The sequence below is a fragment of the Macaca thibetana genome, chromosome 6, assembly GCF_024542745.1.
Source record: "Macaca thibetana thibetana isolate TM-01 chromosome 6, ASM2454274v1, whole genome shotgun sequence".
NCBI classification, from domain to species: domain Eukaryota; kingdom Metazoa; phylum Chordata; class Mammalia; order Primates; family Cercopithecidae; genus Macaca; species Macaca thibetana.
This window is the reverse complement of record NC_065583.1, coordinates 118093455-118165543: the sequence shown is the minus strand read 5'-3', so window position 1 is coordinate 118165543 and position 72089 is coordinate 118093455. Positions and strand designations below refer to the sequence as shown.

At 40.5% G+C, this 72089-nt stretch overlaps 1 long non-coding RNA gene across 1 annotated transcript; it reads right to left on the bottom strand.

Moving 5' to 3' along the window:
* Positions 1–45215: 45215 nt before the first annotated feature.
* LOC126956672 (uncharacterized) lies at positions 45216–53126 on the bottom strand. The gene is made up of 3 exons (XR_007726447.1): positions 52913–53126; positions 51197–51298; positions 45216–49095 (listed from the first exon to the last, which is right to left on the bottom strand). It is a non-coding gene; the product is annotated as an uncharacterized LOC126956672 (long non-coding RNA).
* Between the last annotated feature and the right edge of the window lie 18963 nt (positions 53127–72089).

The following is a 72089-nucleotide window of genomic DNA, read 5'->3' as shown; positions in this document are numbered from 1 at the left end:
ATATCTTAACTTAAAAATGTCTAGTGAGATCACTGCAGATAAAAACACAAACATATTTTTCTTTTCCTTTTTTTTGAAATGGAATCTCGCTCTGTCACCTAGGCTGAAGTGCAGTGGCATGATCTCTGCTCACTGCAACCTCTGCCTCCTGGGTTCACGCCATTCTCCCGCTTCACCCTCCTGTGTAGCTGGGACTACAGGCACCCACCACCATACCCGGCTAATTTTTTATATTTTTAGTACAGATGGGGTTTCACCATGTTAGCCAAGATGGTCTCGATCTCCTGACCTCGTGATCTGCCCACTTCAGCCTCGCAAAGTGCTGGGATTACAGGCGTGAGCCACCGCGCCCGGCCTACAAACATCTTTTTCAAAGGAAAATCCTCATGAAAGAATGTAAAGAAAGCAGAAATAAAGAAGTTAATTTATTCTAAATCCACAACGAGAAGAATAGTTGGCATTTTCAAGTGTCAAGAGATGCGGCACCAAAAGTGTAATAAGACAGAGCCCAATAATGAACTTGATATTGAACCTGATTTTGAGGGACTAGTGAAAATCAGCTCTTTATTGTGATAAAAGCAAGGAAACTTGAGGCACAGGCATCATCCCCAAGTGTAGTTTAGGACACCTTTTTTTTCCCCATTGAATTTTCCTGCTTTTCAGATGTGCAAGAACTGAGCCCACTATAATCAAATAACCCCACCAAAGCTTTCCTAACAGGAATTCATGTAATGAGTCTTTTTAGCCTGAATAATGCATTTTGCCTTAAAGTCTATTTTGTCTGCAATCTCCACAGGCAGAGAGTCCGCATCTATAGCTCATTACCATCATTCTGATGATAATGTTACGTCTCATCAATTACTTGGGAGCAAGGTCAAATTTAGCAGCCAAATCTCCCCTTTAGCGAGGCCATCAAGAGCATATCTATCACCACCCCCTCTCAAGATCTATTCCCCTGCAAAAAGCCTCAGTGCTCATGTTCTCTGTCTCTCTCTCTCTTCGTCTCTCCCTCTCTCTCCTCTGTCTCTCTCTACCCCCTTATCCTGTCACAGTATTACCAGTTACAAAATCCTGCCTGATGTAATCCCTGATAAATCTATTCATTTTTATTTTTATTTTAGAAAGCATACGCAAGAATGTGTGAGAAAATCACAGAGACCCCAAGAAGGGTAAGGGAAGAACCCACATGTAAGAGAGAAGAGATTGTCTGACTTGGTAAATAGATATTGAAAACCAGAAATGTGTGGGTCTCTTAGAATTTGAGTCCATGGGAGGGACTTTTAAATTCGAGATTGTGATTGTATAAGTCATGCCACTGAGATTTATTTTAAAGAAAAACGTTTTAGCCAACCAAAAACAAACAAACAAACAAAAGACAAAACATTTTAAAAATTCTATTTCCAGAATTTGGCTTTGTTTTAGAGCTGTCAGCCAATCCGAAGTTCCCAAAACTTATTCTAGTTTTATAAGAAACTTACCTGGAAAGTCTACCATGGTGCATGAATCTTTGATAATTGTTCAGGTTTTATATTTCTTTATGAAAGTTCAGCTCAATTCCACAATTCATTTACTAAATTTACTTCCTAGAATCAGTAAGCAAAAACTCAACTTCATAAACACAGCTGTACTTGGCAAACAAACTTAATGAGATGAAAAAGGATCTATTTAATCACTTCCCAGAATGTATTTATAAATTAACCTTGCTTCTGAATAGTTAGGATTACATCAATCCAACAACGACTCTCTCTCTCTCTCTTTTTTTTTTTGAGATGGGGAGTCTCACTCTGTTGCCAGGCTGGAGTACAGTGGTGTGATCTTGGCTCACTGCAACTTCTGACTCCCTGGTTCAAGCGATTCTCTTGCCTCAGCCTCCTGAGTAGCTGGGATTACAGGCACATGCCACCACGCCCAGCTAATTTTTGTATTTTTAGTACAGATGGGATTTCACCATGTTGGCCAGGATGGTCTCGATCTCCTGACTTTGTGATCCAGCCACCTCGGCCTCCCAAAGTGCTGGGGTTACGGGTGTGAGCCACCATGCCTGGCCAACCACTCTCTTAAATCTAATCTTTGTATGTGCATGTGAGGTAGTAAGCCTTGTGAAAATGCAAAACTCATACAAGATGCAGCACTTTAGATAGGTTGCCACCACCTCTGAATTTCTTTATATATTTTTAGTCTATGTTGTTAAGTACATATATATTCAAAAATATACATCTTCCTGGTAAATGCTTTTCTAAAACCCTTTTTATCCATCAAAATGTGTTTTACTTTAAAAACTAATTTGTTTGATAAATATAAACACAATAGCTTTCTTTTGATGAGAATTGTTGTAATGAAATTTTCTCATCCCTTAACTTTTAATCTTCTGTGCCATTATGTTTTAGATATGTCTCTGTTATACAACTGGATTTTAACAGCCAGTCTAAGCATCTCTGTGATCTGATTATTGGCTTTAGTCCATTTATATTTATTGTGATTGTATACATTTGGTTTTATTTCTACCATATTATTTTCTGCTTTTAACCTACCATATTTCACTTTGCTTATTTCCCATCCCACATGAAGTATTCATGTTATATTTGTTTCATATTCTGTGTACTGGATCTTCACAGTCTATCCACCATGTTTCTTAACTAATCATTTTTATTTTCTATCACTGTATCTTACTATCACTCACAGTGACCCACTTGTGGAATTTGTGCTTCCCATTCTCACAATTTTAGGCTCTGTGGTAAAAGTTCTGATTCCCAGGGAATGAATGCTGCCACTGGGGGATATGATGAGAATCCCATTTTACTTTGAACTATGTGGCTGCCAACAGGTCTCTTAGGGCTCCTTATCTCAAGAAGCCAGCAGACAAGGGAAGGATAAACCATCCTTGCAGGAATTATTTGCACTAATCATCTGGAGAAGATTCAGCTGGTATAGCTGCTGTTACATAATGAAGAAAAGGAAGAATATGTTTCACACTCAGATGAACCGCTGGGTAGTCTCTTAATACTCTGTTGCCTAATTTGGATGGTTAATGGATAAGTGCAATAGATATAGCCTCAGAAGGGCATGGTAATCAGAGACTTAAGTCCTCAGTTTCCATAGTTAAGCTACTAAGATCATGAGAGGTGCTTGCTAGGAGTGAAGAGAATCAGAATGTCTAGGGAGGACATCATGAAAACTAGTTGTGCTCTTAAACCTAACTACAGTTGATCCTCAAGGATTTGAGAGTTAGGAGCACTGACCCCTGAGCAGTCAAAAATTCACGTATGACTTTCGGCTTTCCAAAACCTTAACTCATAATAGACTACTGTAGAGAAGGCTTAACAATGTAATATAATGTAAATAGTGATTAACACATATTTTATGTTATATGCACTGTATTCTTATAATAAAGTAAGCTAGGGAAAATAAAATGTTATTAAGAAAATCATGAAGAGAAGAAAATATATTTACAATTCGTTAAGTAGAAGTGGATCATCATAAAGGCCTTCAGCCTTGTCATCTTCATGCTAACTGGGCTGAGGAGGAGAAGGAAGAGGAGTTGATCTTGGTGACAGAAGTGGAGGAAAATCCACATGAAGTGGTCCTGCACAGTTCAGACCTGTGTTGTTCAAGGGTCAACAGCAGTTGCAGCAGCAGGAATAGCTAACTTTCTCTACTAACTCCTTACATAAGATTCTCCAGGAATTGAGACCAACCAGAAACCTGTTGATGCTCTTTCCAGATGGTTCAAACTTACCACAAAATGCAGATGTAAATGGATCTGGCTAGTTCAAGAGGGCAATCTGCAGTGGATGTTGTTCCTTGCTGCTTGGAATCCCCACCTCCTAGACCCCTTTCAGGACCAAGGCACTCATTTCCCCACTCTGTGTGTGCATTGGCTGCTGACAGCCCACTTCTGCTTCCATCTGGAAATTGTCTTTGGCCAAAAGGGGCTATCTTTCCCAAATTTTTGACCTCTTTCCAAGGGCGACTTGCATTCAATGACTGGCTAATGTTGAGGTATAAAACCCCAGTCTAATTGTTTCAATTTGGGGTAATTCTTAAGGTCCATCTCAACTCCATAGATCCTTGGAAGATCAACTGAGGTCTCTGTTGCAACTGTATCACTGTATCTTCTTGTTACTAATCCCACTTCTTTCATGTCCTCAAGATGTTGTGCCTTAAAGCACTATCCAATAAACCTCCTACATGCAAATCTCCATCTCAGAATCTGTATCCAAGAGATTGTACACAAGACATCATCTTTTCCAAATAATACTTCTTTTAGTGTAGATTACTGAGTTTCTAGCCAAGATTTTTTTTTTTTTTTTTTTTGCCTATATCTTGAATTATAAGCTCACCTTCAATAGAAAGCTTCCTACAAAAATCCTTTCTAAGCTAGACTGTGGAAGTGTCACCTCACAATGATTTCCTATTCACTTCTACCAGGTACTCCAGTGATATGACTGTCCTAGGATTAATTTTTATGTAAATTTCTTATCTTGACAGTTTCTAAATCACTAGAGAAGTTTACATTCTAACTTTAACACAGCATGAGGTGAAGGCGTGATATTTTTATTTCTCTGGAAATAAATTTCTTTCTTTTTCGTAGTTCAGAACACCAAATTTCATCATCTCCCTGTTAAAGTGGGCAGATTTTTTCCCTATGCCCCTAATTACTGAGGCTATATCCCTTTGAGCATCCCAGCTTCATAAAGGGGTATTTGTTCCCAGTTAGTGTCTCATAGGACCCACATCCTCGTATCCTGGCCTGATGGTATGTTAAAGCCCAAACTACTAGCTATTACTGAATTTGATCACCACCCATGGGGAAGCTTCGGGATCAGATTCTAAGCTTATAGCTCTTAATTTCAGGCATCTTGAGATTTCCATTTATTTTTTGCAAGTTGATATGCATTAATATCATTTTTAACATATTGCCAGAATCTGAAATTACCGCAAAGTAGCTGAATGTTTCCTTGAGCTAGGTTATAGCAAGGAATGGAAATCATGAAAATACTGACCTTGGAACTGAAGTAGGAGAAATAACAGACTGAGAAAGAAATGAAAGAAATTGAAATTGTTCCTTTCATTTCCAGGACAAGCCCTGATTGGCTAGGTATTCATCTGTTAGAAACTGATCTAGAATCCTAGCGGCCTTCATTTATCTCCTTCACGGGACTGTGAGTTCTTGAGGGCAGAAAATGTATCTTGTTTGCTGCTGTATCCCTTGAATCCCTGGAATGCTTAGCACATGGTAAACGTTCAGTAGACGCTTGCTGACTGAATGAGTCAGCAATAAAGCAGAGCTGTGCCAAATGACCAGATGTTAAAAAACAAGAAGCAAGAATATAGCATAACATTACATTAACACAAGTCTAAGGAGAACAATGAAAAATAATAGAAAAGGAAAATGGCAATTGAATTATCATATTTATTTGTTCCTACATTGCTCCAACAAATATTTATTGATTATCTATTATTGAACCTGGCATGGGGAATATGATGGCCAGCAAAAAGAAGGACATGGTCCCCGCCCATGTAGAAATATCGGGGGAGGCAGACCTTAAATGAATATACTAATGAACATAAAAATAATAGAATGACCAAATCTTCTGTTATCCCAGAACAATCTCTGTTTATACCTATTGTCTCAGAATAATGTTTTTTTTTTTTTGGTTTTTTTTTTTGGTTTTTTTTTTTTTTGAGATGGAGTCTCACTCTGTCGCCCAGGCTGGAGTGCAGTGGCCGGATCTCAGCTCACTGCAAGCTCCACCTCCCGGGTTCACGTCATTCTCCTGCCTCAGCCTCCTAAGTAGCTGGGACTTCAGGCTCCCGCCACCGTGCCTGGCTAATTTTTTGTATTTTTTAATAGAGACGGGGTTTCACCATGGTCTCGATCTCCTGACCTTGTGATCCGCCCGCCTCGGCTTCCCAGGGATTACAGGCGTGAGCCACCGCGCCCGGCAGAATAATAGCATCCTCATTCACTCTAAAATGTATCTCAGTTGTATGATCATCTTGGCTATGACTGAGAGGTACATGGTGTTAGAAAACAAAAGTGTAAAAAAGGGAGAGCAGTCTTCTCAGAGAGAAGAAGAAATACTTCGTTGGGAGAGGCAAGACTGAGCTGGAAAATGGAGGATGGAACACACAGGGTATGTGATTGTGTAGGAGTGCCAGTGGGGAGACCCTGACAGCCATAGAGAACAGCAGGCACAAAGCAAGCCACATTCAAGGAATAACAGAAGGCCTGTCTTGCTAGGTTATCACAGGCAAGAGGTATCCTACAGGGGTAGAAGGCCCAGATCATTCAGGCCTTGTTGGCATCTTATGAATTTTGGAATTACCCTCTTCATCATTTAATCAAAAATGGAGGTGGGAGAGATGGGAAATTTAGCATTTTGAAAAGATTCCCTTTGACTGCTATATAGAGAACAGATTTAAGAAAGCCCAGGAAGCTAGTTAAAAGGTTACAGTACTAATGCAATTAAGAGATGATAGCTTGAAATAGAATGGTGACAGAGATAAAAGAAGTGGATTTGGAATGAGTCTAGAAGGCATAATGAACAGAGCTTGGAAACAGATTGGCTATAAGAAGAGAGAAATAGAAAAGTATGTAGAAGAGATTTCTGGCTTACACACCTGGGTGGATAGTGATGCAATTCACTGAGCAAGGAAATGCAGCTGGTATTAAGATGTAGCACATCTATCTATCCATCCATGCATTTGTCTCTTTAGGAAACCATCATTCCTTGACACCTGGTATATGGCAGGCACTGTGGGTAATCACAAATGTGTTTACTATGAAATAAGGAGTAAAAGCCTACAAATATGTATTTTATCAGTTATCATACTTTCAGCTTCAAGTAATAGAAAACTCAATTCAAAATTGCTTAAACAATGAGAACATTTATAAGTCCTAAAATGGAAAGTCCTAGCTTCGTTGATTCAGTGGCCCTAGTGACATCAAGGATATTCATTCTTTCAGTCTTTCTACTCTGCCATTGTTACTCAATTGACTTTTCCTGGATTAGTTCCAAGCACATGATAGCATTCAGCAGCAAAATGATGATTTTTTTTCTCCATATATTTCTTTTTAAAAACTAGGAATTCTTTCCTAGAAACCTCTCAATAAATTTCTCTTCATATCTTAGTGCATGGAATAGTATCACAAGCTTATTCCTATGCAAGGGACTAGCTAGAGGAATAGAATTTCCATGATTTGTCCGGTGAAGCCCAGGGCCAGGTGAAAAAAGATGACTTGCTAAACAAATATGGGGGTTTATTTACAAAAAGAAAGGATAAATTGTTGTTGGCTGCAACCTCAGTGGTGTCTGGTATATCTATGGAGAAAGGAAGTAAGTAGTATTGTATTAGGAGTAAACAGAGTAGTATAGGAGGTGGAAGAAGAAGAAGTCACATTGGAGACTGGAGGAAAAGAAATATTTCCAAGGCAGGGAAAGATTATTAGCTTTATGTCACTCTGAAGGCAGAGCCTGAAGTCTAAGATTACAGCAGCACTTAAAAGAATACTAGCATAAATCCATCTTCACCCATTGATTCTCCTGATTTCAGGCATCCTTGCCAGTTTCCTGAGTTCTTCCAAAGTCACATAAATATTGTTTCTTATTGTTTCTAAGCTTCGTTGAACTGAAAGAAGAATGGTTGAATGGTGTTTTGAATAAAATACTAGAAATATTTGTTACTTAGCTCTGGCTTAATCCAAGCTTGACCTGTTTCTGTCATTACCGCCAGAATAATTTTTCCAGCTCTTGCCAGATTTGGAGTTGTCAGGATAATAATTTACCCATCTTGTTGTCATATTCACAGTTAGTTTGCCTGACTCTAGGGGAATCTAAATGACTATCACTAGACATGGTGTGCAACTTATATTTTAAATGCATTTGATTCCAGACATTCTCCCACTGCCACACTCCAAATCCAAAGACTTACCAAACTACTCTTGCAATACCATTTTTTCCCATTCTAGAAAGTACCACCACCCCCAAAGGTCAGTTTTCCTCCAGTTTTCTTTAAATGCTCACTAAAATGACTGACAATATTCACCGAACGCAGTTACTAAATCAGTCCCCCAGGTCTCTAGGCCCAGAGCTCTTGCCTATTTCCACATTTCTTCCATCCTTACTTCCCCACCTAACCAGTCTCAAATCATTCCTGTTCTCCAAAAGAATCTTGATATCCCAGATTGGCATATTACCTTCTTATTTTGCAAAAGACCAATTTTGAAGCTTCTCAATTTAAAGACAAAAAATCTCCATACTTGCTTTCAAAGACAACCAGAAGTTATTTAGCATGTTTCTTAATTCATCCCCTTCAGCTTCCCCTCTTACAATGCATCCTTTTCAAGATGTTAACCACAAGCATTAAATTACCCTCCTGACGTATGTATCCTTTTCCTCTTCCTACAAGGAATGCTTGGAAAGGAATCCAATTGTGGGCAGATGTTAGGTTTTTCTCAAAAGCACTCTGTGTCAAATAACAAGACACAGTTATAGTTCAAATAAAAATACTAATAGTGATTTGCATGATAAGCAAGAGTGCTAATTATGGCTTTGAAAGCATATCATAATGGCTTTTTACAATTGTACTTATACTCTATTATTCTTCCTTTCTTATTCTCTAGTCAGTGTTCCTCATTGCAATGTCCCTGGAAAATGCACAGAGAAGAAATACAGCAAAATAGGTGAGATAGTGAAACACTCTGGCAACCACAAGTGGACAGATGGGATTTGGGAAGTAATGCAGGGTCACAGGGCAGTTACACCAGGATATTTGGTTCTTTCCTACTCTCCTTTCCCCACCCTCAACACCATATACATAACTGCTAGTGAATCAATTCATTTACATATCCCAGATATCTAGGACTGGTTGAGGGGGTTATCCAAGAGAGTCACAATGTATTGCCATTTGTTATCAAGTACAACCAGACCAACAGAGAACTGATGAACTCAACCACTAAACTTTGTGCTTGTCCCCATCATCTATAGAATTGATTTTACTGGATTTTGACATGTCAGTTTATCACTTTCTTTATTCTTCATTGAAGGACACACTAAGGAATGGCGTTATTAAGCTTGTTCTACTGGCTGTGAGGATGTTGTTAAGGGACATTGTTCATGACATTATGTTGTGTCATTTTTATGAAGACTCAATGGGAGGACTTCTGTTTGATTTCAGTACTGGAAGTAGTCATACTTCTGAGCAACTTTTTCTTTCTTCTTTTAAAAAATCTCTTTGTCTCTGTGAATCATGTCACTGATCATTTTTCCTTTTTTGCATTGGCTAGTAGAAAGCTCAGAACATAATATTATGATTCATCTCGAGCAAGCATCCACCCAGGACCTTAAGGTGTGTGTGTGTATGTGTGTATGTGTGTGTGTAACAGGCTCATTTATTACTCCATCCTATTTTTCCCTATACTTACCTTATACTGTCCCAAGTATATTTATTTTTTCACCCAACAGAAATTTATTTCCGGTTCACATATTTGCTGAATGCAGGTATTTTGCAGGTGACATTCTGTGAAGTAATTTGGGGCCCCACAGTCTTTTAATTTTTTTTACATTTTTAGTTTTTATGGATACATAACTGTTGCACATATTTATGGAGTACATGTAATACTTTGATACGAGCATGTGTCATGATCAAGTCAGGGTAATTGGGACATCTTCACCTAAAACATTGATCATTGTTTTAGGAATATTCCAATTCTACTTTTCTAGTTAGTTTGAAATATACAATAAATTATTGCTAACTATTGTCACCCTATTATGCTATTGAACCCTAGACCTTATTCCTTCTATCTACTTATATTTTTGTACCCATTAACCAGCCCCTTTATATTGCCCCTTCCCACTATCCTTCTCAGACTCTGGCACCATCATTGTACTCTTAATCTCCATGAAATCAGCCTTTTTAGCTCCTATATATGAGTGAGAACCTGTGATATTTGTCTCCCTGTCTTTCACCTGATGGATCTACCATCCTCTAGGGCCTCCCATCCTCTGCATGGCATCAGCACAAGGGTGAAGAGGGAAGATAAAAGATGATGCAGGGAGTTTCATGGGCTAGGCCTGCAAGTGCCATATTCTACTGCTGCTTGTGTTCCAGAAGGCAGCTGCACAGCCACAAGGGATTGTAAAGGAAGCTGAAAAATGTGATCGAGCATTGTGCCTGGGAAGAAAGGGAAATGGGTATGGTGCATGACTAACCAATGTTTGTCACAGCACAGAAAGCAAGGTATAAAGGAAACAACTCACTCTATGTTACGTAAGATAGTTTTGCTAATAGCATTAGTAGAATTGTTAATGTTAGCAGAAATAACAGTTGATTGTTCAGGTGTAGAACCCCCAGGGTGAGCCGGGAATTCTCTCTTGAATGACACTCTTCCATTTTGTCCCTTCTTCTTAGTCTTTTCTGCCACTGCCTTTGTTCAGATCTTTTCTACCTTGTGTCCAGCTTGCTGGAACCTCCACCCTCCTGGCTGAGAGAACTAGCTTGTGAACATGTATCATGCTTGCTTTCTTCTGCAAGTTGGCTCATACATTTTATTATTACCTAATGCTGTGTAAAAACTCATTCCAAAACTCAGTGGCTTAAAACAGCAATAATTTTTTATATCTCTCATAGTTTCTGTGGGTCAGGAATTTGGGGAGCAGCTTAGCTGGGTGGTTTTGGTTTGGAGTTTCTCATGGGGTTGAACTGAGATATCTGCTGGGCTTTGCAGTCACTGAAAACTTACTGGGGGCTCAAAGTGGCTAACACATGTGGATGGCAAGTTGGTACTGGCTGTTGGCAAGACGTCTCAGTAGCTCTCTAAATAGGCCCCTCTTCATGGCTGCTTGAGTGACTTCATGGAATGGTGGCTGACTTCTTACAGACTAAATGATTTAAGAGCCAAGGTTAAGCCATATGCCCTTTATAACCTGACCTCAGAAATCCCTCACTGTCACCTCTGCCGTGCTCTACTGTTCATGTGAACGACCCTGATTCAGTGTGGGAAGAGACTATGCAGGGCATAATATCAGAAGGCAAAAATCCCTGGGGGCAATTTGCGAGGCTGGCCACCATACAGACTGCGTTTCAACTACACACCTCCCTCAATCTCAATTTTTTCCATACTATCCCACTTTCTCTTCCACTATCTGTATTCAGATCAAAGCCCATTGCTTCATGAAGTATGCCCTGACCACTTAGCAACTAGCACCCCCATTGCAACTCATTGTTCTTGCCACATATATGGTCTTTATAATTTAACACCCTATTTTGAAGATGTACACATGTGTCTTCTCTTTCAGGTGGAATTTAAACCACTGTACACTATACTCCCTGTCATATAGTAGGCACTCAATAAATATTTTTTTCTATGGATGAATGAATGAGTGAATGAAGAGTACAAGCCAGAATCCCTGTGTCCCTACCTGTGGGATTTTCCCTTGCTGCTTGACCTTAGTGAAGTCACTCCACATCTCAGTCTGCTAACTCCTTCATAAAATGAAGATAATTATACCCACCCCAGCTGTCACAGACATGCTTGACATTTGAAAGAGGCAGCACTTATAAAAGTGTTTTAGAGTGTATAAAGAACAGGGCAAGGTGGTATTAGTTACCTGGTTCACAAGTGATGGCTGACATGTATGGTGTTGTCATGGGATGGAGATCAGTCAATCCCTCTGACTTCCTTCTCAAGAAACAGTTAACACCTACACCAAGCTACACAAAGAGCCTTTGTTCGTTCCAACAGCTGTTCCTTCAGCACGTCATGGTCATTGCCGGGAGAGGCCCTGGGCAGAGAGAACTGCCTGGTCCAGGTTGCTGGGCCCCTTCACAGTCACACTCTGGAGATGTCAAAGCCCAAAGGCAAGGTTTACTTCTCTAGTAGAATTCTCAGGTTACTTTTCCCTGGTACACTCTGGTTTTACAATGTTTTTGTTATAGATAATTGTCTAGGGGTAATTTTTTTTCATCTCACTCTTTTAAATACAAATTAGCATAAAGTAAATTAGTGTCTTTTTTGGTGTACAGTTCCATGAATTTTAACCCATGGGTCAATTTGTGTAGCCACCACCAGCACAATCAGGACCCAGAGCAGTTCCATCACCCCCAGCAAAGTCCCATGTTCTTTCCCATTGTAGTCACACCCCTGTCCCCACCCACACAGATGACAATCACTGATATGTCCTCCATCACAGTTTTGCGTTTTTCACAATATCACACACATGCAATCACACAACATGCACCCTTTAGAAATTGGTTTTTTTTTTCACTTGACATGTCTTTGAGATGCATCCAAGCCTGTTTCTTTTTATTATCAAGTAATATTCCTTTGTAAGGAAGTACCTCTGTTTGTTTATTCACTCACCTGTTGAAGGGCATTTGGTGTGAGATTGCTGACACATATGGTAAATGTATGTTTAACTTTCCAAAATCTGCTGTTTTCTAGAGTGGCTTTAATGTTTTCATACCCAAAAGCATTGTGTGAGATATCCCAGTTGCTCCTCATCCTCACCAACACTTGGTATTGCATTTGATTTTTGAGCCATTCTTATAGACATGTTGTGGTATGTCATGGTTTTAATTGGCATCTCCCTCAAAAGTAAAGTGTTTGTTCAAGTCCGTGCACACTTTTTAATTGTTTGTTTTCTTATTGTTGAATTTTGAGATTTATTTATGTGTTCTGAATACATGTCCTGTGTTGGATGCATGATTTGCAAATATTTTCATCCAATCTGTAACCAGTCTTTTCATTCTCTCAACAAGGTGTTTGTAGAACAGAAACTTTTAATTTTGATGAAGTTCAATTTATTAATTTTTAAAGTTATTGATTGTGCTTTTGGTAAGATGTCTAAGAATTCTTTGCCTAACCACAGTTCATAATACAGAAAAGTTTGTAATATAGGAAAATACAGGCTGCTTTCTCCTATATTTTCTTTTAATATATTTTTTAAATTTTACATTTAGAGCTATGATCCACTTTGAGTTAATTTTTGAATAAGGTGTGAGGTTGTAAGAATTTCAGCGTTCTTTTTCTTTTCTTTTCTTTTCTTTTTTTTTGTATATGGTTGCCCAATAGTTCAGACACCATTTATTGGTTTCAGAAATTTTCCTCTGGATTTTCTGGGAATTTTCACATAAGCAATCGTGTCATCTGGACTAGAGACAGTTTTATTTCTTCCTTTCTAATCTGTATGCCTCTTTTTATCTTCTTCTTGATACATTGAACTGGCTAGGACTTCCAGTACAATTTGTAATAGAGTAATGTAAGTGGACGCCCTTCTCTTGTATCCAATCTTAAGGGGAGGGCATTCAATGCTTCACCCTTGAGTATGATATTAGCTGTATGTTTTTTAATTTTGTAAAATGCTTTTTCTGCATCAATTAATATGATCATATGTCTTTTCTTCTTTAGACTTTCAGTATGGTGGATTGAATTACAGTTTTAAATTCACAAACAAAAGGGAAAACTTATACACTGCTGGTGGGAGTGTAAATTAGTTTAACCATTGTGGAAAGCAGTATGGTGATTTCTTAAAGAGCTAAAAGCAGAACTACCATTTTACCCAACAACCCCATTACTGGGTATATACCTAGGGGAATATAAATCATCCTACCATAAAGACACATGCATGCAAATAATCATTGCAGCACTGTTCACAATGGCAAAGTCATGGAATCAATCAAAATGCCCATCAATGGTAAATTGGATAAAGAAAACATGATTCAAATACACCATGGAATACTATGAAGCCATAGACAAGAATGAGATCATGTCTTTTGCAGAAATATGGATGGAGGTGAAGGCTATTATCTTCAGTAAACTAACTCAGGAACATAAAACCAAATACTGCATTTTCTCACTTATAAGTGGGAGCTAAATGATGAGAACTTATGAACACAAAGAAGGGAACAACAGACACTGGGGTCTACTTGAAGGTGAAGGGAAGGAGGAGGGAGAGGAGCAGAAAAGATAACTATTGGGTACTGGGCTTAATACCTGGGCAATGAAATAATCTGTAAAACAAACCCCCGTGATATGAGTTTAGGCCTATGTAACAAACCTTCATATGTACCCAAAACCTAAAAGTTTTTTTTTTTTAATTATCAGCTTAGATTAGCGATTTGAGATCTTGCTTCTTTTCTAATATAATCATTTAGATTAGCAATTTGAGAGCTTCTTTTCAAATATGACTATCTATTGTATTAATAGCCTTTTAAATGTTTTGTTTCATAGACAAATTTTGACATGTTGTATTTTTATTTATATTTAGTTAAAAATATTTTACAATTATTCTTGAGACTTTCCCTTTGAATTATGAATAATTTTGAAATGTGTGGTTTAATTTCTCACTGTCTGGACAATTTCCTATTCTTGTTGTGTTTGATTTTGAGTCTAATTCCATACTATTTAAGACGTCAGTTCTTTTAAATTTTTTGTTTTCTTTATGACAAAAGACATGATTTATTTTGATGAAAATTTCATGTGCACATAAAAAGATTTGTATTTGCTATTTTTGGTAGCGTAGTCTGTGTCAGATCTACTTAATGGTGCTGTTCTTTTCTTCCATATCCTGGCTGATCAAATGTCTACTAGTTCTATTGATATTGAAAAAGAAGTGTTGAAGTCTCCAACTATGATTTTGAATTTGTCTATTTCTGTTTTCAGTTTTGTGAATTTTTGCTTAATCTAATTTGAAACTCCATTATTAAATGCAAATACCTTTAGTTAGATGGTATTTCTTCTTGGTGAATTGATCAATTATAATTATGTAATGTTCCTCTTTATTTCTAGTAAGTTTTTTTTGCTTTGAAGTCTACTTTGTCTGATACTAATATCGCCTTTTCAACTTTATTTTTATTAGTGAGTAAGTAATATTTCTCTTTCTATACTTTTCCTTTTAATATATCTTTATCATTATAGTTAAAATGGATTTTTTGTAGGCAGCATATTGTTGGGTCTTTTTTTATGCATTCTGATAATCTGTGCCTTTCTTGGTGTTTGTAGATCACTTACATTTAATGTTATTTTATATGTTTTACTTAGGACTATTTTAAAAATCATTTTTAAGTAATTTCTCCTTTTTCTACCCTAATTTGTGCCATTTAAATATATGTTCATTTTATCTTCTATGTTTTTGGCTATATTTCTTTGTGTCAAAATTTTAACGGTTGCTCCAGGCATTACAACACTTAACCTTTCACAGCCTACTTAGAATCAGTATATCTTATCACTTTAAGTGGAATACAGAAACCTTACCACCATATAAGCCCCTTTACCTCCACCCCTATACATTTAGTTGCTTGTGTGTTATAGTCACATATAGTCTATATAGTCACATGAAGACTCCAAAAGAATAGTCTATGATATTTACCTAGATGTTTACCACATCTTTTGTTCTTTATTCATTTCTGTTGTTACAAGTTTTCTTATGGTATCATTTCCCCTCTCTCTGAAAAATGTCTTTTAGCAATTCTTTTAGAGTAGGTCTCCTGGCAACAAATTCCTTCAATTTTCTTTAATCTGAGTATAACTTTATTTCATATTTATTCCTAAAGCATTTTTTCCTGGATATATAATTATTTATTGAGCATTTATATTTTTCATCACTCAAAAAATTTGTGCCATTTCCTTCTGACCTCTTGGGTTTTCAATAAGAAACCTGTAGTCATTTCTCTGGCTCTTTGGAAATTTTCTTTATGTATCTTGTTTTCAGTGGTTTTATTATGAGATGACTAGGTATGCATGTTTTTAAAATTTGTCCTATTTGGATTTGCTGAGCCTCTTGAATCTGTAGATTTATACCTTTCACTAAATTTTGATGTTTTCAGCTAAATATTTCTTCAAATATATATATTTTTTACCCTATTCTCTCTCCTCTCCTTCAGAGACTATGATGACAGGAATGTTACACCTTTTAATATTATGCAACAGTTTTGTGTCTATGTTTATTTTTATCCCAATCTTTCTTTTCACTACCATTGTTCAGGGTGGGTAATATATTTTAGTTCATTGACCCTTTCCTCCTTCGATTCCGTTCTCTGGAGTCCGTTCAGTGAGTTTTGTATGTCAATAATTTTTTCAATGATAAAATTTCCATTTGATTTTTCTTTATGTTTCCTGTTTGTTTGCTGAGGCTACTGAAGTTTTCATTTATTTGAGATATGGAGTATTTTTATGATAGCTGCTTAAAATCTTTATCATCTCATCATTGACATCTATCAATTGCACTTTCCAATGTGAGTTGAGTGAGATCTTTCTATTTTTTGTATGTTGAGCAATTTTGGATTATGTCCTGACATTTTGAGTGTCTTGTTATTAGACCCTGGGTCTTAGTTAAATCCTATGGAAAATGTTGATATTTTTGTTTTAGTAAAAAGTATTCAAGGTTGGGGTCAGGCAACATAATCCAAATAGTCTCTTTTAGGTATGGTTTCAGTGTCAGTTTTAATTTCAAAGCCCTTGCAATGCCACTTAGATTTGTCCCACATGTATGCCATTCAGTGGCCAATCTGAGATCTGGGTGGTGTGTGTTTCATAATTCAGTTCTCCCAGGTTATTTAGGTATGCTCTTTATGGTCAAATCCACACATTACAACTCAAGAGTGAGCCCAGGAGTTCATAAACAACTTTGTGAGATAATTTCCCAAGCTTCTTTCCCTCTGCAATCTCCCTATTCGTTTCTATTGACCTGCAGATCCCTTTTCATCTCTCTAGTCAGAATAATGGGGCCTTACTTACCCCACTCCCATTATACTTCTTGCAACTGTGCCCAGGTCCATGGACTAGTGGCTGGAAGGCAGATATGGAAAGAAAAGCAACAGTAGTTTTCCAACACCTTCCTGGTGTCACAGACCCACTGACCAGAGAGGAAGGCAACGCTACCTCCAATTTTAGGTTCTTATAGGCCTCTGAGCTGTTACCACCATAAGATTACTCCATAAAATGGAGACAAGAGAAAAAGGGGGAATATCTTCCTATCTGAGTATTAGGAGAGCCTTTTCCTGCTTCACAAGCTAGAACCAGCTTGCTGTTCCAGGAGCTATCTGTGCATACCATTTCCTGGTTTCAGCCTGCATTGAATCCAATCTGAGGAATATCAATAGGAAAACTATGATGCTCTAAATTCTGGTGTTCTTTTCCAGTATGCTCACTCCTATTTACTTTTCAGAGTCCTCAGTTCATTCTACCCTTTTTTTTATAGTTGTGAGAGACAGAATGGAATATGCTTACTACATCTTATCCAGAACTGGAGCCATTAGATGTAAATCTTACCCTTCCTATTCCTTTAGATCTCTGATTTCTATACTCTTTGAGGGTTGGAAGCAAAGCTTATCTTCTCTGCATTTCCCTCTGGGCCTAGTGTAGTAATTTGAATGAGATTTTGTGAGTTAAGTATTCAATCAGGGCATACTGGGGGACTTGTATATACAATATTTGGGACCTCAGCAGGGTGGCTCAAATGGATGGACATTTTGGGGACCACTTGGCTACGGTCATGTATCTGGGTCTTGTGGTCATGTATCTGGGTCAAGTTCTGGCTGTTGGCTGAATTCCTCTGTTCTCCATTCCAGCCTTTGCCGAGACTAGAATGTCTGAAATGACTTCTTCATTCATATGCTTGGTTCCTGAAGTGGAATAGGCAGAACAGCTAGGGGATGACTGGCAGCTCACTCTCCATATGATTAGTCTGGGCTTCCTCACAGCGTGGCAGTCTCAGAGTCGTCAAACTTCTTGTAGTAAGTGTATTCCTCAGAGAATCTCACTCACGTATTTTTAGTTTTGTTCTACTTTGTGATATATATGCATTTTTGCCAGCTACCTTAAATTCACTTTAGAACAAGGTGGGATATAAATGTGAAAATCAAGTGAAATATAAATTATGTATCAAGGGAAGACAAAGACATGTATAGGTTCCTGAAAGAAATTTAGAGTCAAGCTGGACAGAAAAATTGTAGTCATTAAAAGTTAGCAAGCTGCAGGAGGTAGAGAACATTTGTTTCCTAAAGAGTTGGGTAGACAAGAAGTGTTATAATTGTTTGCAGGAAGCAGTGAACCCATTAGCCTTCATGAATAAACTGGATTTGAGATTTTTTTCCTTAATTTTTAAAGATAGATAAGATTTGGGCTAGCTGAGATAATTGGGAAGGATTTAAAAAGGGAAGTGGTTTATTAAAAGGTTGATGTCTTAGAAAAGCCCAATGCATATTTTAGGCCTTGGCAGTAGCACAGGTTGACTGGAGAGTCTGTCCAGGGGAACTCTGAGCAGTGGACTTCTTTTCTTGCGTAAGTATCCATTCACTCATGATCTGGGAACTGGACCTGGGTTTCCTTTTGAGTAACCATCCTCCCACTACTCAAGCTCAGAAGTAAAGCATAGTCAGAGGCCCGGGCTGAAAAGAAGAGAAAATATTAGTTTAGGAAGGGGATATAAGTCCCCCTATGCCAATAACATACCACGAGAACTTTGCTGAAACTTTCTGCTGAACATGAACCTGAGGGAATACAGAGGTGGGGTCTGCTGCTGCCACCTTGCCACCATGCAAAGCCTGAGATGCTAACTCAGCAAAAGCAGCCAAGGGCACAGCTTAGAGATGGAGAGAAACCGAGTCCTGATGACATAACTTGAGCTCCAAATCCAGCCATACCTGCAGCCTTATTCCAGAATAGTCAGAGATAGGACACTACACCAATATGAAACAAAAATTTGAACCAGGTATCTACAAAAAGTTAGGAGGAAAACGATGTATAATTAGAGAAAGGGAGAATTGTTGGCTTAGGGGTAAATACCATAAATATTTTCAGGCTTACAAAGTTTTTCAAAACCCAGTACTAGCCCATCATTCCATTTTTGCCTCCCTGGCATTTCTCTTTCCTCACCATATGCTTTACCCATTATGGACACCAAATTCCATTTTCTAAATATTCTCTGTGCCTTCATAACTCTGTGTCTTTGCCAATGCTATTCCCTATTTGAAATCACCCTTTTCTTCCTTTTCGATCTGGAAAGCTCTTTCATTATCCCTGAAGGCTCACCTAGGGGAACCTTCTTGCTGTATGCTTGTGTAATTGTTTATATACTACTTCATTGTTTGGTATTGCTTCTGACTATCTCTCCAATTATTCTGTGAATTCCTTGAGAGTAGAGACCAAGTCTAGTATGCCTCAAATACCCTTGAAGCATTTAGCACTGTATTTTATGTACAATAAGAACTTAATAGATGCTTGTAGAATAGATGGTGCATGAATGAATTAAAATGGCTGGTAATAAATGAAGAGAGGCCCTTGCCAGAATTCCCTGGCTTTTGCCACAACTATTCTCAGAAGCTCCCCCATCTTGGTCTACAGATTGCTAGAAATTCCTTATTTGTTCACCCTAACTTGTTTCTCCTATCTTTTCCAATATCCCTTTAATTTGGTGTGGCCATGAAACTATTTTCATTGCAGTGGGGTGTAGAAGAAGGGATGTGTACCACTTCCAGGTCTGAACTTCAAAACGTCTGTACTCCATCTTCCACGTTTCCCTTTCTGCTGGCTGGGGAATGCCTGGGGTGAACTTGGAAGACAAGGGTTGAAGGCAGCAGAGGCTCTGTCATTCTGAATCTTTAAGTGACTGCTTGAAGTAGAGCCCTCCCCCGACCCCATCAATTGCCAACCAAGAACACCTGCGCTGAACTGTTACATGAAGAAGAAAGAAACTTCCATTGCATAAAAATCACTGAAATTTGGGGTTTTATTTATTTATTTATTTATTTATATTTCATAAAAACTAACATTGCCCTAACTAGTACAGGACCCAACAGAATTTTCTCAGGTCAAACCAGGTTCTGAGTGTGGTGAATATTATATAGAGGGCAGAGCTATATCCTGGCAAGCCTCCCTGTTGTCTCTGGCCTCCCATTATTTTGAAAAAGTTCACTCGTGGTATGAGGCAGCTGGGCAGTTTTGGCATGGTAGGCTGGGGGTGAGAAGATTGGGATCTATTTCTGGTCTGTCTCCCACTGGCTTTGGGTTCCCAGCCAAGAAAAATTATAGCATGGATGCTAAAAGAACCCACCTAAGGGGAAAACACATAAAAATGAAAACAATTGCCCCAGCAGAAATGCAGGTGATGATGATTTCTGCCGCAAGAGAACATAATGAATGCTCTTATGACTCCACTTGTTCAGGCTTCAATAGTCCTAATGCACGATGCCTTCAAATCCTGCAGAGGCTGCTTACTGATTCCAAGCCTGGCCAGCTAAGAGGAGCATTTTGACCTTTCTTTGGTGCAGGCAGACTGCAGATGTACCACTCAAAATGTCTCCCTCCTTGTCAGTGTCAACTTCCTAAGCCACAGGATGAATACTGAGTTTACTTAGTTAAAAGACAAACAAATAAAAAATGCCAGAAGGTGCAGCACATTGCTGGAACCCACCAATCAGTGCTCCTAGAGGCAGACTTTTCGCCCAGAGTATAATCTGTTTTAAAGCAGGTGTCCCATCACAGCCACATCCTGTGAACCAGCTCCTTGAGTGTCCATTGCCCACTCAGAGGAAGGAGAGCTATTTCTTATCTTCGTCTACCGGAATTTTCTGTGTTTGCTTCTATGGGAAAGGAATCACAGCAATTGTTTTCTAGGGTCAAAGTTTTCTCAAAGAGTCAGAGATTCTTAATTCCCCCATGCCAAGGATTAAAGATTCCCCCATGCTTCCCATCAGTATCTACCACCATATTAGTTTCTTTTTGTGTCCCTAGGACTGGTTGTCCCATCTGACCCTCAGCCACCACTGTCATTTAAGTATCTAGTAGACATCAGAATCACTTGGAGAACATCTTACACATGAATCTCTTGGGGTTCACTCTTTGGGATTCTGACTCAGCAGACATAAGATGAGGATTGGGATTCTGCAATTTTGATGGATACTCCAGGTGAATCTGGTGCTGATGGGTCTGAGACCACACATTTCACACATTTAAGAACATCCTTTCCTTATGGCTGTGGGTGATCTTTCTATAACACAAATGGGTTCATAATATACTATTCAGAAAATTCTTTAATGGCCTCTCTTGCCACCAGGGTCAGGTCTAAACTCCTTAGATGGAAAATGAGGGCTCATTAGGAACTGGCCCTTAATAATTTCTCCAGCCTCAGTTCTCATCACCTGTCCCCTTGTCTTCTTCACTTCAGTCATTCTGAGTTACTTTCAGGATCTGCTGTACTTTCTTTCACTGCTTTGTGAGTGTTACTCCCTCTCTGCCCGAAACTCTTCTCTCTGCCCTCAGTCTTTATGTGGCTAACTTACGGTCAAACGAGACCTCCCTTCTCTTTCAAAAACTTTGTCACTCTTTCCTAAGGAAGGGCCTCTCCTCTGTGTGCGTATAGCTCTCAGCCTGCCCCCACAGAGAGCGCTTCTTACCAGGTGAGGTGTCCACCCTTCACCTGTAGGCGAAGTCACCCACCAGAGCCAGAGCCCCTTGTGGCAGGGATCATGCATTCATTTTCAGGTCTCCAGGGAGTTGGGTTAAGGGACAGGACTGTGGACAGTGGGCAGAACATGACCTGAAGGGCAGCTGCCCAAGCTCCCCCTCTGTAAGAGGAACCAGACATCACTGGAATCACTTGGGAACAGTTTCTGCTCCCATCAAAATAGACAGGAGTCTCAAGGAGACATGATAAAACAGTCATGCTGGTGAAGGCCCAATGCTGTTGAGTATTTTTGTGGTATCATCTTGCTCTTGCAGTCAATGCAAGTTGGAAAACTGAAAAGAAGTGGCCCAGCACTGTTTAGAGGAGTACTGGATTGTTGTTACGCCCAAGATGCCCTTAATTTGGGCGCTTCACCCAAACATTCCATCACATTAAAGTGCCTGCGTCCTACATTGACCTAAGTGATTGCACTTGGGATGACAGAGCACTAAGGTGGAAGGAACACAGGTCTCAAAAAGACTGGAGAAGAGCTGGCTGCCACCCTGGCTCCTGTCAGGACGGTCACCTAAGGGACAAAGACCTTTCTCAGTAGGACACTGTATGGTTGGGTCTGTTACAGAAATTTAGCCTTCACTTTAATACAAATAGCATCATGCCTCCTATGCAAACTTGTCAGGAAGAAGAGCCTGACTCAGAAATGAGTTCTTCATCTCTTGCCCAAAATGTCTCCTGCAAGGAAAGCTCTGCAGAGAAAACAAGCCGGTGAAGCTTAGCCTGACCGTTCCATGCACGCACCTAGTAATCCACACAATTAACCCAAAAAGCCACACTCCCTCTTTCTTACCTCCTCTGAAAAAACAAACAAAACAAATGAAAATGAATATTAGAAATGTCGAGAGTAGAAGCACTTTCTTCCTTTGAGAATTCAGAATTTTGGTGCCCACCATCAATTAATACCAGGGAAATTACAGGAAATTCTCTGGAGGGGAATGTGAAAAAAAGGAGGTACTTGCTTTTCAGTTCGCTGACTAATGAGTCTAGGGAAAGCCAATATCTTTCTTTTGCAGGCAGTGGCTACCTTCTCACAAACACCCCTACTGCATTTACATTCAGTAGCTCCTCGCCTCCCAGGAAACAACAGAACCTTGCCGTTTTTGGCTTCTCTAGAGCCTGCGAAGTAGACATCACTGATCCCATTCTCCAAATGGGAAAACGGAGGCTCAGGGGTTGAGTGACTTATTTAAAATGCAGCATAAGCAAGCGAAGAAGCCAGCAGGAGATAAGAGCTTGCCTAACTCCCCAGTCAATTTTCAGTTCCCCAGATAACACAGCACCGAAATAAACCTACATCAACACCATATGGTATCAGCAAAGCAGGAGGATGTCGGGCACTTGTATTAAAATGGGCTATAAAGGAAAGATAGTTGGTACGCGTGAGTAGTCAGAGAGCAAACTATCCTTTTGATAATTCTTGTCATTCTTAGTTCAGTAAACCAGGATGACATGAGTTTTGAGGGAGGGGTACAACTTTACCAACACCTATCCAGTTCTTATTCCCAGCACACACTATAATAAATCACAATTGTTATGAATGCCTGATAGGCAACAACTTAATTCAGCAGGCTTAGAATTCTGGTTTGTGAAACGTTCTTCTTGGCTAGCAATCTTGAGGTACCTTTAAAGGACTTTCTTTGAGTTTTGCAATGAAAATACATTGTGTTCTTTTGGGATAAGCTGTTTCAGAATTTTCTTCAGTGCTAGTATGAAACTTAGATTTAGTAAAACTACTTTGTAAACCTGTTAACATATAACAGCCACCAACTAATCCAATAAACAGTCCCCTGCACACAGCAATGCATCCCACTAGGCTGCCATAAGGGGTAAATACAATTTGTCTATAGAATTAGTCTTCGCAGTTAGAGTCCCTGCTTTGGGTGTGTGATATCCTGTGAACTACAAGCAGATTTAGTGTCCCTAAACAGATGGGCTTTCCCTTTATGGGCCACTCTTAAGTTTTCTAAGCAAACCGCAGCTGCGCTAATGTCCCTTTGTGTAAAGGATTGTACGTTGAACCACTTCCCTTTACCTGATGTGTATTCCAAGTTTTGAGCCAGGAACAACTGGGATATGACATCTATAGAAAAAGATTTCTTTCTTCATACTTTTTAGGACTGGCTGCTATAGGCAGGAAAAGCTTCTCTGAATGTCAGTGAGTATATCATTAATTGCAAACAACAAACCGACCTAATCTAATTGAAGCAGGAAAGGCAGTTTGGTAAAGAATTTTTGGTGGCTCAAGGAATTTCTAGGAAGCCATAGAATCAAGCTAGGAGCATCTAAAGATAGAAACTGCACTCCAGCTGCACTGCCAGACTGCTGCATGGGGCAGATACCATTGCCTCCCCGCCTGCTTGTCCTGGGATACCATGACCAGGACCTCTGACCACGCTGCCCCTGAGCTGCATGCCTCTCTGCCACCTGATGAGAATGTACTCATCATGACATCACCTTCTTTGTGACCTTCTCTTTCAAAAGGAAATCTCATGGTGCACATCTGGTCCCATGGCTCAACTCTAGCTGTGCTGGAGGCTGAGAAAGCAAGTGTCTAACCTCTACCTTGAGAAAGCGGAAGATCTCCCAAATATTGGAAGGATGTTCAAAGGGTAAATAGTGATCTACAACATAAAAAACACCCACAGATTTATCTTTTGGCTGTGCAACAACCCTAAAAATCTTCTTCCGTACTGAAATTCTCAACAATTACAATCACAAGGACAAAATGCTTCTGCCTAACATCATGCAATTATTTATTGTACAAATGGAAATATGCTCGCTCTCTCCTCAAAGGAGAGGCAAGATAAAACCTCCTCAGTTTTTTATCCCAGGGGATGTCCACCTTCTCCAGTTCAGCCACAATGCCATCTTGATGTTCTGTGATCCAGGCACTAAAATGAAGTTATTTACCACCCCGGACCTACCCATATATCCTATACAACTGTAAAGGAAGCAGAAAAGAGGAAAAAAGAGAAGAATAGTCTGTATATAGACACAGCAAGGAAGAAAAATGTTTATGCTATTGTTTCTGCAAGTGGTCATATGGATATGGTGGTTTTTATGTCATCCTTTCTCTACAACTATACTAATATGGTTTACCTCTGTGTCCCCACCCAAATCTCATGTCGAGTTGTAATCCCCAATACTGAAAGAGGGACCTGGTGGGAGGTGATTGGATCATGGGGACAGATTTCCCCCATGCTGTTCTCATGATACAGAACTCTCACTCTCATGAGATCTGATGGTTTAAAAGTGTGTGACACATCCCCCTTCACTCTCTCTCTTCTGCCGCCCTATGAAGACACACTTGCTTCCCCTTTGCCCTTCTGCCATGATTTTAAGTTTTCTGAGTCCTCCCAGCCATGCTTCCTGTACACCCTGTGGAACTGTGGGTCAATTAAACTCCTTTTCTTCATAAATTACCCAGTCTCAGGTAGTTCTTTATAGCAGTGTGAGAATGGACTAATACACATGCTGATATGGTTTGGCTTTGTGTCCCCACCCAAATCTCATTTCCAATTGTAATCCCCACATGTTGAGGGAGGGACCTGTAATCCCCATGTGTCAAAGGAGGGGAGTGATTGGACTATGGGGGCACTTTCCTCCATGCTGTTCTCATATGATAGTGAGTGAATTCTCATGATATCTGGTGGTTTCATAAACAGCAGTTTTTCCTACATGGACACTTCTTTCTCCTACCACCATGTGAAGAATGTTCTTGCTTCCCCTTTGCCTTCCACCATGATTGTAAGTTTCCTGAGGCCTCCCCAGCCATGTGGAACTGTGAGTAAATTAAACCTCTTTCCTTTATAAATTACCTAGTCTTAAGTAGTTCTTTATAGCAGTGTGAGAACGGACTAATACACATGCCATGCTCTTTTTGCCTTTACAACTAGCATGTCAGCAGGCTAGGATTCTTTACCTGATGAGGTGACTCTTACAATCTTTATTTATGGAGGATAATATCTCTTTGTGATCCTTCCTGTATGGGTCACTGTAGTCTTCCACTGAGCTTTACCACTGGACATGGCAATACACAAAGGTGCCCAGAAGGATCTCCTAGGTTTCAGAAATACTCCTTGTATAAAACGGTATAAACTACCCTATTTTGTCTTATTAATCAGAAGCAATTGTCCCAGTCAACACTGAAAACTCCTTTATTGCTTAATTTTCCAGTAGCAGGAAGAATTCAAAATAGCCTCTTCTTGGCAAGAAGAAGTTTTATTTTCTAATTCAATGAAAACATTCTGTGTTCCTAGTGGAACCATTCTTCCCCTGGGCACTAAGATCTTTAAGTTGGCAGAGCTGAGAATTACAGGGATCAAAAGCAAAACTTTTGGAATAAGGCCATTAGATGTAGTATTGAGAAGTAACCCTCCTGCCTTCACCCTTTGGTTTTGAATTCCATGCACTTTGATTATAGAAAAGCAAATAGTAGCATACATTTTGCATGGTTCAGAGAAATGTACCACATCTTACACACAACACCAAACTCATAAGGTGTTGTCTTCCAGCTGGAATAACAACTACTGAGGTTTCAATAAATATTTTCACCATTCTGCAAGTTCACTTCCTTCTTAGTAATGGACTAAGACAAATAAGAATATTCAGAATTTTCCAAATCACTGAAAGCTTCTTATATGTCCTCAATTTAAATTCTCAAGGTCCCTTTCTTTCATATTAAAGCTCTAACTCTGACATAACAGACTTGATAAGGCTATAATTTCCACTGACATTGTAATTTGGTAACTCCATCAGGATCAAACTCAGGTTTTAGCTATGTACCTGAAAGGGATGGTTGCACATAGCACTAGGTGGTCCATCCCTGACCATGCCCTAAGCAGGGAATTCAAACTCTCCAATGCAGTTAGAAGTAACCCTTGAATTATTCACATCATTCATATTGCTTGAATTTCTCATGCCACTGTATCTCCCAAGACTCACTTTCATAGGTAACCACAGGTGAATATTTAAAATACTCTACTACTATCCATTCTTTACGACTAGGTGGGTTTTTCACTGCCTTCTTACCTAGAAAACCAACACTAGAGGCCCTTTTCTTTGTATTTGGGGCCTGAAACCACTCTTGAGATTAATTTCTGTATTGCTCAAGGGGTTCTTAGTTGTAAACAACACAGCCCACTTTAATACATGCAGATTTGTAATATGTTAAACATTAAGCAGTTCACAGAGAGCCAGAAGATTAGATAGAGAACCAATGGAACCAGAAACAGTATCTAGATGATACCACAAGCCTGCTCCAGTGGAGGCTCTCCTGTTTCTGCTGCTAGTGCAGTATTATAGCTTTCCTGGTTGATACGGGCACAGGAAGCCTGTACTGGAACCTTTAACACCCTTCTTCTGAAAGATGACCACTTCTCCATCACTCTCTCCAATGTAGAATCTATTCAACATTACTTTCTTCACATCACCTTTTCTCAACTTAAATCTTATAAACGTATGTTTGATTCTAGGTCCTGGTCATATAACTGTGCCCTAGATTGCAGGGAAACTTCAGAAACAAAATTTCCAGCCTCTGTTTAGGAAATGGCAGAAGTCACAGGTGGGAAACTGCAGTAGTATATGAAAGATGTTCAAAGCACGTATAATGTCCACTTCATATGTGGCCATCTCCCACTTTTCATTAGAATGAAATTGTTTAATTTTGAGTATCTGTTATATCAACTTGCCGGCACATGTGAATTCACGAACAGAATCAGAGAAAGGCAAGACTTCCAGAGAGTATCTGATTGAACCCTCATCCCCACACCTGGAAAGCGGAGAAATATTTATTCCCATTATACATGTGAGGCGAGTGAGTCCTAAGGAAACCAAGTGCCCCAGACTCTAATATACAAATTCCCACTGCAGTGTTATCTCATTTTGATTAGAATCTTTGACATCCTTGAGTGAAAGATCATGGTATCCCAATTTTGGAAGTGTAGAATAATCTTGCTTATAATCTTTTAAATTCTGGTCATATGTCCATGCATAAGAGAAGAATGAAAGAGTGAATAGAGACAATGGGATGCTCCAGGACTCCCTGTAGTTTTCTAAGGGAGCCGCGGGAATTTTATACAAAGCTGTAAGAAAACAACTCAAGTGAGCACCTTTTGCCCTGTGCTTAGCATCCATTCCCCTTTATTTTGTTACGGTGTTTCTCTGTCACTGGGGGAATTCTCCTCACATCAGTCATGTGGTTGGTAGGACTGTCTGTCCCTCCCTGCCTACAGCCATGGGTGAGTACACAACAAGGCGCTGACCAACCAGCACGCTTCATCCTCCTGCTCTGGGGATGGTCATACAACCTGTCAGTGCATTAAATCGTAGTCTTTCGTTGGGATACTGGGTTGAGAAACTCCTGTGCTTGAGGCAGTGGGATGTATGCATGGAACAGAGAGAGCTTCCTGAGAATAAAATCAACATAGAGAAAGTCAGAGCTGGGAGCCAGCAGGAGTCTGAGTGCTGATATGTTCAAGCCCCTGTGTCTAGTCTGTCCCTCCCCAGGAATGAATTTTAGTTGCTTCAGCCACTAAATTTCTTAGGTTTATTTGTTATTATTTTTGGCTTTCATTACCTTTTGTTAAGTGTCTGACACTTGCAATGGAGGGAGTCTTACCTGAAACACCTAAGCAGACTTCAGTATCATGTGTGACTTCCGTGGTGACCTTTGGTGAGTCGTTCAGCCTCTGAGATGGAGACACGGCAGACGGAGGGCCTAGAGGTCATTGAGTCTAATTCCCTGCACTTGCTATTTCCAGTTCCTCTATGAAAATAAGTGTGAAGTAAATCATTCCCACTCCCATCTGTATCAACTTGGTTTACATTCCACACAAAAAGCCGACGGGCCACTTTATGGAAGTAATGAAATGAAGTCACCCTGGTGTGTGAATTGTTTCGAAGAAAACTCTTAAATCCTTGGAATTTCGATTTCAGAAGAAGAAAAAGCTACACAAATTAGTGCATTTTCCAAAAAATAAAAAACTTCCTTTTATTACCGATAAGGTGGGTCTCCTATTACAGAGTTCCTTGAACATCTCAGAAAAAAATTATGTACAAAACTCAACGTTTACCTTGTCTACAACATACATATCTTGTCACATCACAGATCGTCTTGGCACACGAGGTTATTTCTAGCCTGGGAGGGGAAATATCTCTAGCAGAGTGCCAAGGAATGTGGTACAGCTGGATGAAAGAAGCCCGACAAGAGGGGAGCATGCATCAATGTGTCCATCTATATAGAATTCCAGAAAATGTATGCTAACCTATGGGGGCAGAAAACAGAGCAGTAGTCACTGGGGACAGGGTGGAGGGAAGAAAGAATTGCAAATGGATGCAAGAAAACTTTTGAAGGTAATAGAAATGGTCGGTATCTTGATTTCACAAGTGTTTATATCTGTATGTATGTACAAGTATATGTCCAGACACTTCAAGTTGTACACTTTAAATATGTAAAGTGTATTGCATAGAAAATCTACCTTAAGAAGGTAGTAAAAAGAAAAGAGTATAGTAGCAAACTAGGTAAATGAAGCAAGAAATGAAAGACAAACTGAGCAGTGAGATATATAGGAATTTAGAGGAAGTCTTTGCCATCCTGAGTAAGTCCCTTACACCTAGAGAAGCTTTTCACAAAGTTAGATAATGTTCCCTAGCATTTTCTTAAAAGACCTCTACGCTAAGTTTCTTCTCTACCTGTATGGAGTGGTACCTGGAATTCCCACTGGTATTGTCACTCCTGCAGGGCCCCTGGAGACAGGCACATTTAAACAGAGTAACTGCATCATGTTGCATCATTAGCTAATGCCTTCCTTGATTTACACTGGTGGCTCCCAACCTTCCCCCTATAAACTTTACACACCAGAGAGAATCTGTGACTTTAAGGTTCAGAGGTAGTTCATATTTTTTAAAGCAAGGAGTCTTGCATGTCAGGATAATTACCAAAACTCCCAAGTAGATCTTAAACCTCGGGCTTCACATACTCTCTGCGCAGACTCTATTCCCAATATCCGCCTTTCACCCCTCAGATAGAAATGAAGATGGACCATCATGGCTGTGACCACTGCTTTTGATGCTGGCATTGTGTTGCCAAGAATCATGGAGCTGGCTTCTCTTTCTAATTGTTTCTTGCCTATATAACCCCTTCCCCTCACCCCCCACCACACACAAACACACACACACACACACACACACACACAAAACAAAACAAAACAAAACAAAAAAAACTCCACCATACCCCCACCTCCCCTTATTCTACTTTGATTTTTCTTTTTGGCTATAAAACTAGTAAGCCATTCAAATAATGTATAAATCATTAGAAATTCTACTTTCCATGCTGACCTTGGACTGCAAAACACTGAGGTGACTAACATTGCAGAATGATCTCCTTGGATCTATAGCTATTTGGCTGAGTTTGGCCTGTGGGAACAAAATATAGGACTAGTAAATTTAGACTGTAGGAAGAACATTCTAGGAGGATAAAATCAGGACCAAGGGGGAGTGCCTGGTCCTGCTGGGGGTGCTAGAGATGGAAGGATAGGGTGTTGGGAGGACATGAGGGGACACTGCCCACCTTCCCGAGATTCCTCCCGTTCTCTATCTCAGTGGTTCTGAAATGTGGCAAGCAGTCCAGACCCCTGCTTCTGGGCAAAATATCCTCCTGGGAGTCTAGAATTCATGTCTTATTTCCACACAGAGGAAGCAATTCAGATTTAAGTTAAGCTTTTAACTTAACCATATGCCGATCTGTGCATCTTGAGTGGGGACGAAGTGGAGCTTTCGCTTTGCTCTTTGTATCTGTACCCTCACACATCCACACACACAAGCCTCATTTGTGAAGATCTCTTTGAAATGTATTCACTGAAGATAATTATAGAGGTCTAACACTTCTGCTCTTCAATTAATGCTATAAAATTAATGGTCCTTCATTTTTACATCCTATGCAAATGATGGTGTCATCTCCAACTGTAAGCCTCTCTACTCACACACTGAATATGATTAGTGTCCCTTTAAGCAGAATTCGAGCATGTGACCTTCTGGGGTATGTCAGGAGTGAAACCTCTGCATGCTATTTCCAAGGTTTCGTTATAAAACATTCTTAAAAGGCAGAATTTCAGAGATGACATCAAAACACATTTTAGTAACTGATCTTTTGGGGTTGTGGCTTTAGGAGAGAGCAGACAGGAGGTGGGGCACAGTTTATAAATCTACTATTCTCACCTGAGAATTACCAGGCCCACAATAAACACATTTCCAAACAAAGAACAGATAGATTCATGTAATATAATAAGGCAGGTATAGTGGAAATGCGGTAGCATTCAAATATTGTACCTATTAGAATACCCTTTTGCAAACAGACCCAGGGGAATGCGTGGTCAGGGAGTAGATGTATTTTCTTTACAAAAAGTTCTGAAAACTAACCAAAACGGCTGACTCGGTGGTTCAGAAAGGAAAAATTAAGATGTTATGATTATTTTACTTCAAGAACTGAACATCAGGCGTTTGTGACCTTGTAGCTTCTGATGAGAATGTTGGCATCTTGCAGGAATCATTGTGTGCATGTGTCTGTTCCAGAAGACGTATTTCTACAGTTCAGGCATTTGGCTGAGTTGGAAATATTGCATAGTTTGAGTGCACCCACACTCAGAGTCAATATCTTCACTCATTTGGAGAACTTTGGTCAAATAATAGAATACCATCTGGTATTTGAGTCCTAGGGAGGGGTGTACAAGTTTTAGAGGACTGGAGGCTAAGGAAAGTGACAGAGGGACATGAAGAAAAATAAAACTAAAACAACAACAACAAAAAACCCTGATCATCTCTTCTCAAGTGGGGAAAAAAAGAATTGTAAGCAGATTTAAGATACCAGGCTGGAATTGGGTCCTAGGTTGATGGATTCTGCAGTCTCTGGCAGCCTGGATTGCTTGGATTGATGGACGTACTCCTGAAGCCAAGTTCAAAGAGAGTGTGCCTATTTGTCGTTTGTGATCTGTTGAATTGGATGAGACAAAAATATCTGGGAATTTTTTTCTCTGTGGCAAAGGAGAATTCCTTGGCTGCAGACACACTGCCCGCGGGTTGAGAAAACTGTCAGGAAGAGGCAGGTTTAACAGTCCGACTTTAGCCATAGGTTTGCCTTGTGGGCGATAAGAGCTGCATATGGGAAAATTGCTAAGCTTTTGCACCCAGGTAGTATTGTATTTCAACAAAATTTAAGAGTCTTGTAGTGTGGGTGGCATCACTTTGCACAACCTTGTTGCTCTTTTCTGAGCAGCTGTGGCTGCACCAGATAAGTAGCATTCCTGGTCCCTGCTCTGTTACATGAAGGAATCCAGGGAGATGCCCCCAGCACACTGTTCTGGATGTGTAGGATGACTATGGGGGCTGGATCAGAAATAGGGGCTGACTGTTACATAGTTAAAATGAGGTAGAGAAAATTGCATTAACCAAAATTTCTCTGAAAGAGAGCCCTGAATATATTTGGTTAAAGAAATACTTCAGCAAGTCATTTGGGGTGGAGGGTGAGACCCAAGAGTATATTCAAGTTTAAAAAGTTATTATTAAACTGCTCTGCGTGAGCTAAGGAGAGGAATTTGTCACATTTATTAGAGGGAGAGGAAAGAAAAGAGAGTGAGGGGAAATGGGGGTGGGGGGCGGCAAGAGAGAGACCAGCAAGAGGTAAAATCGTGTACTCTGTGTGAGGTGAGCCACTCTACATGGTCCTGCCCCCGCATTCTTAAACAAAGTGACAAAGCTCACAAAATTCTCGGTGTGAATGGAGGTTTGTGGAACTCCCTGAAGGAGCTAAGGTTTGTGTCTGGCTGCTGTAGATGAAATAGAAGTAGCATCCATGATTGCAAGCATCAGAGAGGAGGACCCCATAAGGATACTGGCCCTGGACGGTTGCAGAAACTGCAGCAAGAATTTTGGATGTTAACGGGTAGTGGAATTGGCTTTGAATCAAGTTTATCTTGTTATCCCAAAGGTGGGGGTGGGGAGGCAGCTGAATTCCAGGTTATATGCGGATAACCTTGAAGCAACCAGAATATCTAAAGATGTCCGCTGCTTCTGTGTTTTCCATGAGAAATGTTATCTAAAATACAATGAAATCTTATAGAATCGCATATAATGACTACTTATAGAAACCAAGATATTATTTAAACAGAAAGCAAGCGTAATTTCCTGTTTAGTGAGGCTGACCACTGTCCAGGTAAACAGACAGCATCCCAGACATTATGGGAGAAGCAACTCCATCCAGGCCCACTCTATCAGATGGAGAGTTTGTTTCTGGTATTTAGGGCCATTTCCAAGTAAAAGTAAATAATCTTATAGGATGTTCTAAATGATGCACTCTCTGGAATGAAACAATGATTTTTTCCCCAAAATAAATAGTCTACTAACAACTAAACGTAATAATAATCTTGTTTGGATCTTGTTTCATGTTATCAACTATGTACATATATGTATATACATATTTTGTTTTGAGAGGAGGGAAATTTGAATTGGGAATAAAACAAGCAAGAAATTATTGTCAACTTTGATAGGCATGATGATGGATCATGGTTATGTAACAGAGTGTTAATATTTTAAAAGATGCATACATAAATACCTTTATTTAAGAGATGCAAGGTAAGATGACACAATACCCAAATTTGACTTTAAAACACTTCAGCAAGAGAGAGAGAGAAAAAGAGAGAAAATGGATTAAGCAAGAGGATCAAAGCCACGACAATTGTTGAATCTGGTGGATGAACATAAGGGGGCTTACTGTACTATTCTGTCTACTTTGTGCATATCTGAAATTTTCACTAACAAATTTAAAAAACAATTCAAACAAAAATAAAGTTGGGCCCTTACAGTTTTCAGTACCTTGAATATCCCAAGGGAGCTAACTTTCATGTCCTTTTACTCTTCCTTATATCTAAGGCTTAGGAGACAGTCAACATCTGTCTACCAGATACATCACCTGTTTTCAAGTTTAAAAAAAATAACATTTGGAAGGTGTTATGGGGTGAACTGTGTCCCCCCAAAATTCATATGTTGCAGTCTCAACCCCCAGCACCTCAAAATGTGACTACATTTAAAGATACTGTCTTTAAAGAGGTAATTAAGATAAAATGAGGTCACATGACTAGGGGCTAATTCATGTGACTGTATTTGAGTACAGGGTCTTCAGAAAGGTGATTAAGTTAAACCAAGGTTATTAGGTTGGGCCCTAATCCAATATGACTTGTGTCCTTTTAAGGAAGAGAGATGCCAGGGCACACGTGCACGGAGGGATGACTATATGAAGAGGGAGCAAGAGGATGGCCATCTGCCAGCCAAAGAAAGAGGCCTCAGAGGAAACAAAACCAATCCTGCCAGTGCCTTGGTCTTGGACTCCCAGCCTCCAGAACTATGAAAAAAAAAATACATTCCTGTTGGTTAAGCCACCAGTCTGTGTGTTTTTTTATAGCCCTTGTGAACTAGTTCCGAAGGGAATTGAACTGATAACGAATTGGCCTCAGTGGAGCTACTTGAATGAATTCCAGGCTATTCTCTCTTCTCCCAACAAGCAACTCACTTTCCAGTAAGATTCCATCTTCTTCTCTCCCTTCCTTTCTTTGCTCCTGCTGCAATCTCCTTCACATTGCCCGCGTTCTGGTTCTGGTGCTGTTACATCTGCCAAAATACCAGGAAAAACAACACCTCCTGATTCAAACTTTTGAATCTTCTGAGCCTACTCTGGTTTTTCAGTCCATATCCTGATCTTTCCTTGTCTTCTTTGGACACAAATAATGAACCCCTTGAAAAGGATAAAAAACGTTTTAAAAAGTAAACCATTCAAGGAATAAGAATATAGTAGTAGCCTATAATTCTACTTTTCATCCATCTTGAAAGAGAAACATTGTCCTAATACTTAAAGTATTTATTATATCTTAAAGGAAGGCTCTTATTTCTGGTTCAGAGATTTAATGTGGCATTTATAATTATGTTCTGGATACAACATTGTTAAAAATTTGGATTTTCAAGCTAAAAATGATTTTTAAGTATATAATTACCTATTAATTCCCCTGAAATTGTGATTTGCCATTTTTTTTGGTCATAAATCATCTGAAAAAAACAATTTTTAAAGAGAAACTCTGAGCTAACACACGAGTGCCTGGGCCTTGGCGTTGCTAAACTCTGCAACACATGGTGATTTCAGCAGAAACAATATACTAAAGTCATAACAATGGATAATATTTTAATATAATGGAAAATGATCATTAACTTTTCTCGACAGGAAGGAAATGAATTTTCCTCATTGTACATGAGAAAAGCAGGTATAAGAAAATTTCAAAGGATGTCCTACCCAAACAGAATGGGTTTAAGTACCATCACAACAATAGCCTTATAGCATCTGGTGGCAGCAAACTGAACAAATGGTGCTTCTGAGGAAAGAATGTGGCTCGCTGTCTCTCAGAAATATATGTAAATGAACTTGAAATTTTAGAGGATGATCAATCCTACCCAGTAAAGTACCTTTCCCACGGGTCTTTCTCAGATCTCAGGTAAATGGTTCTTTTTATCACATTTGTCCACCCCACCCACTCAAAGCGAATATCCTATTAAATCTCCATAAACCTGTTTCAAATTAAAATGGTGCATGGTAATATTACAGTGTGCATTTATTAAATATTCTGTGTAAGTCATAAGAAATTCAAAATATTTTTATAAAACACCTGTGACTGTGGTATAAGTTGCTTTTTAGAAGTAACGAATCTTCAAAATTCTCTTTGATACAATTTTGATTTTGTCCTGGTACTTCCTGCCACTGTCCTTCAATGATTCTTACCACTTCTGGTAACCTTTGTTTCTTTTTCATTTTTCTGTCTTTATATTCATCAGCATCCCCAATACAAACAACTGTCTAGAATTGATACATCCCAGGATTCTCATCCAAACATTTACATCTAAGTCAAACCAAAAGAGAACAGAGACCAGATTCATTAATTCAGTGATCCAACATCAGTTAAGTAACTAAAAAGAAAGCAGACCGATTTTTAACTCATTGGGACAAAGTGATCAGTTTCTTTGATTTTTCTTTTTTTTTTTTTTTTTGGTTCAATGTATTTGGAGATCATGGACACGCAGCCACAGTGCTCTGAGGGTCACCACATAGACCTCATACTGTTTGTTTTATTTGTCTATAAGCTGGTGCATATTCCATGGTCATTCACTAATATAGAAATGGAAATATGCTACCTGTGCTCCTCCCCCACCATTATGCAAGAGCCTGATTACCTGATGTGGATCAAGTCACCACCCACTCCCAACATGACTACTGCAAGTGTTGTAGTCTCATGTGACTGAGCATAAGCCCCTGAGCCGGTGTATGCTCCTTTCCTGAACTGTCAGTCCCCTACAGTGGTTATTATGACAACAGCCCTTGCTGATCCTTGTTTGTAGCTAGCAGAACTGTCTGCAACTTGCATCATTAATAAAAACTTCTTCACACCTCTACAGGTTGTCATCACAGATCAACATTTTCCCACGTACTTTACTCTTCTCCCCTCGGAAAGAAATTTCTTCTGGACCCACTCATACTCTAAGTCCCTGAGAAGCTTTGGCAAACTCTGCAATGGGCCACCACCTTTCCTCTCCCCAGTCCTTTCCCTCCTGGGGCAGAAAGGACAGAGAAAGCATGAGGCGAACTCCCCCAGCCACATTCCTGCACTCCTGCCAGCCTGGCTGGTGGTAGCTGTGCTTGGCTTCCCTCCAGCCTAGGGTACTCACAGCCTGGCAATAGAGCAATTTTTGAGGGGCACAGGGTTTTGTGACCAAGAGACAAAAATAAAATTAATCACAACCTTACAAATGGCAAAAAAGAAAAACTGACAGAAACAAACAAACAAACAAAACCCTGGGTTTTTTAAAACGGAAGTCTGGCTTCAGTCTTGAATATTAGGATTCTGATGAATTATGTATGAAATGACATAGTTCGTGAAATAGATTTAATTTGCCATATTCTTCTTTCCCCTTACCCACCGCTTTCCCTCCCCCATTCCAACAAGGTCTTGAGCTTTATGATAAAAGGTGAAATTGGGTTGGGGTTGGAGGGAACTGAGAAAGAACAGAGAAGCCAATTAAAATCAAAATAAAAATGTCTTCTTATCCTTTCCTCCTCACTTCACTTGACAATTATCTTGCACATGTGAAATAGGTCTTCACTTGACCCTTCTCTAACTAACAAGGACATCATGAGTCACCAGAACTTATTTTTTTTCTCTATTTGAAGCCTTAATTTTCGTCATTAGTATACTCAATACAGAGAGGTCCTGAGATACAGAAAATGCCAAAAAGCAGACTGAGCAGCTGATGCATCATGACGTAAAGGGAGGACCTGAAATAATTAACTCCATGAAGACAGAGACCATGTTCTTGAAATAATCAGTAAAAGGGACCGTCTCCCAAACCCAGTGTAGATACTCAGTAATAAGAACAGCAAGAAGGACAAACCTAACATGTTGGCTGGTGATGTTCATTCATGCCTCACTTCCGTTCACAGAACTCCCTGGCAGGCATCCACAGTACCATATGCTTTGGGGAAGTGGGAATGCTGATTGTTGTCGTTATGGGGAATTGAGTCTCATTGCTTCATGAGATTCCGGGTGGCAGAAATGTTCTGAGAAAGAACGTGTCCCAGTAGGTGTGCCATGGGAATCTTAGCACAGGACAGAATTTCAGAGAGGACCTTCTCTAAACTTTCAATTATAAAGGTGAGGAAATGGAGGTCCAGGGAGGCAAAAATGGAGGTCCAGGGAGCTTGCCCAGCAGTCAAAATAACAATGTCGAGCTTAGCTGGAGTGATGGAATTAGGATCTGGAACTCCCGATTCTCACATTCTTTAGGCTGACTCACCACTTTCAAGCTTCAGGCTCTAGGCTCCATACTGTGGCTTTTTTTTATTTTTAAAATATATTTTAGGGGTACAAGTGCAGATTTCTTAGATGCATATATTGTGCCATGAAGTCTGACCTTTTAGTGTATTCATCACCTGAATAGTGAAGATTATATCCAATAGGTCATTTTTCAACCCTCACCCTTCTCCTACTGTCCCACCTCTTGGAATCTCCAACATCTATTATTCCACTCTGCATATCCATGTATACTTATTGTTTAGTTCCCACTTATAAGTGAGAACATGCAGTATTTGACTTTCTGTTTCTGTGTTTTTCCTTGAAGATAATGGCTTCAGTTCCATCCATGTTGCTGCGAAAGGCATAATTTCATTCTTTGTTTTTAATGGCTGAGTATATGCCATGATGTATATATACCACACGTTCTTTATCCAGTCTTCTATTGATGGACACTTAGGTTGATTCCATATCTTTGCTACTGTAAATAGAACTGCAATAAATATGCGAGTGCAGGTATCTTTTTGATGTAATGATTTCTTTTCTTTTGGGTAGATACCTAGTAGTGAAGTTGCTGAATTGAAGGGCAGTTAGTACTATTTTTCGTTCTTTGAGAACTATCCATACTGTTTTTCATAAAAGTTGTACTAATTTACTTTCCCACTAACAGTATAGAAGCATTCCCCTTTCTCCGTATCCTTGCCAACATCTGTTGTTTTTAGACGTTTTAATAATAGCCATTCTGACTTGTGTGAGATGGTATCTCATTGTGGTTTTGATTTGCATTTCTTTGATGATTAGTGATGCTGAGCACATACTACCTGTGTCTAGTCAACCATGTTCATCCCTCCCCCATCCTGTGACTTTAATGGCAACTCTGTAGATGCTGATACTGGTGTCTCCAATATTTTTAGTCATGGAGATATCTAGAATCTTTTTGCTCTCTTTATTTTATTTTATTTTATTTTATTTATTTATTATTATTATACTTTAAGTTGTAGGGTACATGTGCATAACGTGTAGGTTTGTTACATATGTATACTTGTGCCATGTTGGTGTGCTGCACCCATCAACTCGTCATTTACATCAGGTATAACTCCCAATGCAATCCCTCCCCCCTCCCCCCTCCCCATGATAGGCCCCGGTGTGTGATGTTCCCCTTCCTGAGTCGAAGTGATCTCATTGTTCAGTTCCCACCTATGAGTGAGAACATGCGGTGTTTGGTTTTCTGTTCTTGTGATAGTTTGCTAAGAATGATGGTTTCCAGCTGCATCCATGTCCCTACAAAGGACACAAACTCATCCTTTTTGATGGCTGCAAGGATGTAAAGGTATAAGAATGATATGATGGACTTTGGAGGACTTTGGGAAAGGGTGGGAGGGGTTAGGGATAAAAGACTACACATTGGGTACAGTGTACATTGCTCAAGTGATGGGTGCACCAAAATCCCAGAAATCACCACTAAAGAACTTATTCATGTAATCAAACACCACCTGTTCCCCAAAAGCCTATTGAAATAAAAAAGTTAGAAAGAAAAGAAAAATAATGTGTGCAGAGCACTAAGCATACCAGATTACTAATGGTAGCTGAGCAGGAAATCTCAGAGCGTACCCTGTACCTGAGAGGCCGAGTCAGTGGGATAGAGACCTGAGTCCCCCTCTCACAAGAAAGAGCCCTGTCTCACTGAGGTCCCTTCAACGGCTATCACACCCTGAGCACTTAACATTCTCAGACTGAAGGCACTTCTGTGTGAACACACGTATTGGAACCATAATGTAACGAGATGATTTACCAAAAAACACCCCAGAAAATCTGTCTCTGAAGTGGCATCTACAGAGAAAGAAAGCGACTCTGTAACATTAAATTGATGTACAGAGTCCTGGAAAAATAAAAAGAGAGAAGTAAGCCTGGGACTAACAAGAAAATTAAAAGAAAAAAATGTTTGGGGAAGAACTGTTCTTGAAGCCAGAAGACAGAGATTCAAGTCCTGACTTTTCTCTAACTGCTGTGTGAGTTGGGAAAGTCACCTACCTTCTCTGAATCTGTTTCCGCAGCTATTAAATAAAAATAAAATAATATCCGTTATGAGTTTGCTGAGATAATTAACATACAGAAAATGTTTTTAAAGAAATGTGTAAGTTTGTCCATTTGAATTATGTAACAAGGATATTATAAACAGCTTTTCAGAATTGCTTGTATTTCAGAATTGGCTTTTTAAAGAACATTTCTGGCATAATGAAGTAGCAATGAAAAAGAAATGTGTCTTCTAGTTGTGAAGTCTGAGGCTTAGTTTAGTTTTCTCTAACTCAGGACCACCTGACTTGCAACTGCCTCATTCCTGAGACTCAGCCCAGACAGGAGTACAGTGGGAAGAATGTGGAGGAAGGCCAGTTTGAGTGACAATCACTGGAGTTTCTCCTAGGCCCACATCTCTATCTTTCTCCACTCACCCCTACCCTAAGGTACAGTAAAGATCTGGTACCTTCACAGCCTGCAGAGAATAGCAAAGTAAGGTTTTGAGAGAAGACAAGAAAGTTTTCTGAAAATACAGCAGTTCCTTTTGAACGTGGAGAGCAGATGATCTTTGTTTTGAATTATGCTTCCCATCCCAGAATGGGATCCCATAAACGTAGGCAGCTTTGTTGCCCCTGCCTCTGAGAGAAGCAAGCCTAGATGTGCGCACATACACAAGTGCACATGTGCGTACATGCACACCCACATACACAGCCTGCAGGCCTTCCTTCCTTTGCTAAGCATTTGCATTCTGAGCTCTTACTGCTCAAACTCCTGAAGCCAGTGAAGACGTGAGCTCTGCTTCCATGCACAGCATCCCTTAAGCGTAATTTTCATTTTGGACCTGGTGTAATCAAGAGGGCACCTCACCAGTATAATACTAATTTCTTTATTAGAATTATTTGAAGTTGCACACTTGGTAATCCAATCATCCAGAGACTCAAAGGCAGGAGAAAAAGGCAAGTAATTAAAATACATAAAGCTGAAGAGGCAATTAGTGGCATACATCATGATCAATAAAATAACAATTTAAAAAGACAAGTTTCCCACTGCACTCCGAGGCTAGCACAAGGAGTCTCTGTCAGTTTGGGGCAGGCAAAAATTCCCTGGGGCAAGTTTTGCCAAGACTTTCCAGGTTTCCACTCCTCACAGAAGGAATTTGGGAACTTACAACAAGGCACTGCATTTTTTCCCTACTGTTGTGGATACCTTGGGCAAGAGATCATCTTAAAAGGGTGATTCTCAAACCTTTCTCTCCCAAACACATGTAAACATGGTGTTCACAAGTCTGGTGCACTCCCAAGGAAATATGCAGTTTGATTTTTAAGATGAAGAGTTTGGGAGAAATTAATCTCTGTAATAATTGATAGCTGCCAAAGACTAATGATACATCACCAATGGCTGTTCCCTACTGTCTCAGGCCAGCTGGACAGGCTGCAACCCAACCACCACTCCTTAGGATGCTGGCACCTGCACCACTCAAGAAGGGATATTCTAAGGCAAGTGAGAAAGAGAGTAGTTCCATTGGGACAATCTTGAATCTGTCCAACTTGTACAAAATAAAGTTTATCTCTTAAAAATGTACTTAAGACAGTAGAAACAAATTTCTTGCCATGGACCTCACAACTGGTTGAAATCCCTCTGTGTGACACACTGTGGAAATTAAAAACGACTTTCCCCAGGGAGTGCCTTAGGGGCTTCTTAGACCACACTCAACCATTTTAGTCATTCTTGCAAGGAAAGTGAACATCTGGCCTGAGGGTGGAACCCAGGACCATCAGCCTTACAGCCATTAATGCTGAGTGTTGACCATGAGCAGAGCCATGTGCTGGCTAAGATGGAGGGAGAGGTACAAATGGAAACAAAAGGCCTTATTCTTATCTTTCAAGTGCTGATACTCTATAGGGATGGGCAAGACAAACACACATGAAAGATGGAAAGACCATTCTCAGCTTGGGTAAGGACTACCCCTAATTCTGCCTCAATTTATATGGTATTTCTATATCCCTAGAACTTAGCAGAATCTCCAGCACTGCAGCAGATTCCCAGCCTATGCTTGTTACGTTAAAACCAAACATAAATAGCATGGTATACACAGGGTGTGTGAGACAAAACAAAGTAGTCAATTAAATGACTGCTGGTAGCTTGAATGAGATTAATTTGGCAGTAGACTAATGGGGGAGAATAGGAGATGGCATTCTTTAATGGAAAAAAAAAGCATATGGACATACACATATGAATTTGGAAGGGAGGATGACATGAAGATGGGGCTCAGATAAGTGGCCCCTGGCTTAGAGCATGGGGATCTCCAAGTTGATGTAGGTCCTATTTCTGGAAACCATGGGAGAAGGCAGATGGCCTTCCAGCCAATTCCTATCCAAGTGCTTCCTACTCCCTTAGCCCATGTGTGTATTGGCCAAAGGGAAGGAAGTGAGGTAGAGGTCTGTGGGGCAAAGCTGAGTGCATGGGATGTTTTGATCTTTGATGGAGAAGGAAAGATGCTGCCCTGACACCATAACTGGGAGTTCTTGGTGGAGAAGGGAAGGTCTGGGATGGCCTTTGGGAACACCTGCACTGGGAAAGTGGTTGCTATCTGCAGGAGCAGTTGAATTCCTGGATGGCTTTGGTATACCTGGTCTGACCCTAATCCTTCCCTTTAGGGCCCTGAAGCAGAAATAAACAGGAAAGTATTAAGAAATATATGTATTCAGAAAAAGTAAAAGCAGAGGTTTACCTTGGGGAAATGTTGCACAGTGTTGCACGTTGCCAATGCCTCCACTGCTCCCCAGAAGTTCACATGGTCTGAAGCCCTTATCTTTATGTTGGGCTTACTGTCCTCCCAGGCAAGTGTCTGGGTTTGGGTGGGTGGGCCTCCTAGCTGTCAGACTTGCTTTTGTGCTATGAGCTCACCAGATACTGACCAGAGAATCTAGTGGAAATCCACAGGTCCCAGAGGGGAGCCTGATAACAGCATAAAGATGCATTTTCTATAATTTAAATGAGACTCTTTTCTCAGCCAGCTCACACTCACGAATCCTGCAAAAATTTCTTTCTGATCATAAGATGCCTGAACCTGTGACTAAAAGAAAATGGGTCAAATCCCATCCGAACAAGTCTCAGGGGATGTTCCTATTCTTTGGTAGTCCTTCATGTTGCTTACATTGGGTATTTGCTTGAAGGAAGTAGGGCTTGGATGACATCTGGTTCCACAGACTTTTGGAGGCAATTTGATGCAATTTGTTGGTAATAGGATTTGATCTGTACTAAATCTGAATGTCTGTGTTATTTCAACGGATTTAATGAAGTTTTGTTTGTTTTTAAGATATACACGATATCATTTCTCATCCTGTCTTCTGTGGACTCCAGGTGGCAATGATCAGGCAGGCTAATAATAACAGTATGCTTTATACGGAGGCATTATTTTGTCAAAGAGTTCAAATACAATCTCATTAATATCTTACCTTGGGGAAAGCTAGAGAGAGAGGAGATGAGTTGTTCTTAAAATACACACACACACACACACACACACACACACACACACACGTGAAAGCAGCTGTGATATAAGGACAACCTCACCAATACTGCCTGTGATGGTTAGTTTCCAAAGATGGTCCCCTTAATGATTCATGCTTCACATTATTCATGCTTGATGTACTTGCTTTTTCTTGATTCTGCCAGGTTCTGTGACTTGTGGTTGACCAGTGAAATAGGGCAGAAGTGACATTATATGACTTCTAAAGCTTGCACATTAGAAGTCCTTGTAACACTCACTTTTGGGACACTACCCTAGGAACCCAGGCACCACACAGTAAAAAGCCCAGCCCATACAGAGATGACACACCCAGATGCTCCAGTCAACGGCCCCAGGTGACAGCCAGCATCAATTGGCAGCCTTGTGAATGAGTCATCTCGAACTTTCAGCCCAACTGAACCTTCAGATGACTCCAACCTCAGCCACCATCTGCCTACAACAGGGTGAGACAGCCTGCGTGAATACTGTTCAGCTGAACCATGGAACTCTCAGACAAATTAATACAGTAAGTCTCTAAGCTTTGAGATGGTTTATTAGATTGCCATAGATAATCAAACCACCACTCTCAACATTTGAGTAGATGCTGCTCTCTCTAGAAAGCATAGTCTAGCTTCCTTGGAACAGCTGTTACAGACAGGAATCCCTAAACAAGGTTTCCTTGGTGCCTTTTGGAGAGATCCTCTGTGCTGTTTCTCCTAGCCCTGGACTTCCCTCCTCACTTGCTTCAGAAAAAGCGAATCTCCTGTCTATAGGAAGGGAGTATGGTGGTGGTGGGGAGGTAGTGAAAGTAAAGTGGGAAATAAGAGGCAACTTTCTCAGGTAAATCCCTAATGGGCCTCATTTTGGTCGAATGTTTACAAACTCAAATGCCCACAAGGGCTAGACAGGCGAGGTGATAGAATGATGACAGCATGAGGCACTCGGGAGTAGTGAAGATCGTGTTGAACTGGTGAGCATGAGGCTATCTACAAGGGGCAGCTGCTATGGCCCCAGGTGGCCATTGTGGCCACTACTGCCAGGTCTTCTAATTTTTGAAGTGAAGTTAGAAATGTATTTTTTAATGTAAAGTTTTGGCAGCAAATTTTATATGTTCTAAAACACCATGTGAATATAACATACTTGGAGGTCAGGGGCTGCTAGTTGGATGCCGCTACCATAAAGGGTAGGATGTAATCCCAGCCAACCTCATCTCAGCACCTATCCCCTTCCAAGGAGAATAACAATACTCTAATCTGTGTAGTGTGTTATGATTCAAAGTGCATTCATGTCCACATTTGACTTGAACTTCTCAGTAAGGAGAAACAGGTGAGCAAGGTATCTTTTTCAAGACCCTCACTTAAGAAAACAGGCTCAGGGAGAGAACCTGCCTGAGTGGGCACTGCTCTGGCAGTGGACCACAGCTCACACTGTTTCTACTCTATCTGGACAGAGGGATAGGGGTGGGGGGCAGCTGAGCCTTGTGAATGTATTGAAACTGTGATAGTGAAAGCAATTCTAGGCAGCTAAGAGACAGAGGAGGAGAGCTGAACAAGGTGAGAATCTGCTTTAAAGTCTGAAGTTCCCTAGATCTTATGTTCCACAGTCAGGACTGACAACTTTGACTTTCTCCAGAAAAAAAGAGATGAGTGCTGGTGTCTCCAAGCTTGGCTGAGGGCTGGGTTATGGCAGATGCCCCTCCTTGTTGTGTGTGATCATTGAATCTGAATAGCTATGACCTCAGGTTTAAGGTTCTTGAGGGAACCTGGAGAGATAAGAGGACCTGAATCCATTCCCTCCCACAGGCAAAGCAAGGGACTCCATTCTGGTTCCTTGTGGCTCCCAGCCCATCTTTCTCTGGGCTAAAGCAGGCTATGGGAGGCCTCTGAAGGTCAACATGTCCCTTATGGCCAACATGTGTGGGTGGCTAGGAGGGAACGGGCTTCTTCGTTCCAACAAAATATCTAAGACTGAACCCAGAAGATTCTGAATCCTAGATTTCTAATGAGGACAAGGAGGCCACTCTGGGGCCAGACTTTGACCTTCCAGTTTCCAAACCTTTGGAGAGGGCTTTTACCCAGTCCCCGTTGCCGCACCACACAGTGTGCCCTTCAAAGTCCGGCCCCTTACCTCAGCTCTCATGGGTCCCTGTTGGACACAATGCTACAAGCAAACAAAAAAAAACAAGGAAAAGTAGCATAGACGGTGACACATATGTAGAAATAGAGACTTCAAATTCTTATAATTTATTCTCCCATTCCCAACCAACATTCCTCTCCCTGAGAATGCAAGGAGCACATATACCCTCTCTCACCTCAGCCTCCTCCCCACTCACCTGCTGTCCAGGCTTCCCTGCCATCTTCCTTCATCAGCTGCAGTGACCTGGCTTTCATGCAAACAGCAAATATATGAGAAAACACCTTTTTTAAAAAAAATGTTACTTTAAGTTCTGGGATACATTTACACAACATGCAGGTTTGTTACATAGGTAAACATGTGTCATGGTGATTTGCTGCACCTATAAACCCATCATCTAGGTTTTAAGCCCCACATGCATTAGGTATTTGTCCTAATAATCTCCCTCTCCTTGCCTGCCACCACCCAACAGGCCCTGGTGTATGATGTTCCCCTCCCTGTGTCCATGTGTTCTTATTGTTCAACTCTCACTTATGAATGAGAACATGTGGTGTTTGGTTTTCTGTTCCTGTGTTAGTTTGCTAAGAATGATGGTTTCCAACTTCATCCATGTCCCTGCAAAGGACATGAACTCATCCTTTTTTATGGCTGCACGGTATTCCACGGTGTGTATGTGCCACATTTTCTTTGTCCAGTCTATCATTGATGGGCATTTGGGTTGGTTCCAAGTCTTTGCTACTGTAAATAGTGCTGCAATAAACATATATGTGCATATGTCTTTACAGTAGAATGATTTATAACACTTTGGATATATACCCAGTAATGGGATTGCTGGGTCAAATGGTATTTCTGGTTCTAGGTCCTTAAGGAATTACCACACTTCCACAATGGTTGAACTAATGTACGCTCCCACAAACAGTGTAAAAGCATTCCTATTTCTTCATATCCTCTCTAGCATCTATTGTTTCCTGACTTTTTAATAATTGCCATTCTAGCTGGCATGAGATGGTATCTCATTGTGGTTTTGATTTGCATTTCTCTAATGACCAGTGATGACGAGCTTTTTTTCATATGTCTGTTGGCTGCATAAATGTCTCCTCTTGAGAAGTGTCTGTTCATATCCTTCACCCACTTTTTGATGGAGTTGTTTTTTTCTTGTAAATTTGTTTAAGTTCCTTGCAGATTCTGGATATTAGACCTTTGTCAGATGGGCAAATTGCAAAACTTTTCTCCCATTCTCTAGGTTGCCTGTTCACTCTGATGATAGTTTCTTTTGTTGTGCAGAAGCTCTTTAGTTTAGTCAGATCCCATTTATCAATTTTAGTTTTTGTTGCAATTGCTTTTGGCATTTTTGTCATGAAGTCATTGCCCATGCCTATGTCCTGAATGGTGTTGCCTAGGTTTTCTTCTAGGGTTTTTGTGGTTTTGAGTTTTACATTTAAGTCTTTAATCCATCTTGAGTTAATTTTTGTATAAGATATAAGTAAGGGGTTCAGTTTCTATTTTCTGCATATGGCTAACCAGTGGAAAACACCTTCTCAAAGAGGGGTTCAGGTTGCCTGGCCATGCCTGGGGCTTAGCACATCCAGCCACCTTACACATAGACCAGTGGGGGTCACAAAGCCATGGCTCCAGTACTCTGTTGGTTTCTCATTCTGTCCTTGGCCTCTAGGACCAAAGACAAAAGCTGATCGCTCTTATCTGGCTATTGGATATGCCTTGCTCCCAATAGCACTCTCAGGAAGAGAAACTCACATTTAGGATGACAACGGGCCAGGCATGGCCACCTCATCCCCTTATTTAATCAGACTATCAGCCTGTGAGTTGGTCATTGCTGTACCTGGTCAATTAGTTAGAGGCTGTGTAGATTGTTCAGGATTGCACAGATTTGTAAGTGGCCCAGTAAGTATATGAACCCAGGTGAGTCTGCACCCAAAACTATTCCCTTTCCCCAAATTCAGGTCTAGATATCAGTGCTACTCTTTCTACAGCCAGTGCTATGAAGGGCAACAGTGCAAGCTGTGAACTGCCTAGCTCTGGGGAGCACTGTTGTGGTGGTCTGTGCCAATAGCCCTCCCTAGAGCTGTGCGGTGCACAATCTGCACATCATAGGTGGAAGCCATACCCCCAGCTGCAGCAAAAAGAAATTTCAGCCAAATAAAAAATTCTTTTTGGGGATCTCTGAGATAAAGTTTTTAATCAGCTACCTCAAACTTGGTCTTCTACGAAACATCACAGTATTTTTTGTTTGTTTGTTTAACAGAAATTTCAGTTTTCAAGTTAGTGTTACTTATTAATTGATGTATGTATCTCATCTGCACCCGAGGAGTTCATAACCATCAACTTACGACACCTACTTTGGAACCAGAAGGAGCTAAGCTTTGCCTTCTGGGAATTGAACTTGTAGTGTGAGAGTCTGCTCAGCTGAATTGGGGGCTAAGGAGTCATTGCCACAAGCAAAGAAAAACAAACAAACAAAACAGAAAACAAAAAACAATCTAGATAGGCATAGTTCAGTTCCTTCCAGTGCACCTGCCCAGAAGCTGGCAAGAAGAGCCCAGGATCTCCAGGAGGGAGGTGTCTGCCCATTGCCAGGGGTCCGGTGCACCCTGCAGGCTAGCCTAGGGAAGGAGAGCTGTTAGTTGCCCAGGATGAACTCCTGGAGGAAAGTTTCTAATCAGAAGAGAGGGGCTCTGGCATCAGACACAGGAAGGGCAGCAGTGAAAATGTGTGAGGAGGTATCATATCTGAAAAGAGAGTGTGATGAGCCAGACAGGGTTTTTAATATTCAGGTTGAAACAGGTTTTAGATATGACTTGGCATCATCGACGATAATCCACTTTAATTCAATTTGCCATAAAAAGATGCCACTTTTGCTTTTTACACAGACACATGAGAAAATGCTATGCTTGCATTGCTGAGCGCCTTGACTACACTCCTGTGGCCAGAACACACTTCACAGGGAAAGCCCCCTGGGTCTGGCCATGGTAGCTGTGTCAGTTGTGGCTCTCTCCTAATCCACGAGGCTCTGGTCACTATACTTAGTTCTATTATTTTGCTTGGAAGATGCTTCTGAGGGTTCACTGCCTCACAGGGATAACATGATATCCAAACTATGATCATAAATTGCTCCTTGCTTCATTTCACTTTTTCCTGGCACCTGCCAGGCAGCCAAGATAAAGAGAGCTTCTCCAGTGCAGCCTGTTATCATGAACCCAGAAAGGCAATCCATGTTCGGTTCACCTAACTGCTCTGGATTTCCTGTTTCTAAATACACAATATTAATTTGTACATAGGACATGTTGCCTTCAAATAATTGACAAATGTCCTTTCTCAGCATAGCCAATGGGATCAGATGAACAACTGGAATGTTAGCCATTCTGTGCCTGCATTCCATGGAGATTAAGAAAAAATTGCAGATCTAGAAACAATATGTGCAAGGGTGGTCTCCTGGCAATTTGCAGCCAATTACAAGTGTACATTGCTTTGCACAATGGATGTGCTACTGAAAAGGTTATATGCAAATCAAATTTTTGTAAATCGAATTATATTTAACATGCACCAAGGGAACTGGCTATTTTAGGGACACCAAAGTTGAATTCATTTTGTGGAGCAGGGAACCCTTTGTAAAGCAAATTACCATCCTCCAATTCATATATTCTTTGATAAGGTCAGGTTTTATTATTTGGGATTTTTTTGAACTAGAGCATACCTACAGTGTTAAAATGGTAGTAATAAGATATTCAGGGCCTTTAGCAAATTCTAGAAGTAAGAGAAGGAGAGATGAAAACTAACTGAATCTCCTTTTAAAGAAAGGAATGAACTGGAAAAAAAAAAAGGGGGGGGGGCATTGTTCCCGCATCAATTGACTGGAACGCCCATAGTGCTATTCTTATTTCTGGTTTGAACCCAGCTGACTCACCTCAGCCATGGTTCTCTGTGCCTGTGTTACATTATCCCATTTTGGAATTGCAGAATTCTAGACTGATAAAGTTATGAAAATGACAACCAGCCTCACCAGGGCCTTGTTAACCCTTCGGCACTCTTGTCACGGGGCCTGGGGCCCATCAGCTTTCTAAGGGTCCACATAACTGTCTGAGACCTGAAAGAACACAAAGAAAAACTGCAAATCAAAAATAATAAATGTTTAATTAAAGATCTACGAAATGTAACATTGTGTCAACTTCATTAATTGTTAAGTTTAGTATTCATAAAATTTTGATTACCCAAGAATTTGAAAGGAAGAAACAAAACTACCATTCTTCATAGCTGCTGTAATGGTCCACATAAAAAAATCCAAGGGCAACTATAGACAAACTGTATTGGTCAATAGAGCCTGGATTATACTGAGGTAACAAACCCTGAAATATCAGTGGCTTAACACAATAGTACTTTATTTCCTTCTCATGAAGTTTGTTGAGGTTCTGAGCCATGTGGTGATTCATCAATTCAAACTCTGCCACCTAAACACTAGGCATTTATCTCTGTTTAAGCAGAAGAACGAGACCAAAAAATAATGCAAGAGCTTTTCATTGCCTTAGCCTGGAAGTAACAGCATCACATTCACTCTCATTTCATTGGCTGCAGCTGGTCGCATGTTCCCTGGCTGCAGGCTACCTGGGAGGTATAGTATTTTCTATGTCCAGGGAGACCTGGTGATGTCTACCATGTACACTATTAAAATTGATTAGAGTTTAGTAAGATCAATACACCCAAACCAAAAACATTCCTGTATACCTGTAACAAACAATTAGAACATGTGAATTGAAATAAATACCAATTTAAAATGCAACAAATGCCATTAGGCACCTAGGAGCAAATCTGACAAAAGATATGCCAGATTTTTGTAGAGATAATCATAAAACTTTATCGAAAGATGGAAAAGATGTCAGTGTCCTCCAAATTAATTTGTAGATTAAGTGGCAAGTTTGATTGAAACACAAATAGGGTTTTTAATGGTGGTTTGTAAGCTGATACTAAAAATTTATATGGAATACTAAATAACTTTTTAGACAATTTTACAGAAGGGAAAGAAAAGCTATGGGTGGCTGGCAGTGTGGTTGTATTCTCACAGGCAGAGATAAGCAGACAAATATTACAAAAGAGAAATAGGCCCTTGTAAACATGTGAACCTGGTATTTGACAAGGGTGGCATTATGAATCAGTGAAGACAGAGGCTAACCGGGTGTTGGGATAATTGGATATGGAAAAAATGATTATGGATTGTAAATGTTTATAAATATTTGATGTAAATAAAATAATTTCAAAACACAAAAATATAAAGTTTCTTCTAATTTTTTACTGTAAAAGTGATATTTTTAGTGTGCAACGTGGGCTTATTTTAATACACTTGATATGATATGGGATGGGCCTTTAAGAATAAGAAACGTTTATCAAAGTAATAAATCTTGTTTCTGTAATTCAATTTTCTCTGTTTGGTCCCCACTAAATATCATGAGGTCATGGTTTCATTATATATATATATATATATAAAAATTATGATTACCTGACATGCATTAAAAGAATCGACTTCATAACAAATACTGAAGAGTCACTTTGTTCATTGTCATTGATTTCATGGGGAGAAAAAAAGTGTGAATCTATCATTTTTAATACTTTTTTTATTTTATTTATTGAAGGTAAAGCAATCTCCATTCCATAACCCACTTTTTGTGCACTGAAAAGGTGCACTGGAAGGAGGTAATTGATTCATTATACCTGGAGGTATAATCCAGGAATGATCATGGGGAATCAGCAGCTCTCCCAACAGCCCACTTCATCTTTTCTTTGGTATAGAGCAAGATGGAGCAGTAGGGGATATACAGTGAGAGGTATATTACAAGCTGCACACCTGTCCCTGTTTGAGCAGGTTTGGTGACTCCATGGGCTAGGGCCTGTTGAGGACTATTGACACGAAGGGCAGCAGAACTTTCTGAAAGGAAACCACTTTAAGGAAGAGAGAGTCAAGGACTCCAGATTGATCAAAAGACTAAATCATGGGGAAAAGGAGGGAGTGATTGTGAATTGCTCAGGTTGACTTTCTTTTTTATTGGATTATCCCAGAACAAAACCGAGTCTTCCTTGCCAGTTTCCTATAATTCACCACCACCAGCACTTCAGCCCTATCTACTGAGCAGCTTCTTCCTGATCCAAGGGGGCACATTGTCATCACACTTTCAGAGTTGCTCTTGTCCCCTACTTACCCCCACCACCAATCAATGGCCATCCACCAGAAGGCTAGTGCAGGTGGCCAGATTGTTCTTCTTTCCCAGAAGATTAGAGAGAACCACGGACAGAGGCTTTATCTGGAAGATAGGAGAACCCAGGAAAAAAGGAGGGGATTCTAGAATATCCGACTGGGGAAATTCACAGAACATTTCACTTTCCTTCCTCCTTTTTACTTAGAGCTGTCCTGTCTGCTCCAATAGCACACAAAGAGATGCAGGCTGTGTGAAGAGCCCAGTTGCCCTCCATGACCATGGCATAACTGTGTGTCCAGCTTTATGGGGCACGGAGCAGCACTCTCATAGGAACTAAACAACCTGCCTAGCAACATTCACATTGGAGGTATTTTCTGGTTTCTATCTGGGAATATTAGAATACAGTATTAGCCTTTTCAGCAATGGTGTAGGAAAGCAACAGTCCCACATGTGAGTCAAGTGAGTTTTGGTGGAGGGGAGGTGTTTGGCGTGGAGACAGCTCACTAACTTATACAGGGTTTCCCAGGGTGATGCTTTGAAGGCCAACATTCATCTGTATTGATGAGGTATAACAACAAAATATTGCGACTGATTTTTGTCATCGGCATGACTTTATAAGATGGTAACTGTAGAATCAGACAAAACAATAAGAGGTTTAATTACAGGTTATTTAAATACCTCTTTGACTTGTGGCTCTAGTGTAAAGAAATAGAGAAAAAAACTACAGAATGAAGTAATAAAATGAAGTAATAAAGAGCAAAGTTGAATCCAAGCAGGTAGTCAAGCAATATGCAGGAATCAGAAATTTGAAATCAGACTCAAATATTAGGTAATGATATAATTCAAACATTTCAAAAGTATTGACATAGCAAGTATAAACTTGGGATGGATTTTACTTGTCCCCATCAGTCATAGACACAAATCCAGCTGGCATTCTTGCCTATGGCCTCTTTTATCACTAAAAATCCCAATTTAGCTAAAAATGCACCCCAAAAAATGGCTCATGAAGGTTACCAAAAAATTTTGGAATAACGTAATTTTTTTCTTAGTGAATATGCATCTTTAAACCCTAGGAAGATTTAGAATTAAGTATATATGTATAGATATTAAGAAAATAAATTTTATAATATTAATATTTGGGCATTTAGGAGAAATATATGCATATTTAGTATTTTTGGAACTTGTAATTATGAACAGAATTTAGCTTATTAGAATAATAAGTCAGCATTAGAAATCCAATTTAAAATGAGTAGACTCATGATTTTAAGCTGAAACCTTTTTAGAAAAATGTGTTTACTAGTCAAAGGATATATTTTAAAAGAAAATGAATATGTTAAATTTATACACTCAGTTTAAAAGGTTTAGAAGATTTATTCATTAATTTGTAAATAAGATCAAAAATTAGTCAAAGGCTTCCTAAAATTTACTAGATTTTGAAATAAAAATATTATTTGTAAGTTGGGCTTGAAAGGCAAATACTTTTTAAAGGAATAACCTTAATAAATTACGTACTAATTTTCAAGACAAAAATAACTCCCTGAATAATCTTTCCTGCCCTCCCAAAGTTGCATCAAAGGCACAAAAAACTCTTATTAATCTTTTTAAAAAAATAAATTAAAACTTTCACATGAAGTAAGTACTATCCTTTAAAAAATAGTCCCCTTGGAGGTCACACACATAAGTAATGCTTTTAATGCTCAAAATTCTCCTCAGACTCACCTTTGAGATTACTTTCCCAGCCAGTTTAAATTCTTTTTCTCTTTGTCAAACCTTTTCTTATAGTTGGAAACTGGATGACAAAATTATCTAACACCAAACTTAACATGTCACCACACTGAGGTATCTGCAGTTTAACATAGTCAACCCAAAAGAATGAATATCAGATGTGGTTGAAGAGTTTCTTCTCCGAAGGTACTCTTGGGAACTCTCCAATCATACCTCTTAGGCAGCTGACTTCTCTGTCTTCTGGAAGAGTCAAGAGAAGCATTTCTAGCTGGAACTCAACTTACGCACAGGTTAGAACTGAAAATAAACATTACCAAAGGTTTGGACTGAGGGGTTTGATCCAGGGGCGCTCACAGCAGTGAGGATGTACAAAGGGTCATGGTTGGGCATGGGTGGTTCTCAAATGTTGACACTGTGTGGGAGCGCTGTTCAGAGCCACAGCAAGAAGCAAAAGCAGGTAGTGCTTGCTGCTGGACAGGGACAAGCAAAGATGTCTGCAGAGGCGGTAACAAAATGACCCAAAAGACAAATTGACTCAGAGCACCAAATCCATTGGGTGGTAAACGAAAATAACCTTCTGGGCATGGTTGACCACACATTCCTTTTGGTTTAAGCAGCATAAAATCCAGGATATTTGAGTAAAATATGGGGAATGGGGAGGTGGAAAGAAGAGGCAGATTACAGGGGAAAAGTTTGGAAAAGAGAAATCCATAAACTTATCTTAGGGCCTGAACCACCTCTACATCATTTAGGCACAAAGGAGCCACTCTTGTCTGTTCATTTTTGTGAAATAGAAAACTCCGTACAAACTGTGTTTCCTCACGGGCCTAAACATTAGTAAATCACTAGCTATATAGGACCTTCCATCTGTATTTAATTAGTCAAAAAGTGGGTTATGGAATGGAGATTGCTTTACCTTCAATAAATCAAACAAAAAAGTATTAAAAATGATAGATTCATACTTTTTTTTTCTCCTCATGAAATCAACGACAATGAACAAAGTGACTCTTCTGTATCTGTTAAGAAGTCGATTGCTTTTAATGCATGTCAGGTAATCCTAAAAACAAATTCCACCAACCTTTGTGGGAAATATCAGACAAATGCTCTCCACGAATATAAAGAAGCATTTTCACAAAGAGCTGTGTGTACTTTGCACAACCACTGTAGGCTGCCTTCCAAGCAGGGCAGTGCTGACATGCCCCACCTGCTGTTTATTCTCCTCCCACACAAGCCTATATCAACAGCAATGACCTGAGAAGATCAGACAAGCCTCAGGACCCTTCAGAGCCATTCATTTGTTCATTAATTCACTCATTCACTCAAATCAAGTCTTCAGTAAACATTTAATATGCACAAGACACGAGGCTAGGCTCAGGATGTCATCTAGTCACAGGTTTGCAAAGTTTTGCATTTTTTTTCTTTCTTTGAACTACCATCAAGGACACAACACCTCTCTAGGGGGACTGTTCAACTTAGCATTGGAAATTGCAGTGTGGCTCTGCAGGCAAAGTAGATTACTAGTGATTAATAAAGATTACTAGAGTCTAAGGGGGTTCTAAGCTCTCATTTATTCCAGAATGACCCTGGGACCTCGATTTGAATATACGGATAAAGGGAGAAATGTTTTCTCTCTTAGGAGTAATAATGCCAAATTTCTAACAAAATTGATGACTAAATGTGAGGCAGGGGAAGCAGTATGATGTCGTGGAGGGAGCTGAGGAGCCCTGGGTTCACAGGCTGGCTCCAGACTTGAGCTACATACGCAGGGAAATCATTCAGCTTCTCTGTGCCTCAATTTGCTCATCCTTAAACCAGGGAGAACAATGCTGTCCTTGAAGGTTATTGTGATGATCAAGTAAGATACCATGAAAGAAGTGCTCGGCATAATGTCTGGCACATGGTAAAACCCAGATAGCACTGAATTAACAAACAAATGAATACAAGAGCAGCCTGTGTAGAAACCGAGTAATAAGGCTGAGCATCAGGAACTCCAAAGGTGAAAACACAGGGTGTCTTTTTCTTCTTATACTTGCTGTCTTTTCTCTCTGGCTTGTGCAAAGGTGGCCCAGGAGGGCCATGGGGGGAAAGATCCAGTGCTAGGATGGTGGTTAATGGTGGCTTTTCTGGATTACTGTGGACATATGGAACTAAGTGGAAGTGTTATCTGAACTGCTGACTCAAATAGGACAGTCCTAAGTCTACAGAAATTCTGGACTTTCAAATATTCTTCCTCACGGACACTTGTAATTACGCTGAAGCAATTGCCCTGCATTTTAGTTTGGAAACTGCAGTTGCTGTTCACTTGGATCTCTTGTGGAAACCAGGACCCTAAGATTTCTTCGAGTTGCTCAGTGAATTTGTCTAATCATATTATCACCTTACTCTCCCCGCTGCCTTGTGCATCTTCCCACTCTAGGAAATGATGTAGGGGTGGAGTGGGGTGGGGCATTACATCAGGTGCTCAGGCTCAGCCCGAGACAAAGAGCTTGGAGACATAACACCAGCTGTCTCTGAGGAACTTTCTCTCCAGCCTCTCCTCCCTCCCACATCACAATTTCACCTGCTCTGCTCCCAGGTATTTTGGGAGATGCCATAGAAGATCTTTTGTATATCTGTAAAAACTTCAAAAGTCAAAGTCATTTTTAAAATGATTTCAAGTTAATTACTTAATGCATTTTAGCTGCAGTTTACTGATCTATATAAAATGGGGCATAACACTTTTTACATTAGATGATGAAACAAGATAATGTAGGGAAAACACCAGTTGCAAACTACTTGCTAAAGAAATGTTCATTTTGATTCCCACAGTATCTCACACAACCTTCTGATCCTCAGTTCATTGTGTAGAATGAATCAACAGCCATGTGTTTCACAAGCGTAAGGCAAGTTAGAAAGAGATAGTGTCACTAATGAGTGAGACAGGAGAGCATCTACAGCCTTGGGCGTGGCCTGCAGGACTGCCACTGTGGGTAGGTTCCTACAGGGGGCATGTTTCCACCTCCATGGAGAGGATCCCAAGTGGGTCAGCAGGTTGAGCCATTTCCTGCTGCCAGTGTCCCTTGGGCACTGCCCTCTCCAGCTGACTCTATCCATAGGAGGGTGGGCATGGACTCTGACCATGGCCATCTCTTTCCCAACCTTCGACATGTCCCCAGCCTCAGGGTCAGGATACACAGAGTCTTTATCTACAGAGTAAACCTATTAAGAGTCTAGACTTCTTCAAACAACACATGAAAAATTCCAGCCATCAGAGAAACCCACGCCTGCAAGCCTATACTGTAGCCCCTAAATTAGGGTGCCAAGATGCAGGAAACCAGAGTCAAATTCCAAAACCTTGTGCTCCTTGGCTCAGGGCAGGGGGATGCTTGCCAGGAAGTGTGCATTCCGTTTCCCGAGCCATTCTGTCCTGCGCTGCAATTTATTCCCATTAAGTGGACAGACCCGTGTTCCCACCAATTCTCCATGCAGATGAGGACTTTGGAGTTATTAAGAAAAGAAGCTCAATTGTCCCCCCCGGCTTATCATTACTAACCAGGCAGAGGAAAGCTTCAGCCCACCATTGATTTAGATTAGCCCCTTCGTTTCAATATTATTAATTACCCAAGTTAGCATACAGCATGTCAACATCAAAACCCAACTTTTTTTTAAATTAACTGTTTCCTTTGCAGCTTTCTGGCCATACCTATTTTCTTTCGTGCCTCCAGAACCCACACATAAATGCCTTGCAGATATGGTTTCAACTGTCATCAAGCGAAGTTATTAGACTGGGGACCAACACAGGTCACTTCTTTCATGAGAGGCCACCAGGCTAATCTTTTGAGGTGACATTTCCATAATAACTTAACATTTGCCAAAGTTCTCCATTGCATTCTGTGTAAAGCAAACAGAAGGGTTAATTTAGTTCTCTAATCTCTTGTTATAAGCCTAATTATTTTACATGTCTTCATTTCATTAATGAATTGCTGCTTTTTACATGCAGCTCCTTCCCCATTGCTTTTGTTTAAACCTCCTGGTGGGAAGGGATAGATTAATTTTGTTGTGCCTTAATGAAACTGTATGCTACATTAGATTTAACCATTTGGCATGCACTGCCAACATCACCATTATGCATAATGAATTATTTTTTGTGACTCCCAAACTACTGTAGACCTTCAGTGTTCTCCTTCAGATATTGTGACAATGCAACTGGCAGGCATACAACACCACACTCAGTCATTGTGCCTGGTGTCTCAGGAAACTGCCTTGTGGCTTTTTCCTTTCTGTCACCTGCATGGGAGCATCTAGATTTCTGCTTGCCATGGGGAACCCGGATATCCAGTTGATGTCCAGCGAGTATCTCAAATGAAACCAGCAAATCGGTATCGAGTTTTGAAGACAAAGCATTGTGGTAGGCACCTTAAGGCAGGCCAAAACGTTGTTTGGTCTTTGTCTTCACATCTTAGAATAGTAATCCTTCATTGTTGCTCCTCTGTCTGCAGGGCATCTGGGGTCGGGCAGGTCTAAACCAGGCTTGGCTCTGCTTTAGGCTGCAATGGACGGGGCAGCTCTGGTCCTCATGTCCCCATTTCCCTCCTTCTTCTCATAGTGTTGGTAAAAGCTTAGGAGGGTGGGTGGAAAGATACATGCAAGGCCTTCTAAGGTCTAGGCTGGGAACTGACATTTTACCTATTTATTTTTGGCCAAAGCAAGTTACATGGCCATGTCCAAAGTCAAGAGGCTGAGAAGTCTTCTCCCCGATGAAGAGGCCAGGCAAGGATGTAGTTGCAGGAATTGGCAAATGATTGAGCCCAATTCAATTGTTTATGTTTCTAAAGGTTGGCTGGGTTCTGTGTTGTGGCCATCCCCAAATTTTCAAAGCTGAAGCCATTTAATCTCACAATTAAGGTTGATCCCAGCCTAGGCTTGGGAACACATCTTGTTCCTAGGCAGGGGATCAACCGAAAGATCTCAAGCTAAAACTCTGTGGCTCGTCACTGAGTTAACCCTGATCCAATTAGTCTGGAACCAAGTCCTGTGTGAGTCCCAGCTGCTCTGGTAACTGCATTTCGTGTTCCTGAACTTGGCTTTCCCAGATATCTGCTGCCAGATCTGCCCTAACATGCTGGTTAATGAGTCATCTCCTTGGATTCCTAAGTTGCTCTGTTGTCAGACCTTTTCTGAATTGACTTTGTAAACATTTGATCTTAAAATCACCACTACTTGTTCCTTGCCTGGCTGCCCTTTCAGAACACAGCCACAGTCCCAGAAGGATCTCCAGATTCAGGACTGACAACACCCACTGTTTTCCCTGCTACTAGAATGTGGCTTTTCTGTATCCTGGGATTTTTGTTGAACCTACGGTCCTGGCCTCCCTCACTACTCTGAGGTCTGGCTCTCAGACTGAAAATCCAGCCAGCAGTGGGGGCCAGTCAATATCAAAGGCAAAGCAGAGAATGTTGCATTCCCTTAGCTCAAAGAAAAGTGGGCATCATGAACCGGGGCAGGCTGGGGCAATTTGCTTGAAGGCAAAAATGATGAGGCACCAAAGGGGAGAGAGATATTCAATGAAATGGTAGCTCATCTGAAATTGTGTTATCATCCAGGTTAAGTGGCAAACATGGCCACTAAGACAACAAGCTACAAATTCTACCTTGTGGTGCTGGGAAGAGTCTTGAGGACACATGTGCTGGTTCTTCAGCATCACTGTGGACATTTTCCAGGGTGAGAGGCTGCTGTGCCGTCCCATGGACAGCATGGCTGTCTCCTGACTCAGGGCATTTATTTAACCTTGCTGCTGCCTCTACTGAAAACACAGTTCCCCCTCAGATTTTCATGGCTGGTTCCCTCACCTCTTTCAGATCCGTATTCAAATATCACCTTTGCAGAGATGCCTTTCCTGACTTCCTTACTTGCTACTGCTACTCACCAGCCATCGTTCAATAAGCTGCCATTGTTCCCTGCTTTATTTCTCATCCAGAGAACTCACAACCATCTTACACACTGTGCATTTTCCCTTTTGTTTTGTTGATTGTTTGGCTCCCTTTACTAGAAGAGATGCTCCATAATTGTCTGTTTTGGTTTATCTGTCTCTTTGCCCTTAGAACATATAACAGGTGCTCAATAATATTTGCTGGATGAAGGAAGTAAGGAAGGAAGGACAGAAGGAGTGACAGGCTGGCCAGGGTGGCTGGGGACAGGGACAGGCAGAGAGATAAAGTCTTGATGTTTAGATGCATGGAGATGCACAAAGTCACATACAGGACTCCAACGAGGTCAGCCCAGGAGCTCAGAGGCACTGCTGGTCTTGGATGTCCTCCTCTCTGCTGGCTTCTCATCCTCAGTCAATCAAGCATGCTCAAGTTTCTCCAATTCTTGATCCAGAGCTGTCCTTAGGTTCTCTCCTCCTCCCCACCTCATCTGAGACTCTTGAAAGCATTGCCCAAGTCCTTTGTTTCCACTTGCTCACCTCCCACACACTTTGAATCAAGCCCCAGTCCAGGTCTATCCGCTGTAGGTCTCCCTGCAGGGACCTCAAGCTTGACAGTTCCAAACCAAACTGAATATTTTCCATGCCCTCATTTAGTGACCATCCCCCTCACTCCAACCCCTGCATTCACAGGCTTGGTTGATGACACAGCATCTGTTTGGATACCGAGCTAGGATGCTGAGCAACCTCTTTTACCTCCCAAAGATTTATTGACTCCACCTACTTGTTTCACTCTTTCCACGACTGCTGCTCACATCCTCATCATATCTTAATGGGCAATAGGGTCCTAACCAGTTCCCTGCTTCACATCCTCACCAGCCTTGTCCACCTGCACTTCCCCTCACCTCTGGGACAACGTCCAAACTCATTAACATGGCATAGAAAGCCCAGTGTATTCTGATTCTCCAGCCTCATCTCTCTTTCCTGCTCTCATGCTGGATTTTCCCTAGGCCTTTGCACAAGCAGCCCCTCTGCCAGGGGGGCCTTCCCTACTCTCATTTGTCCTTTAAGATTCAGCTTGTGTCATTATAATGTTGTCCATATTGCAAAGTACATGTTCTGATGCATATTCACTTTTTAAAAGCTTTATCTTCAATCTGATCAATAATGTCTAGGAAAAAAATGGACTTGAAATTTTTTCCTGATACATAATAAATGTATAGTTATTAAAATTAAAGTATTTATTTATACCCCCATGAAGATCACGTTGTATACTGCCACAATTACCCCCACCTTTTTGAACCAGTGAACTAGGCCATCTGGCTGTTTAAAATCACTGAGCTGGAGAGGGCTAGAGATTCTGTCTTTGGCAAGATCACTGCTTGAGTGGCTTGATATATAAGTGGTTAACACTTATTGAGCTCTTCCTACATTAAAGACACTGTTTTACACACCCTAAATGTATTCACTCATTTAATTCTCATAATAACTCTATGAAATGGGTCAAAAATAATCTCTATCTTACAGAAAATAATATTGAGACTCAAAGAGGTTCATTAACTTGCCCAGTTTACGCAGCTACTAAGAGATGGACCCAGTATTCAAACTCAACCATTTGACTACAGTCTATGCCCTTACCCTATTAATATAATATTATCTCTATGAGGTTTTACTGTTCTAATATCCTGCAGGTGAGACTGTCCTAAGCTCCCAGACTTTGTGGCAGTGGAGCCTGTTCTTGTTGTGGGAAGGAAGGATGGTTGGTTTGAAGGCTGGCAGGTTACCCAGAAAAGGTGGCATTCCTCTTGGAAATCAGCAGCTTGGCTTTCTGTGATTCTCTAGACTTGGTTGAAGAAGTTCCTTGTGGCAGGAGCCAAGTTTGTCTCATTTTGACAGAATCCCCAGCTGTTGACTTTTTCTGCTATCCCGTGCATTTTTTCATCTCCAGAGATATCCTGAACTTTCCAGCTCTAAGCAAGAAAGCTTGGAACCAAATCACCCAATGTCTTCCTAAAACTCACAGGCCCAACCCCAGTTGAACATAGCAGAGGCCTCTGTACTACAGAAGGACTTCAAGGTCAAGTGCCAAGGTTCCTGCTTCATGGTATCTACATTTTACTTGCCCTTATCTTTAAAACAAAACAAAGTCCTAGCTTGAATCATCTCTGCACCTGATTGTCTGGGAGTTTTATGGAACCTGTGCATATTAATTAAACAGCTCATGCCTGTCACATGCCTGTCACGTTTGCTGGGAGCCTGTTTGTCACAGCTTTTGAAATGACACAGCCCAGATGCTATCGACCAGCTCAGTGTCTCTCAGAGAAACCCATGCTCAACTATATCCCCGTGGGTAGTAAACAGGATGGATGCCCCATCTCCTGATAAAATATTATCTGCAAATGTATAACTGAAAAGGAATTACCACCAATATTCTTTTAATTGGAAATATCTTTCTTTCTCCTAAGCAGATTCGTGCAAGTTCTTTCCTGCAGAAGCCATCTGCAGAAAAGGAACATGTGTGTGAAATTCAGCCTGTTTAATCTGTCCCTGTAATCAGCTTCCCCAAGCTGAATGCTGAGTCTATAGAAGTTGCAAGAGCAGGCTGCTTTTCTGCTCATTCCTGCTTGAGACTTGCTTGACCGGCCCAGACCCTTCTTCCTAATCTTAGCAATGGGACTCCTTGAAAAGCCAGCATTTTCTACCCCAAGTGAGATCTTCCATCAAAATCAGACGCCCTAGAAAAATAGAGCTTAGACGAAGCAGCTTTTCTGATCCCATTATTGATAAGCTCTTAGAGCTCATCAATGAAAATTAGAACTTGTTAATCCTGTACATTTCCCCCCTTGATTTTTAATTACAGAAGAAAGAAGTAATGGATAAGTTCTGGGGCTGCAGAGACACTGAGGCTGTCAAGAGAAAATTAAATTTACAGTCAGAGAGTTTTGTTTTCTCAAGTGTCCTTGTAAAATGCAAAAGAGGCTCCTGGCATCACCAAGGCAATTCAACTGGTTTCCTAAACTGGCAGGGTTTTCCTCGAAGAAGCCCTCCTTCGTTTGCCAAGAGAGTGTATTAATGACAAGGACTGGACCTAAAGGGAACTCATTCAGAAGAAAACTGCATTAAAAGAACATTAAGGGCGATGTTTTAAAGTCTGATTTAAACTCATGAAAGCAAGGAGATTTATTGTCGAAGCCAAATCGCCGCGCTGACGCGCCTTGCCTGGTAATGCATTCTGATTGGAGCACAGGGGATTGAATCTGTACAAAAACATCGTTCACTGTGGCCCAGGAGCTCCAGCTGGGGGAGATGGGAGATAGCTACAGGGGGATATGAGCTGGGGACAGGCACGTTTCTGAAAGCAGATGGGCTAACATCCCACAGGGACCAACTCACCAGGGAAGTAGGAGAAGGGCACTGCCAGCTGAGGTCAGCCTTAACATTAGCAGACAGCTTAGCAGCCTTTGAGCTACCCAGCATAGGCCTGGGGCTTCTGGGGAGATACTCCGTGGGAAACTGGAGGTTCAGCAGGAGGTCCCAACCCCTCTCCTCTGAATCTCCAGTCCCTCCTGCAAATCTTCTATTTGGTAGCCCCTCCCGCAAGCACATCGACTCCACAACAGAGTAGCTACTCCTCCTACTCCAACCGACCGCTCTATCTCACTTGACCGTACTCTGTGTTAGAGTAACACAGTGCAGGTCTCTACCTGTGCTGCAGTCCTGGACTCCAGCCAAAAAGCCAGCTGCTTGCCATCTTGCAAGTCAAGATCTGATTTCTAGATTAGAGATGTTAGTACCAGTGTTGGCAAGGCATAATGGAGTCACTCTGGAAAAATCAAAGAATGCAGCTTCAAGCGTTTGGTCCAGATCTGCTCCCCTCCTAGTGCAGCAGCATTGCCAGGGTATTTGTCACCTCTCCCAATGCAATTAATGTAGTTCAGCCTGCCATAGCATCATGTTCTATTCTGAGTAGCAACAACCCCTGCAGTATAGTTTAGTACTTTTTGCACCAGGCCTTGAAACTGATCCAATTTCATGCTTTTCTTGGTGTCCCAGTGCCTGGACAGATGTCCATTTCCCGGTGTCTCTGGGACTCGCAGAATCTTACGGGTTCTTTATCATGTATGGACATAGGGTTATCTATTCAAATGGTTGAATTTGGACAGCCAAGGGACAGTAAGGATGTGCATACAGGGTAATCCCTCACCAGAAGCGGAGGGGCTGAGAGCATCACATGGAGGGAGACACAAGTCTTCGGTGAAAGTAAATCCAGGAGTTTGAGACCAGGAGAGCCCCCTGGAGTAAGGGTGCAAATGAGATCCATAGAACAGAGTGGGCAGGAGGATCAAAGGTCCAGGTGATTACACAAGGGCTGTGCGTGCCTACTTATTCATATATTGAGTGCTTCACAATGTCACTGAGAAAGAAGCCATGCAAACAAACAAGTACAGTAAGATTTGATACAAAACATAATAGAAGAATGTGCAAACTATAAGCAGAAACAGCTGGGAAGAGGGTTGGGGAGGGCTTTCCAGAGGAGGTGGCAACTGAGTTGGATTTTGAAAGGAAAGTACGTTTGCCAAAAGGGGAAAGGGGGGTAGGGAGTGGGGGTTGGACGAGGTAAAGCTCAGAGCATGGCCTAAGTGGGAATGTGGTCAGTTACCTTGGGCAGGTGGGGAGGGATTACGGAAAACAAGACTGGAAATGTAGTTGGAGTTGTCATCACAGAGGTTCTCTGGGTCATGCTAAGAAACATTAACTCTCTCGTACAGTTAAAACAAAATCATTGAATAATTTTACAGTCAGTCTGAGGTAGCTGAAAACTCAGAACTAATCATATTGCTACCCTGCTTGGGTTAAAGGGATGAGCCTAGAAGTGGGGCCCACATTAGTTTGGGGGGCTTGTGACTCTGATGAAGGCTATAGACTCCCCTCCTCCCACAGAAAACTGCTCATATGCTCAAAATTTTGCATGTAATTTCATGGGTTTCATGGACTCCCTAAAGCCCATCCATAAACCTCAGTTTATAAGCCCTCACTCTAAAGATATTTGTGGGAAATAATTTGTTCTCTACGGAGAATTTTATAGTTCTTAGGAGATGAGTGCTGTAGTATTTAAAGATGATGTGTCACAGTGTCTGAGACTCACTTTCAAATGGTTTGCAACACACTTTTGAGAGAGAGAGAGAGAGAGTATTAGGGAGAGAGAGAAAGGAAAGAGAAAGAAGAAGTAATTGAGACAAAATGTTAACAATTGATGAATCTAGGGACATAGTGTATGGGTGTTCATCACAATTTCTTTTTAACTTTTCTGTTCATTTGAAATTTTTAAAAATAAAAGCAAAGCAAAACAAAACCCTCAGTCAAGGCAGAAGTAGCAGGAATGAATATAAAGTGATGAATTTTATTCATTTATATTCTTTTGCCATATACTGTGTGAATACCTACTATAGTTGTTCAATATTTAGTTGGAACAATCAATAGGACTTAGTGCCTGACGAAAGGTGGATGGGGGAGATGATGGAGGAGGTGCAGTTAAGGAGCCCAAAGTGGCTGATGTAAATGACCAGGAGTTCAATTAACACAGACCTTCAAATTTACATAAAATATATAACTGTCTATTCAATATCATCTGTTCCATCCAGGCACTTAGGACTCCAATAACAGCACATACAAAATTCAAATGGCTTATCTGTGGCAAATAGAAATCCCAGTTGTCCAAATATAGCTGTCCCAGCTATTCCCCAAATTTCAAGGTCCCTCCCGCACCCCTCCTACCTCTGTAACACACATGTGCACCTGTAGAGGACTGGCCTTCTAGTGTTACCTTTGAACTCATCTTGAAAGAAAAGTAGTTTTCCAAGAGGGAGGCAGATTATAAGCTAAATCATCTCAGTTACCCTCCTCTGCCTTCTTTCATGGAAATGGGTTTGAGAATTGAAGGAAACTCTATCAAATAGAATCTTAGTTTCTTCTAGACTGAGTCTGTACCAGGGCTGTTTATTTACCTCCCTGGTTTAGGGGCTTTGTTACAGGTCAGGGGATGTAGGTGAAAGCCCAGGAATTCCCTTCTGGAGGTGTCTGAACTCAGGCACCTTCAAGGTTTGGCAGAAGCCCCCCAAGTCTTATTGTGGTTTCAATTGTAAACTATGTCCCAAGAACAGTTGTAGCTGATTCCCTAGTTTCCCAAAGGAAGATATGAAAATTGCTTTAACACGTTCTCTGTAGCAAGGCTATATTGTTGTTGCCATTCTCTCCTCCTCAACATCTCCATGGCTGACATGCATTGAGTGCTTTCTCTGTGCCGGGCATCTTGTGTCTTCTTTATATGCATGCTCATAACAGCCCTATTCATGCAGGGCAGGTGAACCCAAAATTGGGGCTTTGTCCAGGAGGGTTCTTGGCTTTGTTCAGGAAATAATGCAACGGCCAGCTGGTGGTGTTAGACAGCAATTTTTCTTGAAGCAGCAGTGCACAGCAGCAGCAGAGGTACAGCTCCTTGCAGAGTATGGCTACCCATTGACTGTATGCCCAGAGGAGCGGTTCAGGAGCAGTTCTGTAGTCATATTTATACCCACTTTTAATTTCATGTAAACTAAGGGGTGAGTTATTCAGACTTTTTTAGAAAAAGGATAATACTTCTGGGTCATTGCCATAGAAAGGGGCAATAACTTCCAGGTGTTGCCATAGCCATGGCAAGTTCACATGGTACTGGTGGGCATGTCTTACGGAGAGGTGCTTACCCCTTTTCCTTGTTTCAGCTAGTCTTCAATCTGGTCCAGAGTAAAGTCTCCCACCTCCAAAGTTGAGGTAGGAGACCCTCCTACTTCACTACAAGGAAGAGCCTATGATTATCTTTTTTTTCCAGTTAGGGAAACTGAAACCTAGAGCTCTTAAAGCAATTTGTCCAAGGTCACACCACCAGGATATGGGAGACTAGGCGCTGGGATCCACATGGGATTGACTCTGGAACTCAAGTGCTTACAAGTCCACACAAGCCATACTGGCTTGTTTCTAAGGGCCTCGGTCTGAAAACAATAAACACTGACATAGTGCTACTGTGTTTCAGGCTTTGTTCTAAGAACTTCACATATATAAATTCCATGAACTTTAAAACAACCCTATAGGGCAAACACTATTACTATCTACTTTTTAAGTAATAAATGGAGGCACAGATTGGCTAAGTAACTGGCTTTAGGAAAGAATTTTAACTTAGGCAGCTGGTTTTTACTTATTATGCAATATCACTATACTTAAAAGAAAAGCATTAGGGTGGGTGCAGTGGCTCACGCCTGTAATCCCAACACTCTGGGAGGCCAAGGCAGGTGGATCACCTGAGGTCAGGAGTTCAAGACTAACCTGGCCAATGTGGCAAAACCCCACCTCAACTAAAACTACAAAAATTACCCAGGCATGATGGCACATGCCTGGAGTCCCAGCTACTTGGGAGGCTGAGGCAGGAGAATCGCTTGAGCCCAGGAGGCAGAGGTTGCAGTGAGCTGAGATTGAGCCACTGCACTGCAACCTGGGTGACAGAGTGATACTCCGTCTCAAAACAACAACAACAACAACAACAAAAACCAGGAAGAAGCCTGGCCAACATGGTGAAACCCTGTCTCCACTAAAAACACAAAAAATTAGCCAGGTGTGGTGGGGGGGCGCCTATGATCCCAGCTACTTGGGAGGCTGAGGCAGGAGAATCACCTGAACCTGGGAAGTAGAGGTTGCAGTGAGCCAAGATTGTCCCACTGCAGTCCAGCCTGGGCAACAGAGTGAGGCTCTGTCAAAAAGTTAAAAAACAGAGAGAGAGAGAGAGAGAGTGAGAAGGAAGTAAGGGAAAAAAAAGGAAAGGAAAGGAAAGGAAAGAAAAGAAGAGAAAAGAAAAAAGAAAAAACAAAGGAAAGGAAAGGAAAAGAAAAGAAAAGAAGAAAAGGCATTGACATACACAGGTATGACTTTCAAAGAAGGATCTTTTCAGGAATGAAACACTCCTGGCGTGGACTATGTCCAGGGCACCTCGCCTGGCTCTGTCCCCTAAACTGAGCTCAACAGCAGAGAAAATCTGAATGATCATCATGGATGCATCCATTTGCAGGCGTCCTTGTTTCTGGAATCTCACACACTGTGAGACTGGATTTATGACTATTTATTGAACTATAGGAAGGGCTTAATTTTCAAGTGTGAATAATGTACAATTCAGAAGAAACATATTCATACTGGGAAAATCTAGTAAGATAATAAGGTTTTTTTTAAAAAAATAGCGTAAGTACTCTCAAAGTTAGAAAAGAGAAAGTTTCTTGCTATTTGCATTTATAATAGTTTGTCTTATCTGAAACGTAAAGCATTTTGGTTTAGTACCCTCCTTTGCCCCCACCATTAGTGAAAAAGAGAATCACTGATTTGTATATAAAGAAAGGAAATAAGGGAGAGAGGGAAGAAAGATAGGAGGAAGAAGTAAATGGAGAAAGGAAAATGAAGTAGTTTTTTCTGAGAGTGAACTATGACAGCATGGAAATGGGAATATAACTGAGCACCTAAAATTGTCTGCCCTTGTTGATTACACAAACAATTCCCTTTTGTTAAGTGATTATTTTTACCTTTATAGAAAATGTTTGTTTTAAGATTTGCAGTAAATGTAAGTCTTAGAATGGTATGTTCTAGGGTGACCTTCAGAATTTGTTTGCAACCAGTTTGACCAGGGCCCCAATCAAGTGACAGCAGAATTTTCCTTAGTATATAGAATTCAGGCAAACTCACAGGATCTTATCCTGGGATGTCATTAATCTGGAATTTTAAAATGAGACCAATGGGAAAATAATATAGCAACATATCACTTCTCTCAGATCATTTTTTTCTAGAATTTAAATAATCTAAAACATGTCAAGAACCAGGAAGGCTCAGCAAAAAGACCACTGAGTAGCTAAAAGTACATAGAAGAAAGTCTCCGTATCAAAGTTCACACACTTTGCTCATAGAAGAGTTTATAAGAGATAGTCTATGCCAGTGGTTTTGACTTTAAAACCACTCTTAATGTTTGCCTTGTTTTCATCAATCAGCAGACTGGAAACTGCAAATTGAAACTACAGGGGAAAGGATTACTACTGGAGATAGTACTCAGTGATAACAGCAAAAAGAGGCAAGAAAACAAAAGAGTAGGAAAAAAACAACAACCAGACAGTAACTCTAAACACACAAGGATCTGGGGTCATTGGGTGCAGGGGCAGATAGCCCTGCACATCGCAATCAACCGCCTACAGGGCACAGCATCATTACAATTACACATACTAATGACTGCACCACCAAGAAAAGATGAATTTGTGTTTTGGGTAGAAAAGAAAAATCGGACAAGGAGGAATGCAATGAACACAAAAATTTTATATACAAACCAATTAAGTCGTTTTCTTCTGCCATCACCACCGCCATCTACTATTAAACCAATTAAAATTAAAAACAACAGCCACTCTAGGTAATCCCTAAAAGAATGGCTTGTTATGTATAAACGCCTCTTAGAATACGAAATAGATAATGTTATTACTGTGTTTATCAGTATGTTCACATATAAACAAGAATAGATTGTTCCACAGAATAAAGGAAATGGTACCATCTATGAGAATGTTGATTTTCAGCGAATTAATAATAATAATGTAGTAAGAGGGAGACTACTGTATTTTCCAAAATTCCAGGGAGGCTGAACAATCCAATCACTTAGGTCAAGCTGCTCTCCACCTAGAAGCGGTTGGAAAGACTGGGCTGCACTTTCCATTCCCATTCCAGGGATGGGGCTGCCTGGGTCGTGAGTTGCAGGTCCGCAAGCCTCGACTTTTGGAAGACAGCGAGGTCTGGGGCGGGGGCGGGGCAACAAAATGACGGAAGGCTGCGAGGGACAAGACCCCTTCTCTCGTCATTTGTGAGTCTCTAATCAATTTAACAGATTCACAATATTCTTGTGGGAGGTTGGGATTTTTTTAGGTGTAGAAAATGGTTAAGGACTTGAGGTCTGTGTACTAGCTGGCTGGGCACTAAATTAACCTGAGACTCTTGGATTTAGAAGAATTGGAAGAAATCATTAGGAAATAAGGTTATGAATTTGCAGGAAATATAAGAATAAGTGAGGGGGCTTCAGAATTTGGGGCTTTGAACAAATTTACCTAAATCTCTGAGGAAACCCAAGAGAAATCTGGATTTCTCTGTCTCTCCTATGTGTGTTTGCATGTACATACTTACATTTTTTTAATGACTAACAGTTATTGTGTACCTACTGAGTAATGTGTTATGCTGAGTGGTTTCACATTCATGATATTATTTAATCCTTAAACCAACTTTTGTGAGGTAGGAAGTTATGACAATGAGGAAATTGATGCTCAGAGAGGTTAATTAACTTACCTAATGTAAAAGTCACACAGACAAAAAAAAAAAAAAAAAAGCAGTTATTATAAAATATTCATCATATCAAGCCCCACGTGAATTTTCACGCACTAGGAAAAGCTGTTCTTATTTTCAAGCCTACATTCCCTCAAACAGCCAGGATGTCTGTCTTCTGGTTGTCAAGTTACCAAACCTTGACAACAATGAAGGAGAATTTTAACGTTCCAAGATTTCAATAGATCTGGAGTTTCTGTGGGAAATTGAAGGCGCAGTTTCCATGCAGGACAAGGAGGACAGCCGTATCTTGTAGATTTAAGGCATTTACCGTGTATATGTGTTAGGAGTCGTTTTCTTCTGCTATCACCACCGCCAGAGATAAAGAATGAATGATACCGAGTTTGCAGGGCTGATATCCATCTGCAGCGGTATGCATTCCAGCCTCATAGGAATAAATACAAGGATGTGCTGATAATTACACCTTGATACACGACAGAGGATATAAAAATGCTTTCTCAATTTGTCTAGCACACGGTGAATAATAATATTGTCCGTGTGTTTATAGGAGGCAGAGTACTTAAAGCTCTATTGTTATTTCCACAGGAAAACAACTTTGAGAAAAGCATGTTTTCTGTGTTAACCCGGGAATGTATGTTTATCTGACAGTGCCTTGCTTGCCTTTTCTTTTCTAACCTGCATAAATTCCTTGAATTTAAATTCGACAGAGACACTCTACCTTCACTTTGAAATGAGAGAGCTGCACAGAATGTCAAACAGAGCCAGCGTTTCCTGACTTCTGACCCAGCTCAGGGTGTTTTTTTTTTTTTTTTTTTTTTTTTTTAACATGACTCAGACAGGCTCTTGGAGGCCTAGAGATAAAAGGCCCTATTAGAAGTGCAAAATATGACTATTATTACCTCCTTTAATAAGGCTTCTTGCCAATTTTTCAAATGACTAGAGTCTGTTTGCTAATTATTACTCCACAGTTTCTGCATTCATTTTCTTTCCCTGAAGGAGCCTGATTCCAATGAAGATGAAGGAAAAGTGCTAAAAAGTGTGTTTACTGCCATCTATGGGATGCAGCTGGGCTACCAGGACAGCGGAGCTCCTTCCCATGTAACACACGGGAAACTGCAGTTCCAAAGCCACGTAGAAAAGCTCATGCATTGCAAACACTCCACGTGAAAATACCACTGGAAAATCATTTGTTTAAATTTTTCCAGAAATATAAGTTCATATTGCTACTTTAGGGAATGATGGAGTGAATTTTCCTGTATTTAAGGCAATTATGTTTATAGTAACATGTCAGCCCATGGGCCCTACTCACAACTAGGGCTTCCAGTCTATGATTAATCTCAAATGTTCTAGCAGGAATACTAGAAGTAAAAATTCATTGGCTAGACCACTCTGAATATTCTGAAGAAGGTCAAGAACCAGAAAATAAAGTCTCCTGAGTGACCAAATAGATGTGTAAAGTATATGTGCTGTGGTCTATGAATTTGACTCATGAATCAGTCAAATTTCCAGTCTATTATAGCAAATTTTATTGTTTTAGTATCAGAAACTCTTAGTATCAGAGGCATCAAATTACAAGAAGAGGGCAGAGACTTTGAAAGACAGATGCTTAAGAGAATGAAGAAGTGATGGTGTATATCCTAAACCCTGGGGAGAGAAGAGGGTACTATGAAAAAACAGATACAAAAGCTCAAAGGAGGAAAGCAGTTTGGACAATCGTGGTATAATGTAGCAATCTATGTTCACATTAACGACTCAATTCTCAAATAATGGTTAAATTTTGTTAGGTTTACCAAGTCATTAGTGTGAAAAGACCAAAGGATACATAGTGCACAGAAAGAGAAATATACATGGCCCTTAAAATCTGAAAAGATGCTCATAAACCTCACTCATATTAAGAGAGCTGCAAATTAAAAGTAAATGAGATAAAGACAAATTGCATACTGGGAGAAAATATTTGCAAAACCAAGATAAAGGACTTGTATTCAAAATAGACAAATAATTTAAAACTAAACAATAAGAAAATGAACAACATAATTAAAAGGTAGGCAAAAGATCTGGACACCTCACCAAAGTAGATGGCATATGAAAGGGTGCTCAGTGTCATCAGAAAAAATGCAAATTAAAATGTGCAGAGATAACAGTGAAATATCACTGCACATCTATCAGGAGAGCTAAAATCCAAAATGTTGACAGCACTAAATGCTGACAAGAATGTGAAGCAACAGGAACTCTCATTCAGGGCTGTTGGGAATTCAAAATGGTATAGCCACCTTGGAAAACAGTTTGGCAGTTTCTCACAAAGCTAAACATAGCTTTACCATACAATCCAGCAAACATGCTCCTAGATTTTTATCCAAATGAATTGAAAACTTACGTTCACAGAAAAAACTGCACATGAATGTTTATAACAGCTTTATTCATAATCACCCCAAATTGGAAGCAACCAAGATGTGCTTTAAAAGGTTAATGGATAAACCAACTGTGGTACATCTAGACAGTGGAATATTATTCAACACTAAAAAGAAATAACCTGTTAAGCCATGTAAAGGCATGGAGAAACTTAAATGTATATTACTAAGTGAAAGAAGCCAGTTTGAAAAGGCTCTATACTGTATGATTCTAACTATACAACATCTTGGAAAAGGCAAAACTATGGAGACAGTAAAAAGATCAGTGGTTGCCAGTGGTAGAGGAGAGTGCAAAGGAGGAGTGAAAAGGTGGAGCACAGGGGACTTTCAGAACAGCGAAGATACTCTGCATGCTACTGTAATGGTGGAAACATGTTATTATACTTCTCCAAACCCATAGAATGTATAATACCAACAGTGAACCCTACTGTAGTTAAAATAACATATCAACATTGGTTTATCAATGATAACAAGTGTGCCA